General features: G+C 48.8%; 2 protein-coding genes across 5 annotated transcripts; one reads left to right on the top strand and one right to left on the bottom strand.

Moving 5' to 3' along the window:
• The first annotated feature begins 10061 nt into the window (after positions 1 to 10061).
• PHLDB3 (pleckstrin homology like domain family B member 3) lies at positions 10062 to 58677 on the top strand. Of its 4 annotated transcripts, none has more exons than XM_060258330.1 (15): positions 10062 to 10352; positions 17444 to 17590; positions 18377 to 18514; positions 23182 to 23310; positions 24754 to 24909; positions 27707 to 27817; positions 29854 to 29940; positions 37341 to 37439; positions 40060 to 40153; positions 42754 to 42922; positions 44941 to 45028; positions 47995 to 48051; positions 50285 to 50504; positions 52505 to 52590; positions 57599 to 58677. In XM_060258330.1, exons 1-15 carry the CDS (start codon positions 10092 to 10094, stop codon positions 57731 to 57733), a joined length of 1977 nt encoding a protein of 658 aa, XP_060114313.1. In that variant the 5' UTR covers positions 10062 to 10091; the 3' UTR covers positions 57734 to 58677. The 4 variants fall into 4 exon arrangements, with proteins under 4 accessions (XP_060114313.1, XP_060114312.1, XP_060114315.1 ...); XM_060258329.1 differs by having other exon boundaries at positions 18374 to 18514; XM_060258332.1 differs by lacking the exon at positions 27707 to 27817 and having other exon boundaries at positions 18374 to 18514.
• Positions 58678 to 67920: 9243 nt separating this feature from the next.
• Positions 67921 to 69070, bottom strand: LOC132586140 (chemerin-like receptor 1). The gene has a single exon (XM_060258103.1). It carries the CDS (start codon positions 69068 to 69070, stop codon positions 68015 to 68017), a length of 1056 nt encoding a protein of 351 aa, XP_060114086.1. The 3' UTR covers positions 67921 to 68014.
• Positions 69071 to 70558: the final 1488 nt, after the last annotated feature.

The following is a 70558-nucleotide window of genomic DNA, read 5'->3' as shown; positions in this document are numbered from 1 at the left end:
GGCTCATCCTGGTTTGCTCCTGGCTTTGGTTTGTCCAGAGCAGCAGACAGAAATGCCCACCAGTTCAACCCTGATAAATACTGATAACTTTGTTTAAATAAACAACAGAAGTGATGTTGTTGGCAACCGGAGCTGGCCAATGCTTTCCTCCTCTCCTTCTGTTGCACCTCCATGAAGGGCCTGGACAGCTAAAGAAAATAGCCAATGAAGAAGAAAAGGTATCCAAAATCACTTGAATTTCCCAAAACATCTGATCCCCTTTTAATTTCCCGTTTTACCAAGCAGAGAGACCTCTGTGGGAGGAGCATATGAAGCTGCCTTCTACTGAATCAGACCCTGGGTCCATCAAAGTCAGTATTGTCTACTCAGACTGGCAGCGGCTCTCCAGGGTCTCAAGCTGAGGTTTTTCATGCCTATTTTGCCTGGACCCTTTTTAGCTGGAGATGCCGGGGATTGAACTTGGGACCTTCTGCTTACCAAGAATATGCTCTACCACTGAGCCACTGCCCCTCCCCAACTTTCAGTGGGCTTCTGCAAAGAGTAACTTTATCCATGGGTTGTGTTGTGGTTGTGGATCTGCACCATGACAGAGCTCCAGGCTGCTGACTGACCATGCCTGGAGCAAAAGCTGGAATCATTGTAAGCCACTAGATCCTTCCTTCTGGTAGAACTGGTGTCCTACCAGAAGGAAGGATCTAGTGGCTTACAATGAGTAGGCTGTTGGAAGTCAGAGAGGGACTGCGGCTCAGCAGTAGAGCATCTGCTTGGCATGCAGAAGGTCCCTGGCTCAATCCCCAACAGCTCCAGTCGAAAGGACCAGGCAGTAGATGATAAGAAAGACCTCAGCCTGAGATCCTGGAGAGCCACAAAATGGGGCGGTAGCTCAGTGGTACAGCATCTGCTTGGCATGCAGAAGGTCTCAGGTTCAACCCCCGGCATTCCCAGTTAAAAGGACCAGGCAGGAGGTGATGGAAAAGACCTCAGCCTGAGACCCTGGAGAGCCATGAAGTGGGGCTGCAGCTCAGTGGGTAGAGCCTCTGCTTGGCATGCAGAAGGTCCCAGGTTCAATCCCCAGCATCTCCTGTTAAAAGGACCAGGCGGGAGGTGATGGGAAAGACTTCAGCAGAAGACCCTGGAGAGCCATGTGGGTCTGTAGCTCAGTGGCAGATCATCTGGCATGCAGGTCCGAGGTTCAATTCTCGGCATCTCCAGTTAAAAAGACCAAGCAGGAGGTGGTGGGAAAGACCTCAGCCTGAGACCTTGGAGAACTGCTGTCTGTCTAAGTAGACCATACTGACCTCAATGGACCAAGGGTCTGAGTCGCTATATGGCAGCTTCATGTAAGTTGGGAGTTCTGGTTCTGCCTCTCTCCCAGTGCAGAATCTGCCCTGTTCTATCTTCCTTTTTTCCTTTGCCTCAACACCATCCTGTAGGAAAAACAAGAATGAATAATATGGCCCCACCTACGTCAGGGCGAGGTGCTGACAGAGGAGCAGACGCAACCTGATTTTCCTTGTGCACAGTGTAATCACAGGGCAGGCAGCGCATTACAATCGTCCGGGAAGAGGTTAAATTAAAAATGCTCTCCCACCTTGCGAAAGATTAGCATCTGGGAGCTGTTTGCGAGGACAGGCGTTTCAACCCCCCTGCGATGTGTATGTGGCTTATCTTCAAGCCCACACGCTATCTCCACAGATCCGGCTCATTTCAGTTGGCACGTTAACGTGGTTCTTATGGAAAACTTTGACCTTGGCTGTTATTTGTGTCCTTTGTGGGGGAAAAAAATAACTCAGCAGGTCTCTCGAGTGGAGAGAAACCAGCCTGGAGGTGATAGCAAGGGACAAACAGGCAGGTTGCTGAAATGAACGCTGTCCTCTCAGACACGAGGCGGCCATGATGTCATTGTGCTAGATTAGCCAGTGTTGAAGAACTCTCCACAGGGCGGTGTCCAGAGTGACAAAGAAATGAGAGGTGCTGTGGCTCAGATGAGACCTGGGAACGTTCAGAAGTCGCTTTAATTTTATTTAATTGACATTTCTCCCCATCCAGCCTTTACCTCAAGGAATGGGGGTGGCACGATCTTGTGAGGTAAGGCTACCAATCACACCAATCCTGTGAGGTAGCTGAGAGCCAGTTTGGTGTATGGGTTAAGAGCAGTGGACTCTAAACTGGGAGAACTGGGTTTGATTCCCCTTGGGTCAGTGTCACAAGTAGTCTCAGAGCTGTTCCTCTCAAGAGCAGTTCTCAGAGCTCTCTCAGACCCACGTATCTCACAGGGTGTCTGTTGTGGGGAGAGGAAGGGAAGGAGATTGTAAGACACTCCAAGACTCTGAGTGAAGGGCAGGGTATAAATCCAGTCTCTCTTCTCTTCTTTTCTATGCTGGGATAGGTGGTGACCAGTGTTCCGTCTAAGCTGAGTTAATGTGAGCTAGCTCACATATTTTTAGCCTCCAGCTCACACATTTTTATCTTAGCTCAGGAAAAATGGCCCCAAGCACACTAATTTATGCAGTAGCTCACAACTTTAATGCCAGTAGCTCACAACGTAGAATTTTTGCTCACAAGACTCTGTTGCTTAGAGGGAGTATTGGTGGTGATGGACCCAACATTGTCCAGTGGGCTTTCATGATGTGTGAGGATTTGAATCCAGCTCTTGCAAAGTTCTAGGCTGACTCTAACATCAGCTAGTGTGGTATAGCTGACTAGAATCTGGGAGACTTAGGTTTGAATCCTGACTCATACCACGGAAGCCCGCTGGGTGACCTTGGGCCAGTCACTCATTCTCAGCCTAACCTGCCTCACAGGGTTGTTGTGAGGATAAAATGGAGGAGAGGAGAAGAATGTGAGCCGTTTTGGGTCCCCTTTGGGGAGAACGTTGGGGTTTAGAATAGATGAACTAAATAAATAGGCTCTGAGATGGCACTATTTGCTTGTATTCTGCCATACGTCATACAGGAAACAGGCAACAGAACAAAGCCTGTTTGCTTATGAGGAGGGGACAGATTTGTGGTACAGTTTAGGGGTGGTGGCTTTTGGATGTGTTTTCTTTCAAAATATGTCCAAGGTGCCTTGGCTGTAACTCAGCTTTTCTTGGGGGGGGGGGGGGGTGAAAGGGACCCCTTAGATGCCAGATCATTGCTTTGTTTCAGAGAGTGAGTGCTCTGAGGAGCACCGTTGTGTCTCTGCTAGACAGAGAGCTGTGTGCGTGTGAGGGGCATGGGAGAGGTGTTGACAGTGGATAGGGTTGCCAGCCTCCAGGTAGGGTTGCCAAGTCCAATTCAAGAAATAGCTGGGGACTTTGGGGGTGGAGCCAGGAGACATTGGGGGCAGAGCCAGGAGCAAGGGTGTGACAAGCATAATTGAACTCCGAGGGAGTTCTGGCCATCACATTTAAAGGGACAGTACACCTTTTTAAATGCCTTCCTTCCATAGGAAATAGTGAAGGATAAGGGCACCTTCTTTTGGGGGGGGCTCATAGATTGGAACCCCCTGGTCCAATCGTTTTGAAACTTGGGGGGTATTTTGGGGAGAGGCACTAGATGCTATACTGAAAATTTGGTGCCTCTAACTAAAAAAACAGCTCCCCCCCAGAGCCCCAGATCAATTCCCCATTATACCCTATGAGAATTGATCTCCACATAGGGAATAATGAAGTGCCCAGCAAACATTTCCTCCCTGCCCCCCCGCCATTTCTGGCAACTCTGAAGCAACAGATTGGCATCTCTACTCATGAGTTGCTGCCAACTTCTTCAAAGTAACACAGACACCCCATCTCAAGAGGAAGCCTTTCCAATGGGAGACTGAAGCCTCTGGAGAGGGAAAGTCACATGGTGGCTGTGGGGGCGGGGCTTCCCTCCACCGGCCAGCTGTCTGGAGGCGGGAAGGAGCCTGGGAAAGTAGGAAAACCCCCGCTGGGACCTGGGGATTGGCAAGCCTACCTCCGGGTGGGCCTGGAGTTCTCCCAGAATTACAATTGATCTCCAGACTGTGGAAGGATCAGTTCTCCTGAAGAAAATGGCAGCTTTGGTAGAGCATCTGCTTTAAACACCACTGAGATTCTTCCCCTGCCCAAAGCCTGCCTTCCCTTGGGTCCATTCCCAAATATCGAGGAATTTTCCAACCCGGAGTTGGCAGCCCTAGTTGTGAAGGAGGGGGAGGGGGAGGAGGCGGAAGGTGGTGGGAGCAAAAACTCTGGCTTAACAGTTTGGTTGATGCCTCTTTAGTGGACTCTCCCAGATCCTGTCAAACAAATCAGTGCATTAAAGGGGGTGAGGGATGGTTTTTTTGCTGATTTGCCCCTCTCGTAACAGCCCTCCAACTTTCCCCTCATGCTTTTCCTGGGGGATCCACTAGGGGTGCCAGCCTCCAGGCGGGACCTGGGGATCCCCTGGAATTACGCCTCATCTCCAGACTACAGAAATCATTTCTCCTGGAGAAAATAGATGCTTTGGAGGGTGGACTGTGTGGCATTGTACCCCTCTGAGGGTGGAATGTGTGGCATTGTACGCCTCTGAGGTCTCTAGCCTCTCTAAGATCCATCCCCAAACTTCCAGGTGTTTCTCAACGTGGATAGTATCAACCTGGAATGGACAACCTAACCCCCCATCCCCCTGCTGGTGGGTAGAGGGTCCACTGTCCCTCAGAGCAACATTTTGGGGCATATTTTTGGCTGCCGTAGGAGGGGCAGGCAGGAAAGCCACACTCAAGGTTTCACTGGGATCCAAGGCAATGTGTAGATCTGTTGATCATGTTTTATTATCTTATGCTTATTTGGCTACTTGTTTAAAATATTTATATTCCATCTTCTCTCTTGAAACTCAATATGGAGAAGGCTGATCAGATGGTGGTTATATACCACACCGGTGACACACACACTCCCTCATGGGGCCTGCAAGTATCGCTTGCCAAATTCAGGCCGTTTATGAGGCAGGGTGAGGCAGCAGAAATTGGAACCGGGAAGGGTGCCACAGCGGGAGGCCGGCAGATCTGGTTTGACCTGAGGTACGTCAAAAAGGCTGCGCCTGCACATTACTAGACCTTGTGCTGCTGTTGTGCTGCAGGAGTCATTTGAAACTGGACTGCCTTGACCTTGTCCAGAGAAAAAGAAATCCGGTTTCAAACGATTGTTACAGCACGGTATCTGATGTTGTGTGGACGTGGTCTGAGACACATTCCTCATGGAAGAGCACTGCTTCATTTCAGCACCTCTTCATTTAAGCGGTCAGGGGAATTTCTGAGTGGATCCCTCACCATGTTAGTGAGCACAAGTGTGTGTTTAGGAGTGTCGTTTGGGTTCTCCTCAGCCACTAAAAAAACCTCACACAGGGGCAGTGTAGCATGAATTACGCAGCCCAACCTAGCGAGAGAGAAGAAGAAGAAGAGATTGGATTTATACCCTGCCCTTTACTACCTGAAGGAATTTCAGAGTGGCTTACAGTCTGCTTTCTTTCCCCTCCCCACAACAAGTCACCCTGTGAGGTAGGTGGAGCTGAGAGAGCTCTGACAGAAACTGCTCTTGAGAGGAACAACTCTGCAAGAGCTTGTGACTGACTCAGGGTCACATCAGCAGCTGCATGTGGGGAATCAAATCTGGTTCCCCCAGATCAGGGCCGGATCTAGGGGGGAGCAGAGGGGGCTCTTGTCCCAGGGACTGCCGGAAGGGGGGCGCCAAATTGGGTATGGAGTCCATTCTATTCTATGGACCTATAAGATAGAATGGGCCCATAAGGAGGCGTCATTTTTTAATTTTGTCCCCCCTCAAAAACATATAGATCCGGTCATGCTCCAGATAAGAGTCGGTGCACTTAACCACTACACCAAACTGGCTCTCCCTAGGTGAATGGAGGCTATACCCGGAGCACTGTGGGAGCAGCTGCTGTCGACATCACGATGAAGTGAAAGGACACCCTTTTGCTCTTGGGCCCAGCTTTCAGGAACTGAAGTGAAAAAGGCCGAAGGCTAATTTTCACACGGCTGCGGTTGGGTGCCACCCACACGCCATGTTGCTTGCGGTGGTGCGGAAAGTGGAGCTTGGCCTTTTTACCTCAGGGGCTGAAATGGAAACAGCCGGCCCAGGGGCAAGGGCTGTCCTTGATTTTCACTGCCACAGTGATTATTCCTTGGTGGCAACTCTCATCCTGCTTGCTGCAGCCTGTAAACGCCTGGTCCTTTGTCTGTTTTTTCACTTCAGGTAGCAAAGCGATGTGTGCGGTGGTGGGGAGCAGCCATGGCTCAGTGGTAGACAATCCACTTAGTCTGCAGAAAGTCACAGGTTCAATCCCTAACATTTGCCAGTTAAAGAGATCAGGCAGGAGGTGATCTGAAAGACCTTTGCCTGAGACCCTGGAGAGCGGTTGCCAGTCAGAGTAGACAATACTGACTATGATAGATGAGTGATCTGACCGTCTGATTCAGTACAAGGCAGCTTCACATGTCCGTTTGTTAGGAAGGGGCTGTGGTTCCATGGTAGAGCATCTCCTTTCTGTGCAGGAGGTTCCGGGTACTATCCCTGATACCTCCAGTTCAAAAGGATCTAGTCGTAGTAGTAGAAGAAGAGATTGGATTTATACCCCACCCTTCACTATCCAATGGAGTCTCAGAGTGGCTTGCAATCTCCTTTACCTTCTCCTCTCCACAGTTCTCTCTAAGCTGCAGAATCTTGTGAGCAAAAATTCTACATTGTGAGAGCTACTGGCATTAAAGTTGTGAACTACTGCATAAATTACTGTGCTCTGGGGCCATCCTGAGCTAAGGCAAAAATGTGTGAGCTGGAGGCTAAACATCTGTGAGCCAGCTCACGCTAACTCAAGCTTAGAGGGAACACTGCCTGTGAAGTAGGTGGAGCTGAGAGAGCTCTGACAGAAGCTGCTCTTGAGAGGAACAGTTCTGTGAGGACTCGTGACTGACTCAAGGTCAAATCAGCAGCTGCTTGTGTGGAAGTGGGGAATCAAACCCAGTTTTCCCAGAAAACCCAGCTTTCCGCACACCTAATGAAAGACCTCCACCTGAGCCCCCGGAGAACTTCTGCCAGTCAGAGTAGACAATACTCTGATAAATCAGTGGTCTGATTCAGCTCCATTTGTTAGGCAGGGGCTGTGGCTCAGTGGTAGAACTTCTGCTAGGCATACAGAAAGTCCCAGTTTCGATCCCTGGCACCCCCAGTTGAAAGGACCAGGCAGGAAGTGATGCCAAAGACCTCTACCAGAGACCCTGGAGAGCGGCTGCCGGTCAGAATAGAGAGATCAGTAGTCCGATTCAGTATAAGGTGGCTTCAAGTGTACCTTTGTTAGGGAAGGGTCTATGACTCTGTGGCAGAGCAGCTGCTCGGTATGCAGAAGGTCCCAGGTTCAATTCCCAGCATCCCCCTTTAAAAGGACGGGGTAGGAGGTGATGGGAAAGACCTCAGCCTGAGAACTGCTGCCAGCCTGAGTAGACAACGCTAACCTTGACAGAACGATGGTCTGATTCAGCATAAAGCCGCGTCGGCAGGAGGTGATGGGAAAGACCTCAGCCTGAGAACTGCTGCCAGCCTGAGTAGACAACGCTAGCCTTGACAGAACGATGGTCTGATTCAGTATAAGGCCGGGTGGTGTCTTCATGGGATAGCTAGCCTCTATTGTGATGGAAATTTTTACTCATTTTCATGCTTATCCTTCAGCACTCTCTGCCCAGGGATGCAGACAAACAGGGGGTGTGGGCTGCTCAGACAAAATCAAGGCACCCAATGCCTGCAGGCGTTGCATATGGTGGAGTGACTTTTCCATCCAAACTGAGCCTTTGTAGTTGCCGGTTCGAGCCCACGCCCAGAGCTGAATACGGTCCTGCCTTCATTAGTTATAATTTGTGGCTTTTCTTTTCTTTTTTTTGCTGAGCTGTCTTCTATGTTCAAAGGGTGTCTCTGGCCAGGAGACAAGGTTCCAAGGACAGAACCAGTTTCTCTATATATATTTGTATTTTATTTTAAAATTAACAACAGGGGATGGCTGTGGTAGAACAGTGGAGCCTCCATATGCAAAGGCAGTGTACCTTTGAATATTGGTTGAGAACATACGAACATAAGAGAATCCATGTTGGATCAGGCCAGTGGCCCATCCAGTCCAACACTCTGTGTAATGCAGTGGCCAAAAAAATCCAGGTGCCATCAGGAGGTCCATCAGTGGGGCCAGGACACTAGAAGCCCTCCCACTGTAGCCCCCTCCAAGGACCAAGAATACAGAGCATCACTGCCCCAGAAAGAGAGTTCCAACAATACACTGTGGCTAATAGCCACTGATGGACCTCTGCTCCATATGCTTATCGATCCCCTCTTGAAGCTGGTTACTGAGGAATGGACAAACAATGGAGAAGGACTGTGGCTTTCATAGAGCTAGATCCAAGAGGGCAGCCGTGTTGGTCCGAAGCAGTTGAACAAAGCAGGAGTTGAGTTGCACCTTTAAGACCAACCGAGTTTTATTTGGAAAGTAAGCTTTCGTTTGCTGTCTAAGCACACTTCATCAGACGAGGGAATCCAGCCACAATACCTGATCCCCTTGTCTGATGAAGCGTGCTTAGAGAGCACATGAAAGCTTGCATTCTAAATAAAACTTGGTTGGTCTTAAAGGTGCAACTTGACTTCTGTGGCTTTCATAGAGAGGAGGAGGAGGAGGAGGAATAGGATTTATACCCCATCCTTCACTTAGAGTCTCAGAACAGCTTATTAGCTCCTTCGCTTCCTCTTCCCACAGCAGACATCCTGTGGGATAGGTGAGGCTGAGAGAGCTCTAAGAGAACTGCTCTTGAGGGAGCAGCTCTGAGAGAACCGTGACTGGCCCAAGGTCACCCAGCTGGCTGCATGTGGAGGAGTGGGGAATGAGACCTGGGTCTCCCAGATTAGATTCTGCCGCTCTTAACCATTACACCAAGCTGGCTCTTGGCTGGACTGTAAAGATCAATAAAAGGGGAGGGATTGTGCCTCTAGAGACAGTGTATCTGCTTGGCAAGTGAAAAGCCCTGAGTTCAGTTTCTGGGATCTCTAGCTAAAAAGGTCAGGTAGAAATAGTTGATGTGAAGTACCCCACCTGAGACCTTGGAGAGCTGCTGCCGATCAGAGTACACAATGACCTTCATGGATCAGTGGTGCCAGGGCTTTTTTGGTAGCAGGAACTCCTTTGCATATTAGGCCACGTACCCCTTATGTAGCCAATCCTGCTGGAGCTTACAGAAGGCCCTGTACTAAGAGCCCTGAAAGCTCTTGAAGGATGGGCTACATAAGAGGGGTGTGGCCTAATATGCAAAAGAATAGCCCTGAGTGGTGCAATGTAGTGTGAAGCAGTAAAAGACAGCTTCATGTATACAAGAATCAGCATGGTGTAGGGGGTTAAAGCGTCAGACTAGTAGCTGGGAGACAGGTTTGAATCCCCACTCTGCCATTCAAGTTTTCCGGGTGACCGTGGGCCAATCATATGCTCTCAGCCTGACCTACCTCACAGGGTTGTCGTGAGGGTAAAACTGAGGGCAGGAGAAGGATGCAAACCATCTGGGGGGAAAGATGGGATATAAATAAATAAAAATTTTCAAAGGGTTAGTGTGAACTCCTTCATTCCTTCTGCTTTCAGTCATGGTTTATTAAGACTCGATAGCATGGGTTAAGAATTCATACACCTGTACAGTAAGTATTTAATATAAATAGCAAAATTGTCTCTCCTTTAAGGTCTTTATTAATCCCTTCACTCCTTCCCAAAAATGTTTCTTAGGTTGCTGCTTTGGGGCTTTTTGGAACATCTGGCTGATGAGAAATAGGACTGTAGATTAGATGGACCAGGGGTGGAATTCTAGCAGGAGCTCCTTCGCATATTAGGCCACACCCCACCGAAGTAGCCAATCCTCGGAAAGCTTACAAAAAAGAACCTTTGTAAGCTTTTGGAGGATTGGCTACATCAGGGGTGTGTGGCCTAAGATGCAAAGGAGCTCCTGTTAGAATTCCACCCCTGAGATGGACCCTTAGACCAATTCTTGCAGGGCTTTTAGGCAAAGATGACAATAATAAACATTAATAATAGTGCCAGATTTCTTCTTTGTGGTTGCAGGGCAAAGTTACCATGTACCCCTGAACAATGGTGCTCCAGAACGCAGATGCCATGGGGGTGCTAAGGCAGCCGGAAGCATATCCATGTCCGACCTCTTTGGAGAAGGCTCATTTGGAGGACATCTGTACACCAAAATGCTGCCGGTCACCAGATAAGGAGGGATCCCCGGCCCGGAGCAGCATGGGAGGCGACTCACTGTCTTCAGAAGGTGGTTCTAGTCCTGGGGGGAACTCCAGCGACACAACTGAAGACGACGAGGCAAGCAGTACAGAGAGTGCCCAGAAAGGGGTGAGCTACGTACCAGAGCAGGCAATCCAAGGGTGTTTTTGCATTGAAATGTGTAAATTGGCTTTCTGAGCAGAGGAGGAGGAGGAGAGGCGTTTGTGATGTGAATGAGCATTCTGGCTTTATGGCTTTGCCTTCAAAAATGTGACGGAAAGAAGAGTGGCCTCACTAAGGTTGCCAGCTCCGGATTGGAAAGCACCTGGAGATCTTGGGGGTGGAACCTGAGAAGTAGGGCTGCCAAGCTCCCACCAGGGGTGAGTGTTTCCCCAGTTTGGAGGGCCCCAACCCGTAGGCATGGAGCCGGCCGCCAGGGGAATCCCCGCCCTCAAAGCACCCCATCATTGTGCTACAGGCCCTGAGTGAAGATATCACCTGGCGGTGACATCATCATGCCCGGGATGTTCTAGGATTCAAGGTAAAACTCTATGGTACCATAGAGTTTTATCGTGGATCCTGGAATGTCCCTGGTGTGACATGCCCAGTGCAATGACATCATTTCCTGGTGACATCATCGCATTTGCACGCACAAAAGAAGTATGTAAGCAGCGGCGGAGGGACTTGGCAACCCTACTGTGGAGGGCAGGGTTTGGGGGGGGAAGGGAAGGGAGCTCTAGCGGGTATAATGCCATAGAGTCCACCTTCTAATGCAGCCATTTTTCTTGCGCTCCCTCTCCAACCTCCATAAAGCTGCCATTTTCTTCTGGAGAACTGATTTCTGTCACCTGGAAGTCAGTTGTAATCCCAGTTCCGGAGATTGGCAACCCTAGACCTGCCCCATTTGAGTAATCTCGGATTTGCGTAAAGGGCGTGGCCCACCTGTTTCTCTGATTAGTGTGCCCGCACGATGCGTATCTCTGGAAACACCTGTTGTGTTTGCCTTTTACGTCTGTAGACGTACACTTAACCCAAAATATAGCAGAGCAGGTTTGCCGCAGGCTGTTTGGGGTGATTTGGGGCTGTTTTTAATGAGGATCAACTCCCTGGCTAGAGGGCATTTGTTCAGAGATGGATATGACCTTCCCAGCTGGCCAGGTTCATTGACTGCCTGGTGAATTCTGCACAGTATTAAATTGTAATTGTAAGAGCTGTAATAAGAGGGTTTGTAGAATCTTTTGGGCTCAAGTGCCGTGTTCTACTGGAGAAAGTTTTTCTTCCAGACGTTTCGTTCTCAGCTGCGGAGAACATCCTCAGTGGCGTTGCAGCCGGAGCAGGCGCTCTGACCTTCTTGGCTGCTGTGCATTGAGTGACAGCAGCCAAGAGGGTCAGAGCACAGCACTCAATGCACAGCAGCCAAGAAGGTCAGAGCGCCTGCTCCGGCTGCAACGCCACTGAGGATGTTCTCCGCAGCTGAGAACAAAACGTCTGGAAGAAAAACTTTCTCCAGTAGAACACGGCACTTGAGCCCGAAAGATTCTACAAACCCTAATGATGATGCCAGCTGTGAAAACCTGAAATCTGTAATAAGAGGGTTTCTTTCTTTTTTTTAAAAAAAAAGGGATGGATCAGCTTTTTTGGTTTTAGGAATAACCATGGCCAGGCTAACCCAATCTCATCAGATCTCAGAGGCTATGCTGGGATGACCCTGGCTAAGGATGTAAGCCCACTGGTGGGACTGGGGATCCCCTGGAATTACAGCTCATTTCAAAACTACAGGGAGAAAACGGATGCTTTGGCAGGTGGAGTCTAATGGCCTTGTACCGCACTGAGGTCTCTGTCTCCCCGGGCTCCACCCCCAAATCTTCAGGAGTTTCCCAGCCTGGACCAGGGGGGACCTGGCAACCCTAACCCTGGTTAGTATTTGGGTGGGAGACCTCCAAGGAATACCAGGGGTGTGACACAGAAGTAGGCAACCGCAAACCACCTCTTGAGTGTCTTTTGTCTTGAAAACCCTATGGGGTTGCCGTAAATCAGCTGCGACTTGATGGCAAACAAAGAAAGAAAAGGGCAGGCAGTATATTTATTGCCCCAAATGTGCTTTGACATGTTCAGAGCAGGATCTCTCTCTCTCTCACTCAGCTGTCTGTCTGTCTGTCTGTCCAGGGCTTTTTTTGTAGCAGGAACTCCTTTGCACATTAGGCCACACACCCCTGATGTAGCTAGGGTTGCCAATCCCCAGGTGGGGACAGGGGATCCCCCAGTTTGGAGACCCTCCCCCTGCTTCAGGGTCATCAGAAAGTGGGGGGAGGGAAATGTCTGCTGGGAACTCTGTTATTCCCTATGGAGATTTATTCCCATAGAAAATAATGGAGAATTGATCTACAAGTATCTGGGGCTCTGTGGGGGCTGTTTTTTTGGGATAGAGGCACCAAATTTTCAGTATAGTATCTAGTGCCTCTCCCTAAAATACCCCCTAAGTTTCAAAAAGATTGGACCAGGGGGTCCAATTCTATGTGCCCCAAAAGAAGGTGCCCCTATCCTTCATTATTTCCTATGGAAGGAAGAAATTGAAAAGGTGTGCCATCCCTTTAAATGTGATGGCCAGAACTCCCTTTGGAGTTCAATTATGCTTGTCACAGCCTTGATCTTGGTTCCACCCCTAATGTCCCTTGGCTCCACCCCCAAAATCTTCTGGCTCCACCCCCAAAGTCCCCAGATATTTCTTGAATTGGACTTGGCAACCCTAGATATAGCCAATCTTCCAAGAGCTTACAGGGCTCTTAGAATGGGGCCTACTGTAAGCTCCAAGAGGATTGGCTACATCAGAGGGGTGTAATCTAATATGCAAAGGAGTTCCTGCTACAAGAAAAGCTATCTATCTATCTATCTATCTATCTATCTATCTATCTATCTATCTATCTATCTATCATCTATCTATCTATCTATCTATCTATCTATCTATCTATCTATCTATCTATCTATCTATCTATCTATCTATCTATCTATCTATCATCTGTGTGTGTGTGTGTGTCTGTCTGTCTATCTATATTTCAAAGATTTATGACTGGGACAGCATACGCTAAAAACGGTCACATCATCATAAGCCAAATATTGTTTAAATTATATGACTCGGACAGATTTGCATGATTTTGCAATTTTTGCAGCTTTGCATAATTGAATCTGAGTTTCCTAATCTGAGGGAGGAATAAAGGTACCAGTGCCCCACTCCCAATAACTGGAAATCTGATTCAGCAAGCCCTCTGGCTTCCAAGATTCCCACAAGCTTTGCCCACATGTCTTTAAGCATATGTTTACACAGGGCTTTTGTTGTAGCAGTAACTCCTTTGCATATTAGGCCACATACCCCTGAGGTAGCCAATCCGCCAAGAGTTTACAGGGCTCTTCTTACAGGGCCTAATGTAAGCTCCAGGGGGATTGGCTATATCAGGATAATGTGGCCTAATATGCAAAGGAGTTCCTGCTACAAAAAAAGCCCTGAATGTAATAAATAAAGCTGGGAACGTTGTGATTATTATAACTACATAAAATGCATTCGTAGATCTGCGCGCTGTTGATGTCTTGTTATGTCATGCACCCGGGTGTTTATAGCTAATGAACTGCAGAACTGGGTGCTACGTTGTGCGTGCCATTGTGGCAAAGGTTCATGTCCTCCCTCCTCAGTCGAATTTTTTGGAGCTGTATCACTTTCCTGGGGATAAAGCTGGCACAGATATCATCTTCTCCACACCTGGGACACACCTAGACTAGACAGATATCTCTGAATGGCAGTGCAATCCTAAACAAAGTTACAGCTTTCGAAAACCCCTGATTCCAATAGACTTAGAAGGCTGTATCTCTGTTTAGGATAACACTATGGATCATCTAATGTCTTTAATTTTCTTAAAAGCAGCCATAGGTGGGGGAGTTTCCACGGCTCTCTTGCAGCATTTCTCATATACAGCATCGTCCCCCTCCCGCATTGACTATTAGTAAGGGAAAAAGACAGGCTAGACAGACAGCCTGTCTTTTTTCCTCTGCTGAGTTTAATTGATAGTGGGTGGAGGATGCAATCTGCATCTAGAAAATGTCATGGGGTAGGGAAGACTTATCCTCCCATCCCAGTATTGCAGCCCTGATTCGGTTTGGTCTTGCCCCATGGTTACTTTCAGGGCTTTTTTTGTAACAGGAGCTCCTTTGCATATTAGGCCACACCCCCACAATGTAGCCAATCCTCTTGGAGCTCACATTAGGCCCTGTACTAAGAGCCCTGTAAGCTCATGGAGGATTGGCTACATCAGGGGTGTGTGGCCTAATATGCAAAGGAGTGCCTGCTACAAAAAAAAGCCCTGGTTACTTTTAAAGAAAGTTAAAGACATCATAGAGGAGAGAGTAAGCTGCTACATAGTACTGACAAAATAATAGTTAAGCCGTACCTCCAGCCTTCAGCTTTGAGTCCCTGGAGGGGGACAATAAGAACATAAGACGAGCCCTGCTGGATCAGACCAGTGGTCCATCTAGTCCAGCATCTTGTCTCACACGGTGGCCAATTAGTCCCTCTGGAGGGCCAACAACAGGGCGTAGAGACTGAGGCCTTCATAAGAACATAAGAAGAGTCCTGCTGGATCAGACCAGTGGTCCATCTAGTCTAGTATCTTGTCTCACACAGTGGCCAACCAGTTCCTCTGGAGGGCCAACAACAGGGCATAGAGGCCGAGGCCTTCATAAGAACATCAGAAGAGCCCTGCTGGATCAGAGCAGTGGTCCATCTAGGGTGTTTTCGCACTCACGTTTTACTGGTGCCACGACCCTCCTCACGCCGGCGGATCTGCAGTGATTTCGCACTAGAAGCGCCGGCGCACCCAGAAGCGCCGGCTACTTCCGTCGCTAAGCCAGCGCAAACGTTTTCCTGCATCTTTGCGATTTCCGTTTGCGCTGGCTTAGTGACGGAAGTAGCCGGCGCTTCTGGGTGCGCTGGCGCTTCTGGTGCGAAATCCATGCAGATTCGCCGGCGTCAGGAGGATGGTCGCGCCAGTAAAACGTGAGTGCGAAAACACCCCTAGTCTAGTATCCTGTCTCACACGGTGGCCAATCAGTCCCTCTAAAGGGCCAACAACAGGGCATAGAGGCCAAGACCTTCATAAGAATATCCCTGCTGGATCAGACCAGTGGTCCATCTAGTCTAGTATCCTGTCTCACTTGGTGGCAACTAGTTCCTCTGGAGGGCCAACAACAGGGCATAGAGGCCAAGGCCTTCATAAGAACATCAGAAGAGCCTTGCTGGATCAGACCAGTGGTCCATCTAGTCTAGTATCCTGTCTCACACGGTGGCCAATCAGTCCCTCTAAAGGGCCAACAACAGGGCATAGAGGCCAAGACCTTCATAAGAATATCCCTGCTGGATCAGACCAGTGGTCCATCTAGTCTAGTATCCTGTCTCACACGGTGGCCAGCCAGTTCCTGTGGATGGCCAACAACAGGGCATAGAGGCCAAGGCCTTCATAAGAACATCCCTTCTGGATCAGACCAGTGGTCCATCTAGTCTAGTATCCTGTCTCACACGGTGGCCAGCCAGTTCCTGTGGATGGCCAACAACAGGGCATAGAGGCCAAGGCCTTCATAAGAACATCCCTTCTGGATCAGACCAGTGGTCCATCTAGTCTAGTATCCTGTCTCACACGGTGGCCAACCAGTTCCTCTGGAGGGCCAACAACAGGGCATAGAGACCAAGGCCTTCATAAGAACGTAAGACGAACCCTGCTGGATCAGACCAGTGGTCCACCTAGTCTAGTATCCTGTCACACTTGGTTGCTAACCCGTTCCTCTGGAGGTCCAATAACAAGGCATAGAGGCCAAAGTCTTCCCTTCATGTTGTCTCCTGGCACTGGGATTCAGAGGCTTACCACCTCTGAATGTGGAGGTTTCCTTTAGTAGCCACTGACAGACCTTTCCTCATAAGGACATAAGAGGAGCCATGTTGGATCAAGCCGATGGCCCATCCAGTCCAACACAGTGATCAAAACCCAGGGGCCCTCAGGAGGTCCACCAGTGGGGCTAGAACTCCAGAAGCTCTCCCACTGTTGCCCCCCAAGCACCAAGAAGACAGAGCATCATTGCCCCAGACAGAGTGTTCCAGCTATACCAGGGGTGGCCAAACTTGCTTAACAAAAGAGCCACATAGAATAAACGTTAGATGTTTGAGAGCCGCAAGACATGAATGTCAGATGTTTGAGAGCTGCAGGAAGGAAGGAAGGAAGGAAGGAAGGAAGGAAGGAAGGAAGGAAGGAAGGAAGGAAGGAAGGAAGGAAGGAAAATTGATGGGAGGAGGGATGGAAAGAATGCAACTTTAACTATAAATGTATTCTCCAATTTAAAGAGACAAATGCTTTCTCCAAACTGGCCAATGAGACAGCAGGGACTTCAAGAGCCACACAATATGTGTGAAAGAGCCACATGTGGCTCCCAAGCCACAGTTTGGCCACCCCTGATCTATACCTTGTGGCTAATAGCCACTGATGAACCTCTGCCCCATATGTTTGTTCAGTGTCCTATTGAAGCTGTCTCCATGAATCTAATCCTCTTTTAAAGGGGATTTACTTTCACTTCAAGAGCCCCGTGGCGCAGAGTGGTAAAGCTGCAGTACTGCAGTCGGAGCCCTCTGCTCGTGACCTGAGTTCGATCCCAGAGGAAGCTGGTTCAAGTAGCCAGCTCCAGGTTGACTCAGCCTTCCATCCTTCCGAGGTCGGTAAAATGAGTCCCCAGCTTGCTTGCTGGGGGGAAAGTGTAGATGACTGGGAAAGGCGATGGCAAACCACCCCGTAAAAAGTCTGCCGTGAAAACGTTGTGAAAGCAACGTCACCCCAGAGTCGAAAACGACTGGTGCTTGCACAGGGGACCTTTCCTTTACCTTTTTTTTTTTTACTTTCACTCCAGGGATGCCTTAAAGCTTGATCACAGATCTCTGATATGAGGATTCCTCTAGACGAGCCCTTATTTGTCCTTTTCCTAAACAGAAAAAAGAATTTTCCCTTTTTCATCTTCCCCAGAGGGAAGTCGCTACGGCCCCTTGATTGTTTTAGCTGTCATTTTGTTTATTTCCCCCAGTTATACGATACCTCTTTTGAGACTGGGTAACGACAATGGCATGCAGGATTCCTTCGGGACACACACGCTGCCCATGTGCACACGCAACGGCTAATTAGACCATGCTTTGTTCCTAGTGCGAGAGTCCCTGCACAGAAAGAAACGGGTGCCCCGCAAAATGGGATCGCCCGCCACCGCCCCGTCATCAAGCTCTGAGCAAGATCTCAGCTCTTGAGAACCGGATCAAGGAGCTGCATCACCGGAAGAAAGAGATGAACATCGAGGTATGTCCGAGCCTGTTCTTTTCCCACCCTGGTGTCACGGGGACAAGGATGTCTGGAGGGAAGCCGTCGACACCTGTAAAACAGGTATAGTGGAGGCATCCGCCCAGGCAGGCGGGGGGAGTGCAGGGGAAGGATTGGGGGAAAGTCACAAATAAAACAAAAATCCAGGACTGTAGCCACAGTGGGGTCTGTAAGGGCACCACCCCCCTGACATCTAGGCAGAGCCCCCTCATCCCAGGAGGCCCTTTGGGGTGGGGGGCAGCCTGCTTTTTCTCTAGTTTGGTGTGGAGAGCCAGTTTGGTGTAGTGGTGAAGTGTGCGGACTCTTATCTGGGAGAACTGGGTTTGATTCCCCTCTCCTCCACTTGCAGCCACTGGAATGGCCTTGGCTCAGCCATAGCTCTGGCAGAGGTTGTCCTTGAAAGGGCAGGCTCTTATCTGGGAGAACGGGGTTTGCTTCCCCACTCCTCCACTTGCACCTGCTAGCATGGCCTTGGGTCAGCCGTAGCTCTGGCAGAGGTTGTCCTTGAAAGGGCAGCTGCTGTGAGAGCCCTCTCCAGCCCCACCCACCTCACATGGTTTCTGTTGTGGGGGAGGAAGGTAAAGGAGATTGTGAGCCGCTCTGAGACTCTTCGGAGTGGAGGGCGGGATATAAATCCAATATCTTCTTCTTCTTTTTTGCCATGGCTGAGCTGCCAAAGTGTCATCAGGAAGGCTTACAATACTGCATTGGGCCCCAGACTGGATATGGGCCCAGGGCTCTAAACATGGTTCCTTTCCCCAGCAGATGGACTTGGAAGGGGCCTTGCTGGAAGGAGAACTGAAAGGAGAGAGAGAGGAGCTGCGCCAGGAGGAGGAGCGGCTGGTGGAGCTGCAGAGGCGGCTGGTGGAGACAGAGCACAGGTGCCAAGCAGAGCGAGAGAAGGTGCGGAGCGGAGTGGCGGCGTTCTCTTCCCTGGGCGGTTTTCAACCTGGCTCCTTGCCAGTTGGCTCCAGGGGAGCAGAGGATGCAATTCTTGTTCTGTAAACCTCTCTCTCTCTCTCTCTCTGCCTCTTTAGTTTTTGAAATGGAGGCAATGCACAAGCTGGTTGCAGTTGGAGAAAAGGGTTGGGATGCACCATTATGCTCATTATACTGGATTGAAGACTATATTTTTTTAAAAAAAAAAAAGCTATGGGGGGAGGGGAAAGGAGCTGCCACTGAAAAGCGCAATCACAAGAAACTCACAGTTCACCCCCAAGTTTTTTGTGCATTTTTTGGTATATTTTTGCATGTGTGCGTATGTGTGTTACGTAGGTGCATTCACACATGCTAAATAATGCAGCTTCAATCTACTTCCGCGACCATTTGCAAGTGGATTTTGCCATTTTGCACAGTAAAATCCATTTGCAAAGTGCATTGAAAGTGTGTGTTTTTAGTGTGTGTGTGAAAGCACCCTGTAGTGTGTTTGTATGCACTTGTGCCTGGAAGTCATGGTGACCTCTGGTGACTCCTATTGGGGCATGGCGGACCTTCAGAGAAATGGCTTGATACAGCCTGCCTCTGCCTCCCATCTCTTGGTATTCTCTAGAGCAGGGGTGTCAAACATGCAGTCTGGGGGCCAAATCAGGCCACCGGAGGGCTCCTATCAGGCCCCTGAGGAACTGGCTGTCATCTGCTTCCTTCTCCCTCTCTCTTACTTCCTTCTGCATAACAGCTTGCTTTGCATGGCTTGCTCAACTGCACAGGAGCTGCAGAGCAAAACCTCTATTTTCTCCATTGGCTGAGGCTCCTGCCTTGGAGAGGAAGGAGGGGAGGCAGAGCTTGTTTTTCCAGGTTCTCTCAATCACACAGCAGAGCTACTGAGCCAAGCCTCTCTTGCTTCTACTGGCTGAGGCTCCTCCCCCTCCTGGTCTTCCTGGGAAGGGAAGGAAAGAGCCAGAGCTTCCTTTGCCCAGTTCCCTGGATCCCATGGGAGAAATACAAAGAAAGCACCTTTAAGACCAACAAATGCTAATGTTTTAAGCATGTTTTACCTTTTAAAAAAAATATTTAATTATATTTGTCCTTTATAAAGTTTGTATCTCTGCTACCTAATCTTAAATAGGTACACACATGGCCCGGCCCGACAGAGCTCAGCCCAACAAGGTCTCATTTATGTCAGATCCGGCCCTTTTAATAAATGAGTTTGATGCCCCTGCTCTAGTGGTCTCCCTTCCAAATACTTGCCAGGGTCATCCTTGCTTAGCTTCTGAGATCAGACAAGATTGGGCTTGCCCGGGCTCTCCAGGTCAAGGCTAATTCCCCCCAACTTTGGGCAGAGGCCGTAGCCTGTGGATAATTTCCCTTTACCATTTAACCATCTGTCTCTCACAGCACTGTGGAGGGCCACAGCACAGTGGCAGAGCATCTGCTTAGCATGCAGAAGGTCCCAGGTTCAATCCCGGGCATCTCCAGTTAAAAGGACCAGATAAGAAGTGATAGGAAAGACCTCAGCCTGAGACCCTGGAGAGCCATGAAGTGGGGCTGTAGCTCAGTGATAGAGCATCTGCTTGGCATGCAGAAGGTCCCAGGTTCAATCCCCGGCATCTCCAGTTAAAAGGACCAGATAAGAAGTGAAGGAAAGACTTCAGCCTGAGACCCTGGAGAGCCACTGCCAGTCTGAGCAGACAAGACGGACAATGAGAGATCAGTGATTGGATTCGGTATAAGGCACTTCATATGTTCAGATGCTTTCGAGGGACGAGGTTGTGGCTCAGAGGCTGCAGAAGGCTGCAGGGTTCAGCCCGCAGCTTCTCCAATTAAAAGGACCAGGAAGCAAATGATGCGGAAACCAAACTGAAACGCTACAGAGCTGCTGCCAGCCGGAGCGGGCAAGACTGGCCTTGGCTCAGAATCTGTTTTCTGTAAAAACTTGAGGCCTGCAGGCAAAAGATCTGTTTATTCCCATGAAGTCCTTGTCTTTGTGGTGCCTGCCCACGTTCTTGCCATTTCCTTCTCTTTCCGTTGGCTCTCCTCGTTATCCTTCCCGCTCAGATGTCTCTCTCTTCCCTTCTGTTCTCAGCGTTTGATGTTGGCTGCTCATTCCTCTTACCCAGGGCTTTTTTTTTTTGTAGCAGGGACTTCTTTGAATATTAGACCACACCCTCCTGATGTAGCCAATCCTCCTGGAGCTTACAGTAAATCCTGTAAGAAGAGCCCTGTAAGCTCTTGGAGGATTGGCTACATCAGGGGTGTGTGGCCTAATATGCAAAGGAGCTCCTGCTACCAAAAAAGCCCTGCCCTTACCTGTCATCCTCAGCCTCTCCTCCTCTCCCCACTCTGCAGCCTGGAGCTGGTTTGATGCACTGATCGGCCACAGGAAGAGCATCCTTGCCACAAAAAGACCACTCTACACTTCCGTTTCTTTAAAAAGTTTGTTAACAGAAAGCAGATTGAGAAGAGGAATGGACGAGCTCCACGGTTTGAAGATCACTTGTCATTCTAGGAGAGTTCCAGGCCTCACCTGGAGGTTGGCAACCCTAATTACAGTGACCAGATGTTCTTTTAAAAAAGAATAAAAACAGATGTTCTAAGGGTCTTGTCTTATCCAGAGCCAAACATACATCAGGCTAGGGTGGTGCAGCACGAGATCCCCAATGATTTCCCAAGGAACGCATACCTAATTAAGATTTTCAGAACGGGATCTTCACTTGCAGCTGAGGCCTGTGCTGAAGTTGCCATCCTCCAGGTGGGGTCTGGAGATCTACCAGAATTTCAGCTGATCTCCAGACGGCAGAGATCAGTTCCCCTTCAGGTTGCCACATCTGGGTTGGGAACGATTTGATGATTTGGGGGTTGGAGTCTGAAAAGGGGGGCATTTGAGGAGGGGAAGGACCTCAGCAGGGTATACCGCCATTGAGTCCACCTTCCACAACAGCCATTTTCTCCAGGGGAACTGATCTCTGTCACCTGGAGATTGAATATAACCAGGGGTGGAATTCTGGCAGGAGCTCATATGCATGTTAGGCCACACACCCCCTGATGTAGCCAATCCTCCAAGAGCTTACAAAGCTCTTTTTTTGTAACCTCTTGGAAGATTGGCTACATCAGGGCCTAATATGCAAAGGAGCTCCTGTTAGAATTCCACCCCTGAATATAATACTGGGAGATCTCCAGGTCCCACCTGGAGGTTGGCAACCCTAGTTCTCCCTGGAGGACATGGCTGCTGTGGAGGGGGAATTCTACAGCAGTTCTATCCCACTGAGGTGCCTTCCGTTCCCAAACCTCCAGGAATATCCCAATAGGGAGTTGGCACCCGTAATGCTAGGGGCTGGTGACTCCCCTGCCTGCTGGTTCCATGCAGGGCTCAGATCTGCCTCACCTTTGGGCTTTCAGACATTTACAACCTAGCACAGTGATTAGAGAGGAGTCCTCTTTGGCTGCTTTCCCGCTTGGCAGAAAGGATAGCTGCATGTCCATCCATGCCTTCAAAACCCGGCAACGCTATTTTAATCTGCTCCATCGCTTTCGTTAGCTGTTGTAGAATGGGTGCTGTTGTACCAAACGAACTGAACCAGGGGAAAGGTTGCCTGTGTCACTGGCACAGCTGGATTCCTTTGGGTCCTCCTTCACATCGCTTCAATGCCCCTTCAACCTGGTGGTTGGTATAAGGTGGGGTCCAGAAATGTCACGGAACCTCTGGAGAAAATGGCTGCTTTGGAGGGGGAACTGAGCCTGCCTTGGTGGAATGGGCCTAGAGAGAACCGTGTAACAAAGCTACGCTAATATTTGTTGTTCAGCCGCACAGTCGAGTCCGACTCTTTGAGACCCCATGGACAAAGTCACGCCAGGCCCCCCTGTCTTCCGCCATCCTCCGAAGTCTGCTCAAATTTGTGTTAGTTACATCAGTAACGCTGTCCAGCCATCTCATCTTTTGCCGTCCCCTTCTTCTTTTGCCTTCTGTCTTCCCCAGCATCAGGATCTTCTCCAGGGAGTGCTCCCTTCTCATTGGGTGGCCAAAGTATTTGAGCTTCAGCATCTGACCTTCCAGGGAACAGTCTGGGTTGATTTCCCTTAGGACTGACTGATTTGATCTTCTTCACAAATACAAAAATTTCAGTTTGCTAGCTATTTCTGTAATTATTATAACCAGGATTTTTTTTTTTTTGTACAGGAACTCCTTTGCTTATTAGGCCACACACCCCTGATGTAGCTAATCCTCCTGGAGCTTATAGTAGGCCCTGGAATAAGAGCCCTATAAGCTCTTGGAGGATTGGCTACATCAGAGGTTTGTGACCTGATATGCAAAGGAGTAGCTGCTACAAAAAAAGCCCTGATGGGCAGGATATCAATCAATCAATCAATCAATCAACTGTGCAGCACTATAACAGGCTGCGATCCCTCCCCAAACTCCACCCTCCCCAGGCTCCACCCCCAAATTTCCAGGAATTTCCGAACACAGAGCTGGTCCTCCTATGAATGGGTTGAATCCAGCCATTATTGGGAAAAGTCTAGTGGCTTCTCTCTGTAAGGGGTTAAAGCTCTGCCTTCTCGAGGACTATGCAACCGGAGAGGTGTTTCCCATGGGAATGTGGCAACTCTTACCCTGCCCTCTTTTTGTTTTTTGGCAGGAGAAGGCGCGGCTGCAGGAGGAACGCCACAAGGTTGAGGAACTGCAGCGGCAGCACGCTGAGTCCCAGACGCATCTCAACAACCAGCCCGAATCCATGAGGGAACGGATGCAGAGCCAGCTCCAGGAGGTGAGTACCCAGAGGGGCTCAGAAACACCTGACCATGCAGGGAGAGAGAGACAGAGAGAGAGAGACAGAGACAGACTGAGAGACAGAAACAGAGAGCTGTTCTGAGATTGGACTGTTTTGGACTGCCAGCGGGGAGCAGTTGTACGGCTTGCAAACTTGCTTGTGGGGTGTAGTGGACTAAGATCTGGGAGACCCAGGTTCGAATCTTCACTCCCCCGTAAAAGCTCTTGAGCCAAGCACGCCCTCTCAGTCACGCCTGCCTCACAGGGTTCTTGTGAAGATAAAGTAGAGAACAAGATTAGCAGCTTTGGGTCGTTGTTGGGGAGAAAAGTGGGATATAAATGAAGTGATTAATTAAATAAATGCATATCCCCCTTATTTTTTTTAACTCCTCCTTGCATGTTGAAAGCTAGGTATCAGGGTTGTGACTTAATTTTCTTTCGAGTGCTGATTTTCTATGTGCAGGGTTTTGTTTTGTTTCTTTAAAGGGGGGGGGGGTGCATTCAAACAATGCAATTTTACTGTCTTCCTTTTCTTGCGCTTGCGCTCTAAAGTTGTATACCCCAAGAATTGTGGTTTCTCCTCTCCTCCTGCCCGTGATCTCCTGTTTACATAGCCCAGCCAAACTCTGAGCTAACAACTTTCTGTCTGCTAGCAATTATACGCTAACCAGAAAGAGGGTCTTAAATGCTAGAGAGTCAGTTTGGTGTAGTGTTTAAGAGTGGTGGACTCTGATCTGGGAGAACCGGGTTGGATCCACATTCCTCCATATGCAGCTGCTGATGTGCCCTTGGGACAGTCACAAGTTCTCTGAGAGCAGTTCTCTCGAGAGCAATACCCTCAGAGCTTTCTCAGCCCCACCTCCCTCACAAGGGTGTCCGTTGTGGGGAGAAGAAGGGAAGGAGATTGTAAGCCACTCTGAGACTCTGAGCAAAGGGCGGGGTATAAATCCAATATCTTCTTTTTCTACAAACATCATTTGGCATCCAAAAACACTTCACTTTCTAATATATAAGACAGATGGACTCCCATTCGAGCTATATCTGAAAAAGTGGGCAATGACTCTCGAAAGTGAGCAATGACCCCTGCCACAAATATTCTTTAAGGTGTTCCTGGTCTCTTTTCTACTGCTACAGACAGACTAAGATGGCTGCCCTCCTTGCTCTGGAAGCAGGGTCTGTAAACCAGTGGGCAGGGGTGGAATTCTAGCAGGCGCTCCTTTGCATATTAGGCCCCACCCCCCTGATGGAGCCAATCCTCCTGGAGCTTACAGTAGGCCCTGTACTAAGAGCCCCGTAAAATTTTGGAGGATTGGCTACATCAGGGGTGTGGGGCCTAGTATGCAAAGGAGCTCCTGCTAGAATTCCACCCCTGTCAGGGGGTCTTGTTATCCTAAGGGGTTGAAGCCAGAAGTTGACTCTGACTCTCTCTCTCTCTCTCCAGACATCTGAGATGCTGGATGGAGCCCTGAGGAGCTATGAGGACCTAGAGTTCCAGCAGCTGGAGAGGGACAGCCGTCTGGAGGAGGAGAAAGAAGCCGCCTGCCAGGCCTTGGCCCAGGAGATCACGCAGCTTCAAAACAGCATTAATCAGAGGAAGGTGAGGAGCAGCAAGACCGATTCCTGGGATCCCCGGGGCTCAGAAATCCAGCTCTGTGTTCTCTTGGCAGGAGAAGCGGCAAGAGGGTTATTCCACCTTCACCCACTGCATTCCTAGGCTGCCCGTAGGGTTGCCAATCTCCAGTTGAGTAAGAACAGCAGGGGAGTCGCAGCGAGGATATATGCAAACAACGAAAAAACAATCTCTGTGATATGAATAAGCTACCAAACCTTTTAATACTTTATTTAAATAAGTTTATATACTTTTTAATTATAAAAATGCTTCATACTTAATATGTTTAACACAAAAGTTCACATCGACAACCATAAAAAACAATGAAATCCTTATAAGCAGAGCCCATAGTGATTAACTGATACAGCTTACAAATAACTAGTTAATAATATAATAGACGCGTTTCGTGTTTCCCACCTCATCGGTATTATATCTTCCACTTGTGCTGCATATTGTGTAATATACAGGGCAAGTGGAAGATATAATACTGATGACGTGGGAACGCGTCTATTATATTATTAACTGTAATAAATATTATTATATTATATTATTAATGTAATAAATAATAAATTAAAAAGTATATGAACATACTTAAATAAAGTATTAAAAGGTTTGGTAGTTTATTCATATCACAGAGATTGTTTTTGTTGTTTGCAAATCTCCAGTTGAGGGCAGGGGATCCCCCGGTTTGGAGGCCCTCCCCCCACTTCAGGGTCATCAGAGAGCTGGGCGGGGGGAGGGAAAGGTCTGCTGGGCATTATTCCCTATGGAGGCTGATTCCCATAGGGTATAATGGAGAATTGATCCAAGGGTATCTGGGGCTCTGTGGGGGCTGTTTTTTAAGGTAGAGGCACCAAATTTGCAGCATAGCATCCAGTGCCTCTCCTTAAAACACCCTCCAAGTTTCAAAAGGATTGGGCCAGGGGGTCCAATTCTATGAGCCCCGAAAGAAGGTGCCCCTCTCCTTCATTATTTCCAATGGAGGGAAGGCATTGAAAAGGTGTGCGGTCCCTTTAAACATAATGGCCAGAACTCCCTTTGGAGTTCAATTATGCTTGTCATGATCACGACCTTGCTCCAGACTCCACCCCCGATTCTCTTGGCTCCACCCGCAAAGTCCCCAGATATTTCTTGAATTCAACCTGACAGCCTTACCTGTGCATATGTTCAGTAAGTACCTGTAAGAAGCATCAGAGGCATCACTCATGAATTAGAAGCTTGGGCCATTGTGCCTGGGGGTGACACCAGGGCTGGCCCTGCTATTAGGCAAACTGGAGGATTGCATAGGGTGCCAGCCTTCTGGGGGTGCCGCATTGGGCATTCCCCATGTGACACGATGATAGGGTTGCCAATCCCCAGGTGGGGGCAGGGGATCCCCCGGTTTGGAGGCCCTCCCCCCTCTTCAGGGTCATGAGAAAGTGGGGGGAGGGGAGGGGAGGGAAATGTCTGCTGGGAACTCTGTTATTCCCTATGGAGATTTATTCCCATAGAAAATCATGGAGAATTGATCTGCGGGTATCTGGGGCTCTGGGGGGGCTGTTTTTTTGGGGTAGAGGCACCAAATTTTCAGTACAACATCTAGTGCCTCTCCTCAAAATACCCCCCAAGTTTCAAAAAGATTGGACCAGGGGGTCCAATTCTATGAGCCCCAAAAGAAGGTGCCCCATCCTTCATTATTTCCTATGGAAGGAAGGCATTGAAAAGGTGTACCGTCCCTTTAAATGTGAGTGCCAGAACTCCCTTGGAGTTCAATTATGCTTGTCACAGCCTTGATCTTGGCTCCACCCCTAATGTCTCCTGGCTCCACCCCCAAAGTCTCCTGTCTCCACCCCCAATTGGACTTGATATTTCTTGAATTGGACTTGGCAACCCTACTTGATGATGATGTTATCAGTGCAGGGCGTGGGGTGCCAGAAGTTATCCTGGCCTAAGGTGCCGGACAGTCTAGGGCCGGCCCTGGATGGCACGCAAATCTGGATCCCTACAAAATCAAAACTGCAAAGCTAAATCGATGTAATGGAGAGGCGTAACTGTCTAGAGAGTCAGAGAGCATGCCTGCGCAGATCTACATGGAAGTAAGTCCTATTTTGTTCGATAGGGTCTATATCCAGGAAAGTGTTCTTAGGTTTAGATGGGGGAGGTAATTATGAAATGAACGATGTTAAATTTTCAGCAGTGGGGTGTTGAAAAGAGCAAGTTTTTTTTGCGCTAATGGATCCAAAGTTTTACCAAATGAAAAAGAATTGTTGGCAGGTGGCTTTTTGTCAGCAGGATATAATGTTCCCTCTAAGCTGGGGAGTCTTGTGAGCAAAAATTCTGCTTTGTGAGGCACTGGCATTACAGTTGTGAGCGACTGCATCAATTAGTTCGCTCTGGGGCCATCCTTCTTGAGCAAAGACAAAAATGTGTGAGCCGGAGGCGGAAAAACTGTGAGCTAGCTCACACGAACTCAGCTTAGAGAGAACATTATGCGTCTCCGCAGCTGCCATTTTCTCCAGGAAAACCGATCGCTGTAGTCTGGAGATCTGTTTTAATTCCCGGAGATCTCCAGGCTGCACCAGGAGGCTGGCAACCCTAGCCTAGTGGCACCTCTGAGGTGAACTCAATTCATTCCAGAAGATGTTTTCATGACTCAGGGCTCACTTCATCTGAAGCGAGACGGGTACAGCCGCAACATATAGATTGCGAGTTACTGTTCAGCGTGGAAGGAATGCAAGAGGTAGAAGAGTTCCGTCTTGCCCTGCAGCCATTTCGGGTTCTAACACAGTCCTCTCCTCCCCTCCAGAGGAAGGTGCAGAGATTGGAAGGGCAGGCCCGTTTGACTCAGGAACAGATGGTCGGCGAGAGCCAGCGATTTGCCCAGGAGAAGGGAGAGGCCGTCAGGAGTCTCAATGCGGTAAGAATCTCCCCACCTTGCCAAGAGTCGGGAAAGAAACTCCGAGCACTGTTTCCCAACAACTTCTCTCATACCAACCTGATTTCCCACTGCATTCGGCAATAAAAACAGAATTCGGAACCTAGGACTGACTCTCTGTGTTTCCCAACCCCAGCCTACCAACCTGCAATCCCATTCGACAACAAAAACAGAATTCGAAACTTCTGTTACTAAATCGCGTTCTCTAGCTTGAGGAATTTTTTTTTTTTTAAGACAAACAAACCACAGAAATTCTGGCTTCTGCTTTTCCTGGGTGTTGCTGGGAAGATGAATTTTGAATGCATGCTTCCCACACAGTTGGGGAAGTCCTTTCTTCTGCCAGTTTCCAAAATCCAGGGTTCATTTTGTAGAAAAATAGGTGGCGGAGCTAATTAGCATAACTCATTAGCATATGCCACCACCAACAGCCCAAAGCAACCCGATGCAAGAGAGCCCCGGGTGAGCGAGGCCTGCTTGGGCTGGCTAGAGATACAGCCAGCCCAAGCAGGCCTTGCTCGCCTGGGGCTCAACGTGGTCACTTCCCCCCCAGTCAAGTATTCTGTATGTTATTTTTTTTAAAGCCATTCCTCACAGCTGCTGTGTGGCTGAGGGGAACTCAAATTGGGTCCAGAAAACTCAAACCCAACTCAACCTCTTAAAAACGCAAATGTGTTGTTTGGCCTTCAGCAACTCGCCCTGGTTTAGGGCAGAACCAGGCCTCAGATTCAGCAGGAGCTCACAGGAGCATAACTCCTGAACCTTTCTGACGGCCCCCCCTCTTCCTCCCCACCTACTTTGTCCATTGAATAGTAGGCGCAGCTGCATAACAATACCTAGATTAGGAGAGCTGCCAGCCAGCCAGCCACCAGGGGCTTTGCCACACCCCCAGCAGCCCTCATTAACCCCTGGAGAAGCCCAAACCATCCTTTCTCCACTTATGTGATTCTGGGTGGCTGGTGGCTTGGTGGCCTTTTGACTGTGGGGGGTGGGGCGGCAGCTCAGGAGATCCCCAGGTGAGTGAGGCCTGCTTGGGCTGGCTGGATCTCTAGCCAGCTCAAGGAGGCTTCACTCACCTGGGGCTTTCCTTTCTTGTGTTGGATTGGTTTTGGCTGGTGGGGGGGGGTGGCCCAAGAGAGCGCCTCACTCTCCCGGGGCTCTGCTTTCTTGTGTCGGGTTGCTTTTGGATGGTGGGGTGGCATATGTTAATACGTTATGCTAATGAGTTCCACCACCTATTTTCTACAAAACGACCCCTGGGCAGAACCATATAGCTATTTCCATGATACATTTTCTGATGCCACATAGTAGAGAAGGAAAACCAGAGTGCAGGGACTGGAGTCTCTTCACCTGTTCCCCTCACTATTTTTCCTGCAAGAAATTGCCTGTATCTTTCCCATTATGGCAGGTCAAAGAAACTGTGGGAAGGGACATTTCCAGCAGGAAAACTGCACAAGAGAAAGCATTAAAAAAACCCCTTTCCTCCCTGTGTTTATGTTTCTGCTCAAACTGCACCCTTAAACAAAGTCTGAAACAAAGTTAGCACAACAAAGTTTGCACAAAGGAGCTGGGGGGGGGGGGGCGGGCAGCATCTATTGCTATTTGGGAATCCGATGCAGGATGGGAAGTTTCATTAGAGAAGTCAGCTGGCTTCCAATATGCCTCCCCGCTTAATTGCCAATAAAGAGAGACCACGAAGGCGCCACAGGGTCTCTGAGGCACTCCAGGGAAACAGATGTCTAAACAAGACGTCTCTGGGCTGCAGTGCCCCGCTCTTTAGGCAAAGTGGGGTGAGGAGGCCCCTCCCGGCTTTCCCTAGCCAATATCCTGAGCGGGAGACGATTTGAGTTGTTTGCATGCAAGTGTTTTCGGTACGAGCCGGTTGGAGTCGGTACAAGGATGTGATCCACGCTGGCAAGAAGCAGGGCAGGTAGGGGTGACCTTTCCCAAAAGAAGGCGCAATTTTCAATCCAGGTTTTAGAAGGAGGCTCTTGTGTAATCTCTTTGCCTGTGCGCCATAGGAGAAAAACCGTCTAATGGATATGGGCCCAGAGTATTTGGAAGAGAGCGGGGGTGACTCTCCGGACAACCAGCAATCTCTCACTCAGGTGAGCACTTTTGGAGATTTCCTCCTTCATCACCGTCTCCCTGTCAATAAATCCATCAAGGCCAGGTCCCCTATTCCTGGGCTGGGCATTCTGGACGCCGGTGGGTTCACTGAACAGTCTAGCTGTATGCCACATTCAGGGCTGGCCCTGCCGCTAGGCAAACTAGGTGATTGCCTATGGCGCCGGCCTTCTGGGGGCACCGAATCGGGAGCCCACCATATGACTCGGTGACATTATCACTGCAGGGAGGGGTGCCAGAAGTTAGCCTTGCCTAGGGTGCAAGATAGTCTAGGGCCGGCCCTGGCCATGTTGGTAGGGTTGACAACTCCCGGTTGGGGAATTCCTGGAGATTTGGGGGTGGGACATGGGAAAGGAAAAGATGTTAGTGGGGTACGATCCAATAAAGGCCATCCTCCAAGGCAGCTGAGGAAATGACCTGTGTCCGGGGCTGTTGCGTGGGAGTAGGTCAAGTAGGACCTCCCCCGCTGCCCTCCGTCTCCCCATGCCCACTGCCATCTGCCACCCTGCGCCCGCGGTGCCCGCGGCACCGGCCGATGATGCTTGCGTGTGAGCACTCAGCCCGGTCTGACCCTCCCGTGCTTCGAAGGGAGCCAGCCGGGCCAAGCTGAGTGCTTGCACGCAAGCACGCGTAGCCCAATGATGTCACTTACGGCGACGTCATTGGGCTGCATGCACTTGGTGCCCGCAAGAAGAGACGGGGGGAGGGGAACAGGGCTCGGCCTAGGGGCACCGGAACCCCTAGCACCGGGCCTGCCTGTGTCATCTGGAGATCGGGTTTAGTTCTGGGAGGTCTCTAGGCCCATTTGAAGGCTGGCGACCCTATATACAAGGAATCCCAGTCCTTGATTTTCCCTCTTCATTGGTAAAGCTCCAGCACCTTGAACAGCTATGCAGCAGGCAGAAATCCAACAGGAGCAACTCTCTGCTGATCCAGGGAAAGCTGCAAATGTCAGTGTGTTTCATAGCTGTTTAGGACCAAGAAGCGGTGAAGGGGGCAATGGCTCTAATTGGGCCCTTTTGCAGCATTTCCACACCAGAAGGTTGAGAAGTGGCCCAGCAGAGGCGTGGAAACAGAGGGGCATTTGCCTCTGAAAATGTGGACCTGGACAATGTGACCAGGGTGGCAGTGCTGAATTTTAAACAAGCAAAAGTGTGGAATTTCCCAAATCGGTTGATTGATGGTGCACTACAAAGAAATAAGGCACTTAGAATAAAATATGCAAAAAAAACCCCCACCCTCAGCGAATGGTAAGTCCCTGGCCCAAGGAATTTACCAGCTAACGCAAACACATAAGTGTGTGTTTGTGAAGTTCCATATGCTCAGGCTTTGTTTTAAGTTGGGGCTGAAGAATAAAGAGAAGTAATTTGACTCCGGGTGGCTTCTTCCCATGTATGGTGGAGGCACTTTGGCAAATACAATGCAATGTAGTTTGCTCGGTGCGATGCATTTTTTTCTTTGTCACGGGGGAAAGTTCCCTGGCTACCCGGGATTTTCCTCTAGAAAAACTTTCCCATTTTCTGTAGCCAAACAGCAATGAAGTGGCTGGGAAGTCCCAGTGAGGGCCGAGGGGGGGGGGGGGGAAGGGGCGACCTTCAAAGCCTTTTTTTAAAAAAATATACATGATTATTTAAAAATCCAAGTTGTACATGGAAAGGAAAGGAAAGGAAAGGAAAGGAAAGGAAAGGAAAGGAAAGGAAAGGTCCCCTGTGCAAGCACCAGTCGTTTCCGACTTTGGGGTGACGTCGCATCATGACGTTTTCACGGCAGACTTTTTTTACGGGGTGGTTTGCCATTGCCTTCCCCAGTCATCTACGCTTTCCCCCCAGCAAGCTGGGGACTCATTTTACCGACCTCGGAAGGATGGAAGGCTGAGTTGACCTGGAGCCGGTTACCTGAATCCAGCTTCCGCCGGAATCGAACTCAGGTCGTGAGCAGAGAGTTCAAACCGCAGTACTGCAGCTTTACCACTCTGCGCCACGGGGCTGCAAGTTGCACATAGCCTTGTAAAATGAAGTTGCATTAAATAAATTGATTCAGCACATAACAAAATTCTACTGAGCCTAGAGAAGGTACAATACGGTATATGTAACCTTGTAGAATTTAAGATAAATAAAATCTACCCTGCCCAAATAAACAAAGAAATAAATATCCTGTTAAGAGTAAATTAACTGATGATTGGGCCAAAAGTATTGATTCTTAAGCTAAGTACAGGGCTTTTTAGTAGCAAGAACTCCTTTGTGTATTAGGCCACACACTCCTGATGTAGCCAATCTTTCAAGAACTTACAAGGCTGTTTGTACAGGGCCTACTGTTAGCTCTTGGAGGATTGGCTACATCAGGGGGGTGCGGCCTAATATGCAAAGGAGCTCCTGCGACCAAAAAAAGCCCTGAATAAGAATATGACCTTGCACCACCCCAAACTTTCTAAAGGACTTGCTTCTTTTCCAACATCTCAACCAAGTTTCTCTGCCCGTTTCAGGTTGGTTGTTTGTTAAAGCAAGGGTCTTCAGTGTGATGCCTGGGCCCTGGCACCCCCTGGCATCTTTCCTGGTGCCCACCTGCTGTTTTTTTAGAAAGTGGGTGAAGGCAGGTGGGCCTCTTGTACAGCAGAGCGTCTGATTAGCTCCTGGAGCAGGGCCAGTGTGTGGGAGTAGGCAAAGTAGGCAGTCGCCTAGGGCGCCACCTGGCCTAGGGGGCACCACTGGGCGCCCCCTCCCTGACGCATGACTCTGGCTTCTGCCCACTGTCACCTTGTCCTCTCCCATCACCAAGCTGCCCTCAACAAAGCCAAGCCACCCCCCTCTCCCCGATGTGTGACTTGGCCTCCCACCTCATCCTGTCCTGTCACCCTCCTTCCTAACATGGCCGGCAAGCACTTATTCTCACAATTTTATTATACATCACTTTTTTTTTTTGAAAAATTAAAAATCAGTAAATGAAAAATGCGAAAAGTTTCCAGTTTGGCGCTCTTCAAATTCCCTATATTTTTTAATAATGGGGGGAGGGCGCTAGTGGGTGATTCGCCTAGGACACCAGAAAGCCTAGCACCGGCCCTGTCCGGGAGATCTGATTGGCGGCACAGGTTAAAATAGCGTTGTTTCATCTGCAGCTGCCCCTACAATACTGGTCTTATTCTCGTATTGGTCTCCTTTCCTAGTACGTTTTTTGAGAATTACCCTGCTTTTCCCCTAGGCGCTTGGGCATCCTCCACATGTACGGTTCTACCTGCTTCGGCAGCTGTTCTATGGTTTGCCCACCACCCTGTATGAGAATTCCAGATGTGCCCACCAGCTCAAAAAGGTTGGGGACCCCTGTTCCAGAGCTAGCACCGCTAGCCACGTCCTTTGCTTAACAGCCCAAACTCTTTCAGGGTGTGGTGAACACAGCCGTCGCTAGGAATGGCCATGAACCAGCTCATGAACTGAAGTTCATGGCAAATTTTGGCTGGTTCATGGTTCACAAAGCAAAGTTCATGGTAGATCAACCAACATAAACTTTCCACAAACTTTCAAGCTATTTGTGGTAGTTTGTGAATGGATATAATTCCAGACACACAGTCTCTGCTCAAACAAAATGTTTATCAAACTGCAAAGCAACCGGGGTGGTGGTGGTGGTGGAATTCTCCAGTCTTGGAAATACTGTTGTCAGTTTCAAATTAGTCATGTCAGTTTCAATAGGGTCCTCCCCTTGCTTGCCTTTGTTTTTTTGCAAAGAGCTTGCAAAGTCTTGGATTTGTGACTCTGTGCTTTGAGATCTGTCCTTTTAAGCGTGCAATGCCAATGGCAGTGGGTTCTACTGGGCACTGGTACTGCTGGGTTTGCACTGGTACTGCTGGGAACTCTGTACGTTGTACTGGTTCTGCTGGGCTTGCAAAAATGTCCTCCGTTGCTGGGATTGTGACTGAGCTGACATTGCCACATTGGCATTGGGTTCTGCTGGGCACTAATACTTTGCACTGGTTCTGCTGGGCTTGCAACCTCCCCTTGGTTGGATTGTGATTCTGTGTTTGACATTGGTCCTGTTGAGCTGGCATTGCCACATGGACACTGGGCTCTGTTGGGCACTTTGTGATTAACTGGTACTGCTGGGCACTCTGTTCATTGCACTGGTTCTGCTAGGCTTGCCTGTGCCCCCCTGTATTGGATTGTGATTGAACTGGCATCGGCACTGGGTTCTGCTGGGCACTAGTACATTACACTGGTTGTACTGGGCTTGCAAAAATGACCCCTTTCAGTTTCTACTGTAGAGATTCTCTGGCTTGACCTTAGTCCTATTGGATTTTCACTTCCAGTGGCACTGGTACTGCTGGGCACATTGAACTAGTTTTGCTGGGCTTGCAAAAATGCCCCCCTTCAGTTTTTACTGCAAAGATTTTCTGGCTTGACCTTAGTCTATTGGGTTTTCACTTCAACAGTGGCACTGGTTCTGCTGGGCATACTGGACCGGTTCTTCTGGGCTTGCAAAAATGCCCCCTTTCAGTTTCAGCTGCAGAGATTTTCTGGCTTGACCTTAGTCCTGTTGGGTTTTCACTACCACAGTGGCACTGGTTCTGCTGGGCATATTGAACTGGTTTTGCAAAATGCTGGGCTTGCAAAATGCCTGCCACTTTCCATTTCTACTGCAAGATTTTCTGGAACTTTGATGCTGTTCTGCTGGGCTTCTATTGCTTTTGTCTTTCTGCTGTTCCCCCCACCATCCATTGGAAACAATAGAGGATGGGGACATCTTCTTTTTGGAGGCCATAACTCAGACCCCAAAAATCCAATCCTCACCAAAGCTGGAGGGCAGGCTTAAAGGAATCTGCTGAAGACCCCCTGTGAGTTTTGTGTCTCTAGCTTGCACAGGATCTGTTCCATACACTCCTGAACCTCCTGAACCTGTCAAAATGACCACCTGTCAGCTGTCACTTCCCTAGAAAGCCAGGACTATTTTGTAGTAGAAACTCCTTTGCATATTAGACTACACCCCACCCCACCCCCCATGTAGCCAATCCTCCAAGAGCTTACAGGGCTCTTAGTACATGACCTACTGTAAGCTCTTGGAGGATTGGCTACATCAGGGGGGGTGTAGCCTAATATGCAAAGGAGTTCCTGCTACAAAAAAAGTTCTCCAGAAAGTACTTTCCTGGAGGCACCTCCTTGTGGGGGGGGGGGGGCTGTAACTCAGACCCCATAAACCCAATCTTCACTAAACCTGGAGGGCAGGTAGAGAACAGTCAGCCAGAGATCCCCTGCAAATTTCTTGTCTCTAGCATGCTGGGTTGTGTGTGTGTTCTACCACTCTATGAACCTCTTTTCTGCCCATCCCTAGCTGTCACATTTTGTAAGTGATGGGACCTTTTTTGTCCTGGGGTTTTGAAAGTGACCATTCTGTATTTCAGAATGGCTACGTTTAAGCAGGGTACAGCAGTCAGTGGTGCAGGGGTGCCTATTGGCTAACACCAGTAAGATCACTAACACACCATCTCATCCATGCGCCCCATCTCAAGAGTGATTTTGCAAAAGTTTTAAAATGCTTTCTTTGGAAATGCGACAGATGAACAAACCCACATCCCTCACTCCAAAAAGTCAGACTGCCTGCCTGATGGATAGACACTGCACTGGCTGTTTTAGCATTTGACACCCTGGAACACGTTATGCAGCAGGGCTCACACCTCGGGTGAAGAGGGGCCGTGGCTTGGTGGCAGAGCGTCTGCTCGGCATGCAGAAGCTCCCAGGTTCATTCTCTGGCATCTCCAGTTGAAAGGATCAGGTCACAGGTGATGTGAGAGATGTCTGCCTGGGAGCCTGGAGAGCCGCTGTCCGTCTGAGTAGACAGGACTGATACTGATGGACCAACAGGCTGATTCAGTATAAGGCAGCGTTATTTACTTATTTTACTTATTTATCAGATTTATATCCCGCCCTCCCCCAACAGGCTCAGGGCGGCTAACAACAGTTTAAAAACATTAGCAATTTTAAAAAGGTAAAGGTCGTCCCCTGTGCAAGCACCAGTCGTTTCCGACTCTGGGGTGACGTTGCTTTCACAACATTTTCACAGCAGACTTTTTACGGGGTGGTTTGCCATTGCCTTCCCCAGTCATCTACACTTCCCCCCCAGCAAGCTGGGGACTCATTTTACCGACCTCGGAAGGATGGAAGGCTGAGTCAACCTGAGGCGGCTACCTGAACCAGCTTCCGCTGGGATCGAACTCAGGTCATGAGCAGAGGGTTCCGACTGCAGTACTGCAGCTTTACCACTCCGTGCCACGAGGCTCTTTAGCCATTTACAAACATATTCAAATTAAATACATAAAAACATTTCCATACATATTAAAAATCCAAGATGGCCAGCTTCTGATTTCCATTATAGGCGTTCAGTGAGATTGTCGGTGCTGAAGGTAATAGCCACCTCCCCCTAACCATTAAAGGCGAGCTTGAATAGTTTGGTCTTACAGGCCTTGCAGAACTGCGGCAGGTCCCGCAGGGCCTTGATGTGTTCGGGGAGGGCATTCCACAAAGTGGGGGCTATTACCGAGAACGCTCTGGCTCTAGTGCTGGTCAATCGCGCTTCTTCCGATCCGGGGATCTTAAGGAGATTTTGAGACCCTGAGCATAGTGCACTCTGGGGTGCATATGGGGAAAGGCGGTCCCTAAGGTAGACAGGTCCCAGGTCAAGCTTTATGTGTTCCTGAGTCCTCTGTGGCTGTTTTAAGAGGTGAGGGCAGGGCTTTTTTGGAAGAAAAAGCCCAGCAGGAACTCATTTGCATATTAGGCCACACACCCCTGATGCCACCATTGTTTCACATATGGAACTCATTTACATACTAGGCCACACCCCCTTGACACCAAGCCAGCCGGAAACTGCGTTCCTGTGCGTTCCTGCTCGGAGAAGCCGCACTGACACCCTGCCTGGCTGCTTTTGCCTTGAAGGCGAGAGCAGCCGAGTGGGGCACGTTCTCCTCCGAGCTGGCTTGGAGGAAAGCACATGCCGGTGTGCCATCCTGCTACTCTCAGCTAAGCGTGGTAGGGCGGGGGAAGGGGGTGCCCAGAGGCGCCTTGTAGGCGAGGTAGCACTCTAGGCGGCTGCCTGCCTCACGCACTGGCCCTGGGCTCAGTCTCAAATCAGTCCCCGGCATCTCCAAGTGAAAGATTCTCTGGATGACGGTGTAAGAGAAGCTGTCTGTCACCGTAGATGCCGCACCAAGAGTTTGACAACATCAGGAATGTTTACATTTTTTTAAAAAAAAACACCTTACCTCTGTCCTTTTCCTTTGCTGTTTTCCTTGCTAGCACCAACCAATCAAGAATGGATTTCATGTTTCTGGTACAGATAAGCAGTCTGTACCGTTGTCCTTCCGGCTGTGCTCCCGCATTGATGTGTCTGTGTCTCCCTGCAGCTCACTTTTACCCAAAAGACAGATCGGAAGGTCATTGTGTTGGGTTCCGACCAGTCTGACTCGTCCTCCTGTGTCTTCTCCGTCCGCAGCTCTGTCAAGGTCCGTCTTGTCCCCTTTGGTCCCTGTTTGATTGTAAATGTCTCTTCCTTTTGCCTGTACGGGTGCGATTCCCGCTCCCTTTTAGTTCTGTGTCGTCCTATTTCGCTGCAGAGAAATGAGGAAGGTGGGTCTGACATTGCTTTCCCCCTTTTTAGGGAGGCATAGGAAACACCCCAGTGAAAGGTGGGTGGAGCCAGGTGTTTTTTTGTAGCAGGAACTCCTTTGCATATTAGGCCACACACCCCTGATGTAGCCAATCCTCCAAGAGTTTATAGGGCTCTTCTTACAGGGCCTACTGTAAGTTCTTGGAGGACTGGCTATATCAGAGGAGTGTAGCCTAATATGCAAAGGAATTCCTGCTACAAAAAAAGTCCTGGGTGGAGCCACTGGATTCCTGAGGTGACCCTGTGTAGGGGCGTGCTGGGGACTGGCAACGTGGCAAAGCCCAGAGATTAAGGTTCCCATTTGCCCATTTATAGTGGGCGACCTGCAGCCAATTGCATTCGTTGCTTGAGGCTAGTTGAATTTGTTGCTCAGATTATTGGTGTGCTGAAAAGAGCCAGAGGGGTGCAATCATCCTGGGGAGACAAAATAAAAATAAGGACTTGGCTGCTTACCAAAAGCTCTGACCATAGAAGATTCCTAGACCAGGGGTGGCCAAACTTGCTTAAAGTAAGAGCCACATAGAATAAATGTCAAATGTTTGAGAGCTGGGAAGGAGGGAGGGAGGGAGGAAGGAAAGAAGGAAGGCAAATAGATGGGGAAGGGGGGAGAGAGGGAGAGGGGGAAAGAAAGCAACATTAAATGCATTCTCTAAGTTGCCAACTGGCTTGGAGAAGTGATTTAGAGAGAGAAATGCCTTTTCCAAGTTGGCCAACAAGATGGCGAGGGCTTCGAGAGCCACCACACAATATGCATGGAAGAGCCATATGTGGCTCCCATATTTGACCACCCCTGTCCTAGACTCTTACCATATTTTTTTTTCTGGCAATTGCTAGAACTACCCTTTTCACTTCCAGGTAGCTCTAGGAATAGCCACAAACTCTATGGTCAGAATTTCAGTAAATAGCCAAGACCTTATTTCTCTTTTTCGTTTTTCTCCTGGGACACTGTTCCGCCCAAAGAACCCTCCCACTGGTTGCCTAGCAACGCTACCAGAGATGGAGCAGTTAGGTTGCCCTTTGCTCAGTGGTCCATAAGCCGAAGCAAAGATAAGGAAAACGAAAGCAGAGGACTCTGAAGCAATCCGGGAATGTTCTTTCCCCGTGTCTGTTAAAGGAGTCTTAGAATTCTGTGAGTGTAGAGGATTCTGGGATGTTTGCTAGGGCAGTGGACTCCACAAGTCGGGACCTCCTGGTGAGTTGCAGAGCTCCACCTGCTGGGTGAATGAGTCACTGTTGCTTTGTGGGAGTATAAGCAAAGGGACAGGCATTGATAGCAAGGGAACTATCATTACCGCTTAATGTTCTTGGCTCCCCTGCTGAGCTGGAGCAGCAGGAGAAATAGGTAAGGTCAGTCAGTGGTGGCGGAGAGGATTTCCTTTTAGCCCAGACAGGTTCAAAATGTCTGCCTCATCCTCTGTTCACTGTTGGGAGCAGGGGTGGAATTCTAGCAGGAGCTCCTTTGCATATTAGGCCACACACCCTTGATGTAGCCAATCCTCCAAGAGCTTGCAAGGCTCTTTTTTTGTAAGCTCTTGGAGGATTGGCTACATCAGGGGTGTGTGGCCTAATATGCAAATGAGCCCCTGCTAGAATTCCACCCCTGGTTGGGACCGTGAAAACTTCATTTGACATGCTGTGTGCTTGGTAGTTGTGGTGTTTTTATTGTGCCCGTACCTTATTTTTTTTGTGTTGTTGGCATTTTGTTCTTTCTATCAGTGGAGCAAATAATTCAAATTCCATGCAAAGGAGAAGGGGGTAGTAACATTTGCATAAAAGAAACCGTCTAGCCCATGGGTGGCCAAACTAGCTCGGGAGCCACATGTGGCTCTTTCACATATATTGTATGGCTCTTGAAGCCCCCACTGCCCTGGCTTGGAGAAAATATTTTTCTCTTTAAATCACTTCTCCAAACCAAGCAGGCGAGCAGATTGGAGAATGCATTTAAAGTCACTTTCTTTCCACCTCTCCCCCCCCATCTGTTTGCCTTCCTTCCTTCCTTCCTTCCTTCCTTCCTTCCTTCCTTCCTTCCTTCCTTCCTTCCTTCCTTCCTTCCTTCCTTCCTTCCTTCCTTCCTTCCTTCCTTCCTTCCTTCCTTCCTTCCTTCCTTCCTTCCTTCCTTCCTTCCTTCCTCAAACATCTGTCATTTATTCTATGTGGCTCTTATATTAAGCAAGTTTGGCCAACCCTGGTCTAGCCTAACAAGATATACTCTAAATGTGGGGATTATTTATTTATTTATTTATTTCGATTTATATCCCACCCTATCCCACCGAAGCAGGCTCAGTGCGGACGCCGAGATCACATGATTTACTGGATAGCATAGTTTAACCGCTTTTTACAAAGGTGCAGTAAAACAAAAGATAAAAGAGACTATTAGAGCTCCTTGCAAAGGGCAAGGATCAAAGGTCACACGTTTGCACCAGACCTGATTCCCTCCCGGTTGCTTTTCTGCCCAGGGCTCAATCGGACTGCAGAGAACCGGGAGTCTGCCACGGAGGCGTGGGGATCGCCTCCCCACCAGGACGGCACAGCGCCCCATCTCACTCCACGGTATGGGCTATCTAGGATAGGGGAGGCGTGCCAGTTCTGGGTTGGGAAATTTCTGGAGATTTGGGAGTGGAGCCTGGGGGGCGCTGTGGCATTTGGGAAGGAGAGGGAGCTCCGTAAGAATGTGATGTCACAGAGCACTGGTATCAAATACATGGCCCGCGGGCCGGAAGCAGCCCATCCAGGGCTGTTATCTGGCCCACGAGCAACTGATTGCCGGATAACCAGGGCTTTTTTTGTAGCAGGAACTCTACCCTCCCCCAAATCCTCAGTGCCATACATTAAAATGGACTACGTTTCCCATAAACCTACTGCTTTTCATATCATGTAACTGTGGAACTCACTGACAATAGATGTTGTGATGGCTGCTTCCAGAAGTAGCTTTACAAAGGGGTGGCGGAGGGATTTGATGAAGACGGGGGGGCAGGGCTGTTGGGGACTATAAGATGAAGCTTGCATATGAGGCCGCACCCCCTTGATGTAGCCAATCCTCCTGGAGCTTACAGTAGGCCCTGTACTAAGAGCCCTGTAAGCTCTTGGAGGATTGGCTACATCAAGGGGGTGCGGCCTCATATGCAACTGAGTTCCTGCTGCAAAAAAAGCCCTGCAGATAACCAAGGAGGTTATGCATTATGTCTCTGTATACTGTCCAAATGCTAATGTGTATCAGGTGGTGGAAGCGGGAGGGTGAGCATCAGGGAGAAACTGTAAGGAAATAACAACGTAATGTGTTAACGTTTAAAGCATGTTTGTATTTTGAGTAAAAAAAAATAATACTGTTAATTGGGTTTGCCTGTGTCCTTGATCTCTGGTACCTAGGGATGCCAGCCTCCAGGTGGGACCTGAGGATACCCCAGAATTAGAGTTCTTCTCCAGACTACAGAGATCAGTTCCCCTGGAGAAAACGGATGCTTTGGAGGGTGGACTTTGTGGCATTGCACTCCACTAAGGTCCCTGGCCTCCCCAGGCTCCATCCCCAAATCTCTAGGAGTTTCCCAACCTGGATCTGCCAAAACCCCCCCAAAACATCTCCTGCCAGTGACCAAAGGGGACTGGCAACCCTAGACTACTGGCATGACATGTTATAGCACACAATGTCCAGCCTGACAAAGCGACATTAATGTCAGATCCAGCCCTTGTAACAAATGCGTTCGACACCGCTGCTAGAGCCTGCCTTCCAAAGCAGCAGTTCTCTCCAGGGGAACTGATCTCATAGTCTGCAAATCAGCTGAGAGAACTTCTGGCCTTATTAGGAAGTAAGGCTGCCAAGTTCCCAGGCCAGGTGGGGATTTCCCCGCCCCGGAGGTTCCCGACCCGCATTAGGCTGGCAGGCGGGATCCTCCCCTGATGTCACCGGCGTGATGACGTCACTTGCAGTGACGTCATCAAGCCAGAGACGTTGCGCACCGACCGCTCTAGGAGCTTCCAGGAAAACTCTGTGGTTTTCCAGGACACTCTAGCAATTTGGGAGGGGAACTCTATGGTACCTAGAGCGGAGGCTGCGGGGGACTTGGCAACCCTACAAGGAAGATGGCAGACTGAGGCAACAGGGAGCCTCGGCAGCTGAAGTGAGCGGTGTGGGAACTCTCAGGAGGTGTCCTTGCCTGGGCTGCTACTTAGAGATGCCATCGTGCTCCCCGACAATGATCACCTCTGGACCCATCCCCGCACACCACCCAGGCCCGAGCTGAACAACCTAGGAAAACAAATATGATTTGGCAAACTCCCTGGTGACTCAGGGTGACTAAGGCCTAGGGTTGCCAAGTCCAATTCAAGAAATATCTGGGGACCTTGGGGGTGGAGCCAGGAGACATTAGGGGTGGAGCCAGGAGCAAGGGTGTGACAAGCATAAATGAACTCCAAGGGAGTTCTGGCCATCACATTTAAAGGGACGGCACACCTTTTCAATTCCTTCCTTCCATAGGAAATAATGGATAGTCGCACCTTCTTTTGGGGCTCATACAATTGGACCCGCGGTCCAATCTTTTTGAAACTTGGGGGGTGTTTTGTGGAGAGGCACTATATGCTATACGGAAAATTTGGTGCCTCTACCCCAAAAAACAGCCCTCCCAGAGCCCCAGATACTCGCGGATCAATTCTCCATGATTTTCTATGGGAATAGATCTCCATAGGGAATAGAGTTCCCATCAGACATTTCCCTCCCCTCCCCCCGCTTTCTGATGACCCTGAAGCGGGGGGAGGGTCTCCAAACCGGGGGATCCTCTGCCCCCACCTGGGGATTGGCAACCCTACTAAGGCCCCTGGAACATCCTGGCTCTGCTGGAAGCCTTGCATTTGGCCTGCATTTCAGAATACTTCCCACAGTTTTGGAAGTAGGGTTGCCTTGCCAAGTCCCCTGTGGCCTCCAGCAACCCGCAAGTGACGTCATTGTGCCAGTGACGTTGCATGCCAGCCGCTCTAGGCATTTTCAGGAAAACTCTATGGTTTCCCCAGACGCTCTAGAAATTTGGGAGGGAAAACTTGGCAGCCTTATTTGGAAGGCTGGATTTCTGGGAGTTTTTGGATCCCAGTGGAGCCACTTTGAGAATGTTCTCAAGGGCGCTCATGTTTTTTCTTGTCTCTCTCCTGTCCCTCATTCCCAGGTGCCCTGGACCCCAGCATGCTAGCAGTGCAGCTCTCTGGAGGAGGCAATGGATCCTACTTGAGCAGCACAGGCCTGCAGTACTCACGTCTCAACAACCCCCTCTTCCAGCTGTTGGGTGGCCAAGGAGCCGTGGGCCAGCTGGGAGGGACCACGCAAGGAGCTTACAAGTGAGTCTGGGCCCTTCTCACAGCCTTTCCCCTGTGGATATCCATCTCCTAGGGTTCCGTTTTGGGTTGCCAAGTCCAATTCAAGAAATATATGGGGACTTTGGGGGTGGAGCCAGGAGACTTTGGGGGCAGAGCCAGGAGCAAGGGTTTGACAAGCGTAATTGAACTCCAAGGGAGTTCTGGCCATCACATTTAAAGGGACAGCACACCTTTTAAAATGCCTTCCTTCCATAGAAAATAATGAAGGATAGGGGCGCCTTCTTTTGGGGCTCATAGAATTGGACCCCTTGGTCCAATCCTTTTGAAACTTGGGAGGTATTTTGGGGAGAGGCACTAGATGCTATACTGAAAATTTGGTACCTCTCCCTCAAAAAACAGTCCCCCCAGAACCCCCGATACCCGCGGATCAATTCCCCATCATTCCCTATGGGAATCGTTCATGGAGGTGCATAATGGCTGTGGAGGCGGGGCTTCCCCTGCCGGCCAGCTGACTGGGGGAGGGGGGAAGCCTGTAAAACTGGGGGATCCCCCGCTGGGACCTGGGGATTGGGAAGCCTAGTTCCTTTTGCCTGGTGAACTCCAGGTAATTGCGGCCATTGCCCTCTGATGCTCACCTGACCAGTGGGGTGGAAACGGGGGCCAAAATGGGTGAGAGTCAGTGTTCCCTCTAAGCTGAGTTAGTGTGAGATAGCTCACAGTTTTTTTAGCCTCTGGCTCACACATTTTTTCTTAGCTCACGAAAAATGGCCCCAGAGCAAATTCATTTATGCAGTAGCTCCCAGTTTTAATGCTATTAACTCACAAAGTAGAATTTCTGCTCACAAGACTCCACGGCTTAGAGGGAGCATTGGTGGGGCTGCCATCTTCCTGGAGAGAAAAATTTTAAAAAAAGAAAAAGAAGGCCTCGTCCGCTTACATGAAGTTCTCACCATAGAGTTTCTGGCAATTCCCAGAGTTACCCATGGGACTTCTGGGTTGCGCTAGGAATCACCAGGAACTCTATGGTCAGAACTTCCTATAAGTAGATGAGGCCTTTTTCATTTTAATCCTGGGACACTGCTTCCCCCATCTCGCCAAACAGTGCATCTCTCTATTGGCATCTTGAAGATCTTCAGCCGGTCAAATGTACCTTCAGATTCTCAATCGCACAAGACTCATAGGTGAGGACTTGGAATTGACCCTGTCCATCACTGGTTGAAGTCCTCACTGGGCAGTTTCCTTGTCCTGAGAACAGGGGGGAAGCCATTTTATGATTTTCAAACAGCCACAGGTTTCTCTGAGACTCCTTCAGGTTGTGAAAAGCGGGGTATAGAAAGCAACTTCTTCTTCCAATCAGAACTTCTTTCTTTACTCTTATAGTAACTCTTCAACAAAAGTTAAGTATGACCTCACTCCCTCACGTTTTGTGGTCGCCTTCAGGTCCACTCGGGCAGCCATTTTGTGGTTGCACCCACTACCCTGCCGCAGAATTACAAAGGTTCAAAAAGGCTCGTGAGCCCAGGAGTAGGATTTGATAGACCTGGGTTCGAATCCTTACTCTGCTGTGAAAGTTCGCCAGGTGGCCGTGGGCCTGTCCTTCTCTCTCAGCCTAACCTACCTTGTAGGGTTGTTGTGAAGATAAACCGGAGGAAAGGGGGGGGGGATTAAAGCAGGGTATAAATACGGCGATGGAGCAGCACTGCTCGGGATCTTTGCATTAGTGCCGTTTTCTTGGTCTGATTGGCTCCTAGTCTAAGTTGCTATTACTGGAACTTAAGTAGTTTTGACTAATAGAAACAGGGGGAGGAGATTTGGCTTGGGGCAAAAGGAGCACGGGGCGAAGGGCTAGACGCCCCCCCCCCCCCCCGCAGCGCTGCTTCTCTGATCAAAGTCCGACTGCGCCACAGATGCGTTTCCCCCCCTTTTAAGTTTGGAAAGCCTGTTTTGCCCCCCCCTGCGGCCTCATCCCCCCTTCCAGTTCCCTAGAATTTCCAGCCAGTTCTGATGCTAACCAGATGCGTCTCTCTCTCTCTCTTCAGCCTGGGAAATAGCGTCACCACGCTGGCTGAGATGGAAAGGAAGGTGCGGGAAGCCATGGCAGAGCGGGAACGGCTACTGCAGGAAAGGGTGAGGAGCAGAGAGAAGGGATCTGAGACCTTCCCCTTTTTTTAGAATCGTGGGTGACACTCCGGGGGGGGGGGGTTCTGAGAATTTTTCCCGCCTCAACCCGCAAAGTGTTAGCACTTAAGAAGAACCATAAGGTCAGCTCAGGTCAATTATTTTTGCCGTTCTCTCTCTGAAGAAGACCAGACCTCTGTTCAGTGTGCATCCCAGCACTCCAATAAACAGTCTGAGAACGTGCAAGCTGCCATTCTGCGTTTCCCAGCCAATAGTCCCCAACAAACCTTGTCCCCCATGTGTTCATCAAATCTCTCCGCTTGCCCATTTTTAAAGCTATTTCTGGCAGTAGCCATCACAACATCTTGTGTCAGTGAGTTCCACAGCTACATTAGATGAAAAAACCAGCAGGTTTATGGGAAATATAGTCCATTTTAATGTGTGAGACTGACTTGGGGGAGGGGAGAGGGATTCTCCCCCTCCTTATTCACCCTCTTCACATTGATTGTGATCTTATCAACCTCTCTCCCTCCGCACTTAGAGTTGCCAGCTCTGGGTAGGGAAATACCTGGAGATTTTGGGGGTGGACCTTGGGGAGGGTGAGGTTTGGGGAGGAGCGGGACCTTATCAGGGTACAATGCCATAGAGTCCGCTTTCAAGAGAAGCTGTTTTCTCCACAGGAACTGATTTCTGTCATCTGGAGATCAATTGTAATAGCAGGAGATGTCCAGGCCCCACCCGGTGGTTGGCAACCCACCCCCACCCCTGGCCACTAAAATGCTTCCAGGCTAAAAATGAGAAGCTGGGAGATGTTTATCTTTGCATTTTTATATGTGCATGTGTGCATGTCACTCTCTTACCTGGGCTTGGAGCGATAGCGAGTTAACATTATTATTGTATCTTTTCATGAGCATGTGTAATTGTGTGCACACCTGGAAGTCATGGCAGCCTCTGGTGACCGACCCCTCCTGGGGGCCTGGAGGATATACGAGAGGTGGCCAGGGGTGGAATTCTAGCATGAGCTCCTTTGCATTTTAGGCCCAACCCCCCCAATGTAGCCAATCCTTCAAGAGCTTACAAGGCTCTTTTTTGTAAGCTCCAAGAGGATTGGCTACATCAGGGGTGTGTGGCCTAATAGGCAAAAGTGTTCCTGCTAGAATTTCACCCCTGGAGGTGGCTGAATAATCCTGCCGCTGTCTCCCAGCCCTGGTATTCCAGAGAGGTCTCCTATCCAAGCACTTGCCAGAGTCAACCCTGCTTAGCTTCCAAGATTTGATGAGATCGGGCTTGCCTGGGCGGAGATTTACAAATGGATCTCTTGACTGCCTTTTTTATTAGAAAACTGCAGCTACTGATGACCTTGATTTGAATGGGGGAGGGGACAGGGTCGCTCCTTGCATATTCATGGCCTCAAATGTCCTGGCTCCTAGCGGATGTTTATGCTATTGCAGAAAACCTACAAGGTATCTGTCTGTTTCGCAGTGTGGAGTGGATAGATGCCCCCTCCCCAAGTTGCATCTGAAGAAGTGAGTTCTGGTCGTTTTGTAGAAAAATAGGTGGTGGAGCTCATTATTAGCATATGCCACCCCCCACCAGCCAAAAGCAACATGACACAAGAAGGGAGAGCCCTGGGCGAGTGAGGCCTGCTTGGGCTGGCTAAAGATCTAGCCAGCCCAAGCAGGCCTCACTTGCCTGGGGCTCTCCTGCTTCCCCCCCACCCCCAGTCAGATCACCAGCAAGCCACCCCCCACCCAAAATCACATCAGAAGTGGAGAAAGGGTGATGCAGTCTTCTCCAGGGGCTAATGAGTGGTGCTGGGGGCGTGGCAAAGCCCCTGGTGGCTGGCTGGCTGCCCGCTCTCCTCCAGAGATTGTTATGCAGCTGCACCTACTATTCAATGGACAAGGTAGGCGGGAGGAGGAGGAGGGGGAACCCTCAGAAAGGTTCAGGAGCTGGGCTCCTGTGAACTGCTGAATTCAAGCCCTGTTTATTAGTCCTTAAGGGGCCACTGGACTTCTGTTTTGTTTCACCCCAACAGCCTGTCAAAATCTGGCCCTTCACAGCAGCCATTTAGGAACGGTCACCACTAGGAGGAGCTCTTCACAGCTCTCCAATCCAGCCTCGGACTCTCACCTCTGCAGATCTTTTGAAAGTTATTTCAGTGTGTGTTTGACATTTTATGTCTTTTGAAATAGCTTGGAAGGCCATTTTCATTACTGTAGTTGTGTATCCGGAGCTGCCAGGCTTACTTCAGAAAAAAACGGTTTTTCTCTTATCGTTGAGAGCAGACGTGTGTAGAGTGCCTGGGTTGCGGGAGATCCAGGTTCGAATCCTTACTCTGCCAACGGAAGCTCACGAAATGACCTTCAGCCAGTCACTCCCCCTCAAACTCCCCTGCCTCGGGGGGTTATTGTTGCGAAGATAAACTGAAGCAAGAGAAAACATCATGCACTGCTTTGGTTCTCCCCGGCGGAGGGAAGCGGGCCTATAATTATCTAAAATAAATCTTAAAAGGACGTTAAATGTACCTTTCCCTTTAAATGACTAAGATTTCCTCCTTTGCTGTGAATAGACAGAACTCAGGAGTTCTACCCACGTGTCTCTTTCCTGTAAACTCCCAAATTTCATCATACAAAATCCAGGAATCCCTCAGTCACCAGCACCCCCCCGCTGCTTTTTGTGTCAGAGACAGACACCATTCCAGGAACAGAACCCCAGCATCCTTCCCCCTCCCCCCCCCACCACACTTCTAACCTTGAGTAACCTTTCTCATCTGCCTTTCACATGGCTTCCAGAACAAGGAAGTTGAAAGTTTCACTTTGTCAGCTTGCCCGTCTGTGCATGTCTGTGAAGGATTGGGTGGCAGAGATCTAAACCAGGCCAGGAAACTGAAGGGTGGAGATTGTCTTCCCCCTCTGGCCCTGCTATGTCCTGTCTTGCCCCTGTGCTCTTCGCTTACGGCTGTTTCCCCCCAGGAAGCCAAGAGAGCCGCCGAGGAGGCCAGACGCATGGAGCTGCCCACGTCGACCAAGGTAAGGCGGCTTGTGGATTGGGTCTGCTGTCAGGATAGAATTAAACTCGGCGGTTGCTTTTTGTCCATCCTTTTGAACAAGGGAGCCTGAGCCGGGTTAGCTTTGCCAGGACCTCTCTCTCTTTCTCTCTGTAGGGGGGCAGCGCTGAGGTTTACCTGTGTTTACATGTTTAGTAAGAAATCATCCCGTAAAAAGTCTGCCGTGGAAACGGTCGGAAACGGCTGGTGCTTGCACGGGGGACTGCCTTTACCTTTTTAAAGAAAGGAACCAACCTGAGCACAGAATGATAGAATCACAGAGTTGGATCTTCAGGGTCATCTAGTCAAACCTGAATTTTCCTATAGTAGTCGGGTTAGAACTGATAGAAGGAAGTCCTTCTTCACCCAAAGGATGATTAACTCATGGCATTCACTGCCACAGGAGGTGGTGGCGGCTGCAAGCATAGACAGCTTCAAGAGGGGACTGGATAAGCACATGGAGCAGAGGTCCATCAGTGACTGTTAGCTACAGCTTATCGTTGGGACTCTCTGTCTGGGGCAGCGATGCTCTGTATTCTTGGTGCTTGGGGGGACACAGTGGGAGGGTTTCTAGTGTCCTGGCCCCACTAGTGGACCTCCTGATGGCAACTTGGGGGTTTTTTGGCCACTGTGTGACACAGAGTGTTAGACTGGATGGGCCATTGGCCTGATCCAACATGGCTTCTCTTATGTTCTAATCCCCTGCACAAAGCAGGAAACCCACAAGTACCTCCCCCCACCCATACACTCCAATGACATGCTCCATGCTCAGAAGATGGCAAAAAACAACAACACCCCACCCTATAAGATTCCTGGAAACTGGCCTGGAGAAAAATTTGCTCCCTGACCCCAAAGTGGCAATCAGCATTTCCCTGGGAGTGTAAGAAAGGGCCATGAGAACTAAGCACTGATGCAACCCTTCCTGCCCTCCATCTCATGATTGACCCAAGTTCACAGGATCAGCATTGCTGTCAGACGGCCATCTAGCCTCTGCTTAAAAACCTCCAAAGGAGGAGAGCCCACCACCTCCCCAGGAAGCCTGTTCCACTGAGGAACTGCCCTGTTGGGAAGTTCTTCCTAACATTCAGTCAAAAACTAATTTCAACCCGTTGGTTCTGGTCTGCCCTTCTGGGGCAACAGAAAACAACTCTGTACCATCCTCTACAGGACAGCCCTTCAAGTACTTGAAGATGGCGATCATATCACCTCTCAGTCATCTCCTCTCCATGCTAAACATACCCAACTCCTTCAGCATATGTGGAGTGCATTTCCAATATTGCGAGTAGTTCAAGAAAGGCCCCTTGGATAGCACCTTACAAGCTGACAAGATATTCAGAGTTTGAGTTTTCAGTAGTCAAAACTCCCTTCTTCTGATGCAAAGTGAGCTTGGACTCTCAAAAAACCATACCCAGGAAATCTCACCAGTCTCTAAAGTGCCATATTTATAGTGCTTTCTGTAGACCAGGGCTTTTTTTGCTAGCAGGAACTCCTTTGCATATTAGGCCACGCCTCACAATGTAGCCAATCCTCCAAGAGCTTACAGGGCTCTTCTTATAGGGCCTACTGCAAGCTCCAGGTGGATTGGCTACATCAGGGGTGTGTGGCCTAATATGCAAAGGAGTTCCTGCTACAAAAAAAAGCCCTGCTGATCACCATTTGGGAGTATGTTGCCAGCTACCCTCTGAAACTCTTTTGGATGGGTGTGTATCTTTGCCCTAATCTGAAACTGGTAAATGTGTTGGGAATCTTGGCGTGAGAATTGGAATCCATCATACAAGAGCATACAGTTGATGCTGACCTCTATCTGCCCCGGGCAGGGTTCCCAAGCAGCGGATAACATCTCCACACCCAAGATGACAGTGTCCTAGATGGGAGTTCTCGTACTACCTCTCCCGATTTTTTTTTAATAAACTATTTTTGTTTATATTATTATTTTCAATCATAAAAATAAGAAAAAAATCATAAAAATAAAAATCATAAAAATAAAAAAAACCCCATAAAATCAAGATTTACAAAGTGCAAACATAAAAATAATTATAATTATAACAGTTGATCAGTACCATGGGCATTATATTATATTAAATTACACTGAAAATGCCGCAAGCCAAAAGAAATCAAGCCAGTGTGTTGCAGGAATAAAGCGAATAGAATTAAAGCCACCAGCTGGTTTTTATAAAATGAAAGTGTTGATGTCCTTGTGTGCTGCTCCCCTGTAGATTCCCGACCCCGTGGAGATCCGGGAGCTGAAGCCAGCTGCGTTCGACCTGCGCAAACACCTGGAGGCATCGGGGCATAGTGTGGATACCTGCCCGCAGGTGCGGGTAACCAGCAAGGCCTGCAAAGGTTACCTGGTCAAGATGGGTGGCAGGATCAAGACCTGGAAAAAGCGCTGGTTCACCTTTGACCGCCAGAAGCGTGTCCTGGCATACTATGCAGGTGAGAGAGAGAAAGTGCATCGTCTATCCAGAGTGTGCTGGATGACGTGAGGTGCCTCAGATCACACAACAACTCGAAAGGGGCAATTTGATCAAACGAATGGAGAAAGAGAAACTTTCTTGAGCTATTTCCTTTGATGTCAAACAAGAAACACAATCCACGAAATTAATTTTTTGTGGATTTTGTTTCTTGTTTCTGTATTTTACATGGGCCAAATGTTTAAATGCATTTGTCCTGTCCGTATTCCAGTCTTGCCAGTTGCACACGCCTTAGTAACACCCAGGCTTGACTACTGGAACACAGTCTGAGCGGGGCTGCTCTTGAAGACTACAGCTGGTGCAAAATGCAGCTGAAACCACTTTTTACTGCTGTATGCCATTGCAATTGTATTAAGCCAGTGTTATATTACACACACTGGCTTTCAGTTCATTGGATTTAGACTGTGGTGGGTGAGGAGGATGGCTTCTCTTATTTATAATTGTAATGATTTTCAGTTGTTTCCTAAATATGTACTATGAACTGCCTCATGGATTGGATTGAGTTGGAAAGAAAAATGCTAAATAAATCAAACCAGTCAGGATATCAGTAATTCCCCAGTGAGAATTTGAACCTGGCTGTCTACAAACTAGATAACCGGAGTGGTAAAGTGAATAGAATCAGGGACTAGGACCCTGAGTAACCTGAGTTCAAATCCCCACTTCTCCCATGGCAGCTTGCTGGGTGACCTTGAGCCCGTCACAAACTTTCAGCTTGGCCTACCTCACAGGGGGATTGTGGGAAAATGGAGGTGGGGAGAATGATATTCTAAGCCACTTTGAGTCCAAACTGCAAGGACAAAAGTGGGATATAAATAAAATATACCCAGGACTTTTATTTTTTTGTAGCAGGAACTCCTTTGCATACTAGGCCACCCACCCCTGATGTAGCCAATCCTCCAAGAGCTTACAAGGCTCTTTGTCTGGAGCCTACTGTAAGCTCCAGGAGGATTGGCTACATCAGGAGGGTATGGCCTAATATGCAAAGGAGTTTCTGCTGCAAAAAAAGCCCTGCCTATACCACACTTGTGCCTCCATGATCCTGTCATCTCCATGATCATGGCAAATCTGTACAAGGGGCTAAAAACAAAATTCCTGAATCAAGGAGAACTTGCCTATGTGAAGCAAATGGAGCACGACCGAGTAACTAATTCTGGCAGCCAATCATTGTCTTGACTTCCGGGGAACTATTTCGGTTACCAGTCCAGTTTCTGCGATTTCTCTCAGCATTGATCACACACAGTTAAGCTCCCCTCAATGCACAGTGTGCACTCCTAGAAATGTGTGCATCTTTTCTTCAAAATGAGAACTCTGGGCTGAATCCTGTCCCTCTACCACCATTCAGAGGGGTTTTCTGAATTTTTGCGCAACCGCAGTCCAGTGTTCCCTCTAAGCTGCAGAGCCTGGTGAGCAAAAATTCTACTTTGTGAGCTAGTGGCATTAAAGTTGTGAGCTACTGCATCAATTAGTGTGCTCTGAGGCCATTTTTCCTGAGCAAAGACAAAAATGTGTGAGCTGGAGGCTTAAAATCTGTGAGCTAGCTCCTGCTAAATCAGCTTAGAGGGGACACTGCCATAGTCTAAACGTAGCCCCTCTTTGCATTTGACATATCTTCTACTGAATCAGACCCTTGGTCCATCAAAGTCAGTATTGTCTTCTCAGACTGGCAGCGGCTCTCCAGGGTCTCAAACTGAGGTTTTTCACACCTCTTCGCCTGGACCCTTTTTTGGAGATGCCGGGGATTGAACCTGGGACCTTCTGCTTACCAAGCAGATGCTCTACCACTGAGCCACCATCCCATACATGTTTTTAGGCAAGCTGAACCTCAGGTGGAGTGTTTGTGTTTGGGATCAGAGCTGCGCACCCAAGACGCTCATCTGTCTCCCTCTTTTCTGCATCCCCCCCACCCTTTCTACATCCTTCGACTTCCACCATTAATGCAGATTCCTGTCTCTCTCATTTCAGACAAAGAAGAGACCAAGCTCAAAGGTGTGATTTACTTCCAAGCTATTGAAGAGGTCTATTACGATCATCTCCGCAGTGCCTTCAAGGTATCGAGGAAGCTTCTTTTCTCCCCTGCAGTTCTTCTCTCAGTGATGTGGATGGGGTATCCCCCCTCCCCATAGTTCTCTGATGCCACTTCTTTCCCTAAGCACAATCCTCTTCCCCGTTGCTCAGCTGTTTCATCCTTTCTTGTGCAGCTCCTTTAAGTTCAAAGGGACTGCATAAGAAAGCACAAAAAGCCCCATTGATGGACCTCCTGATGGTGCCTGGTTTTTTTGGGCTACTGTGTGACACAGAGTGTTGGACTGGAAGGGCCATTGGCCTGATCCAACATGGGTTTCCCTTATGTTCTTATGTGACACAGAGTGTTGGACTGCAAGGGCCATTGGCCTGATCCAACATGGGTTTCCCTTATGTTCTTATGTAACACAGAGTGTTGGATTGGAAGGGCCATTGGCCTGATCCATCATGGGTTTCCCTTATGTTCTTATGTAACACAGAGTGTTGGACTGGAAGGGCCATTGGCCTGATCCATCATGGGTTTCCCTTATGTTCTTATGTAACACAGAGTGTTGGACTGGAAGGGCCATTGGCCTGATCCATCATGGGTTTCCCTTATGTTCTTATGTGACACAGAGTGTTGGACTGGATGGGCCATTGGCCTGATCCATCATGGGTTTCCCTTATGTTCTTATGTGACACAGAGTGTTGGACTGGAAGGGCCATTGGCCTGATCCAACATGGGTTTCCCTTATGTTCTTATGTGACACAGAGTGTTGGACTGGATGGGCCACTGGCCTGATCCAACATGGCTTCTCTTATGTTCTTATGTGACACAGAGTGTTGGACTGGAAGGGCCATTGGCCTGATCCATCATGGGTTTCCCTTATGTTCTTATGTGACATAGAGTGTTGGACTGGATGGGCCATTGGCCTGATCCATCATGGGTTTCCCTTATGTTCTTATGTAACACAGAGTGTTGGACTGGAAGGGCCATTGGCCTGATCCATCATGGGTTTCCCTTATGTTCTTATGTAACACAGAGTGTTGGACTGGAAGGGCCATTGGCCTGATCCATCATGGGTTTCCCTTATGTTCTTATGTGACACAGAGTGTTGGACTGGATGGGCCATTGGCCTGATCCATCATGGGTTTCCCTTATGTTCTTATGTGACACAGAGTGTTGGACTGGAAGGGCCATTGGCCTGATCCAACATGGGTTTCCCTTATGTTCTTATGTGACACAGAGTGTTGGACTGGATGGGCCACTGGCCTGATCCAACATGGGTTTCCCTTATGTTCTTATGTGACATAGAGTGTTGGACTGGATGGGCCATTGGCCTGATCCAACATGGGTTTCTCTTATGTTCTTATGTGACATAGAGTGTTGGACTGGATGGGCCATTGGCCTGATCCAACATGGGTTTCCCTTATGTTCTTATGTGACATAGAGTGTTGGACTGGATGGGCCACTGGCCTGATCCAACATGGGTTTCTCTTATGTTCTTATGTGACACAGAGTGTTGGACTGGATGGGCCACTGGCCTGATCCAACATGGGTTTCTCTTATGTTCTTATGTGACATAGAGTGTTGGACTGGATGGGCCATTGGCCTGATCCAACATGGGTTTCCCTTATGTTCTTATGTGACATAGAGTGTTGGACTGGATGGGCCATTGGCCTGATCCAACATGGGTTTCTCTTATGTTCTTATGTGACATAGAGTGTTGGACTGGATGGGCCATTGGCCTGATCCAACATGGGTTTCCCTTATGTTCTTATGTGACACAGAGTGTTGGACTGGAGGGGCCACTGGCCTGATGCAACAGGGCTTCTCTTATGTTCTTATGTGACACAGAGTGTTGGACTGGATGGGCCACTGGCCTGATCCAACATGGCTTCTCTTATGTTCTTATGTGACACAGAGTGTTGGACTGGAAGGGCCATTGGCCTGATCCATCATGGGTTTCCCTTATGTTCTTATGTGACATAGAGTGTTGGACTGGATGGGCCATTGGCCTGATCCATCATGGGTTTCCCTTATGTTCTTATGTGACACAGAGTGTTGGACTGGAAGGGCCATTGGCCTGATCCATCATGGGTTTCCCTTATGTTCTTATGTGTCATAGAGTGTTGGACTGGAAGGGCCATTGGCCTGATCCATCATGGGTTTCCCTTATGTTCTTATGTAACACAGAGTGTTGGACTGGAAGGGCCATTGGCCTGATCCATCATGGGTTTCCCTTATGTTCTTATGTGACACAGAGTGTTGGACTGGATGGGCCATTGGCCTGATCCATCATGGGTTTCCCTTATGTTCTTATGTGACACAGAGTGTTGGACTGGAAGGGCCATTGGCCTGATCCAACATGGGTTTCCCTTATGTTCTTATGTGACACAGAGTGTTGGACTGGATGGGCCACTGGCCTGATCCAACATGGGTTTCTCTTATGTTCTTATGTGACATAGAGTGTTGGACTGGATGGGCCATTGGCCTGATCCAACATGGGTTTCCCTTATGTTCTTATGTGACATAGAGTGTTGGACTGGATGGGCCATTGGCCTGATCCAACATGGGTTTCTCTTATGTTCTTATGTGACATAGAGTGTTGGACTGGATGGGCCATTGGCCTGATCCAACATGGGTTTCCCTTATGTTCTTATGTGACATAGAGTGTTGGACTGGATGGGCCACTGGCCTGATCCAACATGGGTTTCTCTTATGTTCTTATGTGACACAGAGTGTTGGACTGGATGGGCCATTGGCCTGATCCAACATGGGTTTCCCTTATGTTCTTATGTGACATAGAGTGTTGGACTGGATGGGCCATTGGCCTGATCCAACATGGGTTTCCCTTATGTTCTTATGTGACACAGAGTGTTGGACTGGAGGGGCCACTGGCCTGATGCAACAGGGCTTCTCTTATGTTCTTATGTGACACAGAGTGTTGGACTGGATGGGCCACTGGCCTGATCCAACATGGCTTCTCTTATGTTCTTATGTGACACAGAGTGTTGGACTGGAAGGGCCATTGGCCTGATCCATCATGGGTTTCCCTTATGTTCTTATGTGACATAGAGTGTTGGACTGGATGGGCCATTGGCCTGATCCATCATGGGTTTCCCTTATGTTCTTATGTGACACAGAGTGTTGGACTGGAAGGGCCATTGGCCTGATCCATCATGGGTTTCCCTTATGTTCTTATGTGACATAGAGTGTTGGACTGGAAGGGCCATTGGCCTGATCCATCATGGGTTTCCCTTATGTTCTTATGTAACACAGAGTGTTGGACTGGAAGGGCCATTGGCCTGATCCATCATGGGTTTCCCTTATGTTCTTATGTGACACAGAGTGTTGGACTGGATGGGCCATTGGCCTGATCCATCATGGGTTTCCCTTATGTTCTTATGTGACACAGAGTGTTGGACTGGAAGGGCCATTGGCCTGATCCAACATGGGTTTCCCTTATGTTCTTATGTGACACAGAGTGTTGGACTGGATGGGCCACTGGCCTGATCCAACATGGGTTTCTCTTATGTTCTTATGTGACATAGAGTGTTGGACTGGATGGGCCATTGGCCTGATCCAACATGGGTTTCCCTTATGTTCTTATGTGACATAGAGTGTTGGACTGGATGGGCCATTGGCCTGATCCAACATGGGTTTCTCTTATGTTCTTATGTGACATAGAGTGTTGGACTGGATGGGCCATTGGCCTGATCCAACATGGGTTTCCCTTATGTTCTTATGTGACATAGAGTGTTGGACTGGATGGGCCACTGGCCTGATCCAACATGGGTTTCTCTTATGTTCTTATGTGACACAGAGTGTTGGACTGGATGGGCCATTGGCCTGATCCAACATGGGTTTCCCTTATGTTCTTATGTGACATAGAGTGTTGGACTGGATGGGCCATTGGCCTGATCCAACATGGGTTTCTCTTATGTTCTTATGTGACATAGAGTGTTGGACTGGATGGGCCATTGGCCTGATCCAACATGGGTTTCCCTTATGTTCTTATGTGACACAGAGTGTTGGACTGGAGGGGCCACTGGCCTGATCCAACAGGGCTTCTCTTATGTTCTTATGTGACACAGAGTGTTGGACTGGATGGGCCACTGGCCTGATCCAACATGGGTTTCTCTTATGTTCTTATGTGACACAGAGTGTTGGACTGGAAGGGCCATTGGCCTGATCCATCATGGGTTTCCCTTATGTTCTTATGCCTGCTCCCTGCCGCTCAGCTGTTTTTTCGTGTGTGTTTTCTGCAAACCCCACTCAGAGGAACTGCAGTTCCTTTAATTGGTGTCGGAAGGCCACGAACTGGTTCGGTTAAAGAATGAACCTCCTGATTCAGTTTTGTGGTTCGTCCACGGACCACGAACAGATACAAACCATATTTTTCCAGTTCTTGCCCATCTCTACTGCTGAACCCAAGGCCTGTCCTGCCCTGCTGGGCAGTTTGTTTCTGGGTTGCCTGCCACACCACAAATACACAATTCAACCATCATGTAGCTCTTAGAACAGAAGCAAAATAACCTCTTACATTGACTTGAACCTTTTTAACTGCGCTCTGACTGCAATAGATAAGTATTTTGCCACTGATAATATCAGAGGTGGAATTCTAGCAGGAGCTCCTTTGCGTATTACACCCCTGATGTAGCTAATCCTCCAGGAGCTTACAAGGCTCTTTTTTGTGGAATTCTAGCAGTTCCTTTGCATATTAGGCCACACCTCCCTGATGTAGCCAATCCTCCAAGAGCTTACAAGGCTCTTTTTTTGTAAGCTCTTGGAGGATTGGCTATATCAGGGGTGTATGGCCTAATATGCATAGGAGCTCCTGCTAGAATTCCACATATTGGATAATATAATCTTACCTTTGTAACAAAACAAAAAAAATTGTGGAACCACGTGTTTGGATGATCACCTAGAAAATGTAAAAATCCAGGCAAATAAAATTGAGGTCTGAAATAAATACTGCAAGATGGTTTAGGTGTGAAACAGCTGCTTTTTTTGCATTTCATCCTTGTTACTTCTTTGCTTCCTTTCACCAGAGCCCCAACCCCAAGCTGACCTTCTGCGTCAAGACATATGACCGTCTCTTCTGTATGGTGGCACCCAGTCCCGAGGCCATGCGCATATGGATAGACGCGATCGTTACGGCAGCAGAGGAGAATGCTCGCTACTAATGGACGCGATCTTCCCAGGACTCGACTCTGCACATTTGACCTCTGCACTTTGACCTCCAGTCCCAAGGTGCTTCCTGGTGTGACTTGTGACTCCTCCCCAAAGGGGAGTTTGACAGCACAGTAGCCAGTGGGAAAGGCTGTTTATTTTTATTTTTGGAAGCCCACAGTTCGTCCAATTGTTGGATCAAAAGGATGGGATCTAAGTACCCAGTGGGCCCCATCATAGAGTTGTTGGCACCTTTAAATCCACTGCCTGAAGATCATAATTTTTAAAGCAAAACAAAACTGGATCAATTAAAAAAATGTAGTTTCTGACGGCTATCAGGAAAGGATTGTGTCTCAGCTGACGGACGTCGGTGCGAATTGCCGTCAGTGTTATGAAATCAAATTCCGCTGAATTCAAACCAACACCTCTGGGGCAATCCCTGGTTAGATATCATCTGCTGAAGAAGCGAGAGACTTTGGAGAGAAGAGACTTGGTGTGAATTTTAACTGGTGACTTGGCCAGAACTTCCACGGAGTGGAAAAGATGCTATTGTCCTGTCCAGTGGGAATCTACCTTCATGAACAAAGGGAAGATAAGACTTGCTCTAACACGAGGTCAGATTTGGCCTTGGTTCTAACTGTTCAAAGCAGCCCTGATTCCCACAATCCCTTGCACTTAGACTTCTGTAACAATTCAAGGTTTTCTTCCCACAATGCCTTGCCCCAGTGCCTTAACATGGATTTGTTTGGAACACAGAAGATGTTCCTACAGTACAGGGAACTCTGGTGGGAACTGCCGTACCTTGAAAACAGGATGGTAAGAACAGGCCCACGGCTGTACAGCACTCGTATTTATTGTATGCTTTGGGACTCTTCTGAAAACATGGGGCACTGTTTCAAGGGAACTGTGTATAAACTTGTAGACTATTTATTATATAAACCTGTTAAGTGGAAACGGATCTTGAGACTCTTTAGATTTATTTGCAAAGGGTGTCTCTTTCTCTTTGTCACAGTTCTCTCTAGCCTCGGTTAATATATTGCACTACAAACACACCCCTCAAATCCTACTAATTTCAATGCCGTTGACTCCCAAGGAAATGTGCATATGAGAACAGTTTTAAGGGCAGCTCTGTCTAGATCCAGGGGTGGGGTAGCTGGCATCTCCGGTTCAGAACTGTCTGCACTTTCTCCAAAATTGTGCTAGCTTGTCTAGGGAGGGATGGTGGCTCAGTGGTAGAGCATCTGCTTGGTAAGCAGAAGGTCCCAGATTCAATCCCTGGCATCTCCAACTAAAAAAAGGTCCAGGCAAGTAGGTGTGAAAAACCTCAGCTTGAGACCCTGGAGAGCCACTGCCAGTCTGAGTAGACAATACTGACTTTGATGGACCCAGGATCTGATTCAGTATAAGGCAGCTTCATATGTCTGTTTCCTGCCCTCAACCAACTTCTCACGACTTTGGACTGCTTTTTAAAACACTCGTTTGGAATTTCCGCAACTGGGGCAGAGGGGTAATTTGGAGCAGGGAACAGACAGGATTAAGTGCCAGCAGGATTCCCAAGTTGCCCCTTCCCTGGAGATCTGCCATTACAACTGGTCTCCAGACGACAGAGATCAGTTCCCCTGGAGAAAATGGCTCCTTTGAAGGGCAGACTCCCTGGCATTAAACCCTGCTGAGTCCCTTCCTAAGCCCCATTTTTCTCAAGCTCCACCCCAAATCTTCAGCAATTTTCCAACCTGAAGTTTAAACGCTTGTCAGGGATGCTCTAGGCCAGGTGTGCCAAAATCATTTGTTATGAGGGCTGGATCTGACACAAACAAGACTTCGTTGGGCTGGGCCATGTATGTCATAAAGTGCAATGTCCAGTAGAAGAGATATAGATTTATATAGGACACAATCAGACACAATTAAATATTTTCTTTTTTTAAAAAACACACTCAAAAGACGATTAAAAGATAAGCACTTTTGCAATATTTTGTGTATTTAACAGTTTCTGATAACCGGCACCTCTTCCTCTGAATTATTGCATCAAAATCTGGGGACAATGTCTGTGCTGCAACAATCTTGAGTATGCTGTTCAGGTTTTGTTCAGGTGTGTGTCTGCAAGCTGAAAGCCCACTTTTGATTTATTGACATTCATTTCAGAAATCTCATGGTCAGTGCTTTGAGCCTTTGAGGGGAAAACATGAAATGGCCGGGCACTGGTGAGCTTTTGTATGTAAGTTGCTTCATGTGCTGGTCGGCCAATGGAGAAAACAGAGGCTTTGTAGCTCCTGTGAGATTGAGCAACCCTGGCAAAGTATGTTGTGATGCAGAAGGAAGCAAGAGAGAGAGAAGGAAGCAGATGATGGTGAGTTGCTCATGGACCAGTTAGGAACCCTCTGGGGGCCTGATATGGCCTTCTGGCCACATGTTTGACACCCCTGCTCTAGGCTGTTCCTCTACTGAGCAGGGGGTTGAACTAGATGGCCTGTATGGCCCTTCCCAACTCAGTGATTCCATGAACCCTAGCACCAAGTGATGTTACACCTACCTTCCAAGTGTGGCATGAAGGGCCCAGGGTCTAAGCCATGTCTTCAGGTTCCCTTGAACCTGGCTCCTTTTATTTGAGAAACGTAATCAAATGCATTCCCTTTTTAACGTTTTTAAGGGGATCGATGTTGATTCCTATCCCTGCTCCTTTACACTTTGGCTTTTGGAGTGAAGCCAAGGGCTATTTCTTCTGGGGAAGCCACCGCTGCGAGCCTCCGGACAGCCATTTTTGCAAGGCGCCGCTTAGACAATGCGTTGGTGTCATCCTGAAGGGCGGCGGTCTTCGGTTTGGGTGGGGGAAGCGGGGTTAATAGATGTGCAGCAATTAAGGATTGAGATGGTGTTTAATTGTTGGGAGAGGCCTGGCTCGTTGGCGTAATGCTAAAACGGGAGGATTAAGAGGCCCCGCTTCATGGCCTTCTTAATTACTGTACTTTTGAAAATGCATTTGATAATGAACTTCAGTAAAAACAAATTTAAAAAATCCCTCCTTCAGATCTGTTTTAAGAGCAGGGTGTGTATGAAAAGGGAGGAGGAGAAAGCAGCCGCGGTGGAAGACAGTGTTGCGTAGGCGTTAGAGCAGGGGTGTCAAACGTAAAGTTCAGGGGCCAGAACTGGCTCGTCCAGGGCTATTTTGAGACCCGCAAGCAACTGGTGCAAGGGAAGAAACAGGAGGCTGCTCAGGGCGGGTGGGTGGAGCCACTCCAGGTGTGGCTTCACTCACAGCAGGACAACCTGCAGCAGTCAAGCGGAACCCCTTCTGTTCCGGGACTGGTAAGTTGGGAACCACTGCAGCCACATTCATACATTCAGACCCAGGTTGGAATCTCCACTCTACCGTGGATGCTTGTTGGGTGACCCAGGGCCAGTTTCTCTCTGTCTCTGTATCTCTCATAAGAACATAAGAGAAGCCATGTTAGATCAGGCCAATGGCCCATCCAGTCCAACACTCTGTGTCACACAGTGGCCAAAAAAAATTATAGCCACTGATGGATCTCTGCTCCATATTTTTATCTAAACCCCTCTTGAAGGTGGCTATGCTTGTGGCCGCCACCACCTCTTGTGGCAGTGAATTCCACATGTTAATCACCCTTTGGGTGAAGAAGTACTTCCTTTTATCCATTTTAACCTGTCTGCTCAGCAATTTCATCGAATGCCCACGAGTTCTTGTATTGTGAGAAAGGGAGAAAAGTACTTCTTTCTCTACTTTCTCCATCCCATGCATTATCTTGTAAACCTCTATCATGTCACCCCACAGTCGACATTTCTCCAAGCTAAAGAGCCCCAAGCGTTTCAACCTTTCTTCATAGGGAAGGTGTTCCAGCCCTTTAATCATTCTAGTTGCCCTTTTCTGGACTTTCTCTCTGTTGCTCTCTCCCTCTGTCTCTGTCTGTCTCTCTCTCTCTCTCAACCTGCTCTACCTCACAGGATAGTTGTAAGGATAAAATGGAGGAGAGTCCCCATTGGAGGAGCCTTGGGCCAATTAGACACTCTCAACCTCACTTACCTCATTGGGTCATTTTGAGGATCCTGAATCTGCCACCCTTTGGCTTCTGTGGATGACCCCGGGTTCTAGTATCATGGGAAAGGGAGTTTACTGCTCTTCTTGAAGGAGACCAGATGTCTTTGGGCTCTCCCCTTCCCAGAACTGTTTGCTAGTTCTGGGATGTAACTTTGTTGTCTAACAAAGTTTGTTGTTGAACATCACGCAAAACCTGACATCTCTGATCTGTTACTTGGCCTCTTGGCTCCAAGTTGTTGGTTTTTTTTCTTTTTGCTGTCTGTTGGTTTTTTTCTAGCCTGGATTGTTAAAATTTTTAAAAAGCACTGCTTGCGTTGGCAGTAAAGCAAAGTCCTGAACAAACAAAGCAATAAAATCTGGAGTAAAGCAGTTAACCCGAACACAGGGTCTTAAAGCTCACACTATTTCTCTTCTCCCACAAGGGTACGCTAAAAGAAGATTTAAGACCGTGACCCCTCCTCTCACTTCTCTGACTTTTGGCTTCCTCTGCTGAAATCTATAAAGGCCTCTTTTCTTTCCCTACAATGTCCTAACACAGTGTCCTAACATGGTGATCAAAAGTGCTCAGATTAAGAGGCCAAGGGATCTCATGCTCAACCACATCCTGGTTGGGGTTGCCAACTCCATAGTCTGGGGGTCAGTTTTAATTCTGGGAGAACTCCAGGCCCCATCTGGCAGTTGGCAACACAAATCTTGATGGCAGTGGTCATCATACCCCATGGATTCTCATTGGCCATAATTCATAAAGAAAAGGATAGGACCCACATATATAAGGGACAGTCTGTCTCCCTTTGGCTCCTCTGCTCCCCATTTTCTCAGGCAAGAGGAGGTGACTTGAAATTTGATTGTATTTTATGCATTTTCAAGTTTGGAACTGTAAGCTACCTTGAAGAAAGGAGATAAATAAATATTTTAAATAAATGATTAAAACTAAATAGATGAGGGGGCAGTAAGATTCAGGAAAAACCAAAGGAAGGACTTGGTTTGGAGAAGACACTGTGCCAGAATGTAATGACGTTGGCTAGTTTCACTGGCTTTAAAGAGGGAATTAGACAAATTCATAGAGGATCAATCAACTGTGATCACAGTAGAACTTCAGGTACCACCTGGGGATTGGCACCCCTACTTTGGTTTGATCAGCCAGAAAGGTCCCTTTTGGCTGCTACTTTCCTCATGCCTTATATTGGTCAGTTCTGCAACAAGCAGAGCAATGGAAGGACTTGGAAAAGTACATTTACTGGAACTCTGGAATTCTAAGGTTGCCAACTCCAGGTTGCAAAACTCTGGAGCCTGGAGAGGGCAGGATTTGAGGAAGGATCTCAGTGGGTTATAATGCCATGGAGTTCATTCTCTGAAGTAGCCATTTTTCTCCAGGGGAACTCCCTCTGTAGTCTGGAGATCTGTTGTAATTCTGGGAGATCTTCAGACCTCACCTGGAGGTTGGTAACTCTATTAATGAGCCTCCATTTTTTTTTGTTTCAGTATTGTGCTTTATGACAACTTTAATTTTGTAGCACTTGGTTCAGCAAGCTAACAGCAACGTTTTCAGGAAGCAGCCAGTTGCTGCTATTCACCTCATGGACACAGGAGGAGCTAAACCCAAAGGAAAGACAGATAAATGTTTTGTCCGATAAGGCACCAGTCTAGTTTGCCTTGAGGTTTTGTCTGTGTGTTCACATAAAGAGTAGGGTTGCCAAGTCCAGTTCAAGAAATACCTGGGGACCTTGGGGGTGGAGCCAGGAGCAAGGGTATGACAAGAATACTTTAACTCCAAAGGGAGTTCTGGTCATCACATTTAAAGGGACCGCACACTTTTTAAAATGCCTTCCTTCCATAGGAAATAATGAAGGATGGGAGCACCTTCTTTTGGGATTAATAGAATTGGACCCCCTGGTCCAATCTTTTTGAAACTTGGGGGGTATTTTGAGGAGAGGCACTGGATGCTATGCTGAAAATTCAGTGTCTCTAGCTCAAAAAACAGCCCCCCCCCAGAGCCCCAGATACCCGCGGATCAATTCTCCATTATTGCCTATGAGAATAAGTCTCCATAAGGAATAACAGAGTTCCCAGCAGACATTTCCCTCCCCTCCCCCTGCTTTCTGATGACCCTGAAGCGGGGGGAGAGCCTCCAAACCGGGGGATCCCCTGCCCCCACCTGGGGATTGGCAACCCTAAAGAGCTCCAGGTTAACCTCAGAGGTGCCTTTAATTGCATTGGCTGTTTCTACAACACAATTCTCGGATCCTTCGTCTAAAGGCTGGATCGTACATGCACACCCGGCCTGTGATTTCTATGTGTTTCATAATTGGTATTTGTGTGCCTGAACTTAGGGCAAAAAACAGATGTGACAAATCACATAGATAAACTCAGCTGTTGTCTGTAAAACAAAAATAGCAGGTTTGTGCATGCCCCCACTCACCCATTTGCCTCTGAGCTTCGCTGGAAAAGGAGAGATGATTTTAACCCTTCAATTGCTGCTCATATTTGCTAACTGAAATTGGCTCACTTATCCCTATGGTGCTATTAGCACCTTAAAGCACAGATGTCAAACATGTGGCCTGGGGGCTGAATCAAGCCCCCCCCCCCAGGGCTCCTATCAGGCCCTCAAACAACTGGCTATCATCTGCTTCCTTCTCATTCTCTCTTGCTTCCTTCTGCATCACAGTTTGCTTTGTTAGGCTTGCTCAATCAGACAGGAGCTACAGAGCAAAGCCTCTATTTTCTCCATTGGCTGAGGTTCTTCCCTTGGGGAGGAAGGGGGGAGGCAGAGCTTGTTTTGCCAGGCTTTCTCAATTGTACAGCAGAGCTACTGATCCAAGCCTCTCTTCCTTCTATTGGCTGAGACTCCTCTCCCTCCTGGCCCCCTGGGGAAGGAAGGAAAGAGCCAGAGCTTCCTTTCCCAATTCCATGGATCTCATGGGAGAGATACAAAGAAAACACCTTTAAGACCAATGAGTGCTAATCTTTAATTGGGCTTCTCTGTGTCCTTTATAAAGTTTATATCTCTGCTACCTAATCTTAAATAGGTACGCACATGGCCCGGCCTGACAAGGTCTCATTTATGTCAGATTCGTCCCTCATAACAAATAAGTTCAGCAAAGCAAAGGAGACATGTCATTAAAACACACACACACACACCTTTCCCCCTTTAAAAATGCCAGTACCAAAGTAGAGAGGCTGGTTGTGATTAGTGGAGGGTGAGCGATTGATAGGGCTGCCAAGTCCAATTCAAGAACTATCTGGGGACTTTGGGGGTGGAGCCAGGAGACTTTGGGGGTGGAGCCAGGAGACATTAGGGGTGGAGCCAAGATCAAGGCTGTGACAAGCATAATTGAACTCCAAAGGGAGTTCTGGCCATCACATTTAAAGGGACGGCACACCTTTTCAATTCCTTCCTTCCATAGGAAATAATGAAGGATAGGGGCACCTTCTTTTGGGGCTCATAGAATTGGACCCCCTGGTCCAATATTTTTGAAGCCTGGGGAGTATTTTGGGGAGAGGCACGAGATGCTATACTGAAAATTTGGTGCCTCTACCTCAAAAAACAGCCCCCCCGAGCCCCAGATCAATTCCCCGTTATACCCTATAAGAATCGATCTCCACATAGGGAATAATGAAGTGCTCAGCAGACATTTCCTTCCTTCCCCCATTTGGATGGCCTCCAAACCAGGGGATCCCCTGCCCCCACCTGGGGATTGGCAACCCTAGCCATTGAACCTCCTCTCCTAGGGTTGCCAACTTCCAGGTGATGATTGGAGGTCTCCTGGGATTACAGCTGATCTCAGTTTGGTGTAGTGGTTAAGTGTGCGGACTCTTATCTGGGAGAACCGGGTTTGATTCCCCACTCCTCCACTTGCACCTGCTAGCATGGCCTTGGGTCAGCCATAGCTCTGGCAGAGGTTGTCCTTGAAAGGGCAGCTGCTGTGAGAGCCCTCTCCAGCCCCACCCACCTCACAGGGTGTTTGTTGTTGGGGAGGAAGGTAAAGGAGATCCCGCCCTCCACTCTTCGGAGTGGAGGGCGGGATATAAATCCAATATCTTCTTCTTCTTCTTCTTCTTCTAGGCAACAGAGGTCAGAAAAGGGCAGGTTGGGAAGGTGGACTCTGTGGCATTCTACGCCACTGAAGTCCCTCCCCAAGTCCACCCCCAAAATCTCCAAGTATTTCCCTGGAGTTGACGACTCCATCCTCTCCATTTCACATCAATAAAAACAGGGGTTGTTAAAACATGCAAGTTACATTATAGAGAGGAATGGATGACTCACAACCAGGGGTGGAATTCTAGCAGGAGCTCCTTTGCATATTAGGCCACACACCCCTGATGTAGCCAATCCTCTTACAAGGTTCTTGTAAGCTCTCGGAGGATTGGCTGCATCAGGGGTGTGTGACCTAATATGCAAAGGAGTTCCTGCTACAAAAAAAGAAAAAAAGGCCCTGTGACGTCTACAGCAAGCCTTATGCATACACAGAGTTCAAAGCTGCTGTAAAATAACTCTTGAAAACCCAGTTACATTCGGTGGAAGTGTCACCTGTGGAAAGCATTGCTTTTTGAAGTATGGGTGTCGTGTGTTGCCAATCTTCCCCAAATCACAACTGACCTCCAGATTACAGAAATCAGTCCCACTGGAGCGAATAGACGTTTTGGAGGGTGAACTCTATAGCATCATACCCTACAAAGGTTTCTTCATGCCCATTCTAAAATTTTATCTCTTAAAATGCATGTATCTCACCTTTCGGTCCTTGCGGCAGCTAACAAAACCACAGTTTGTGTCATTGCAACATTATCACAGCTTTTGGGCCAGGAAATTCATGAAGATTGGGGGGGTGGAGTCTGGGAAGGGCAGGGTTTGGGGAGGGGAGGGAATTCAGTGGGATGCAATGCCATACAGGCCACCATCCAAAGCAGCCATTTTCTCCACAGGAAGTGATCTCTCTTGCCCAGAGATCAGTTGTAAATCTCAGGAGGTCTCCAGTCCCCACCTGGAGGATGGCGATCCTATTTTTCACTCATCTCCCGATCTGGAGATGTCCTTCCAAATAAGTATGGGCAGCCTGTTTACATTTATTTCATAGCATATTTATATCCTGCTTTTGCATTAGATCGATAAGACAGTGACATGCAATGTTAAAATCCATACAAAACTGTCAACACCAACAGCAGCTGTTAAAAGCTTACAGTGGCACAAGACTGATATAACTTTTAAAAAAGGCCTTCTGGGGGGAGCGGGGGGAAGAGAAGTTTTCAGCTGATGCTGGAAGGCCTCTGGTGAGGAAATTGTCCACTGTATGCAGAGAAATGGCTGAGGCTAGTGTGATCCTTGTCAGCTCTCAGAAGCTAAGCAGCGTCAGCCTTGGTTAGTACTTGGATGGGAGACCAAAGAATTTACACGGGGCTGCCAAGCCTGGGTGGGACAGGGGTTATTCCGCTTTGGGGGTCCCCCACCTGCTGGCCCGCAGGGGATCCCCTCCCAACACCACCGGCGTGATGACATCACCCATAAGTGACGCCGGTGGCATTGTCTGCCAGCCACTCTAGGAGCTTCCAGGAAAACTATAGTTTTCCTGGATGCTCTAGCAATTTGGGAGGACAACTCTATGGTACCATAGAGTTTTCCTTCCAAATTGCTAGAGCATCTGAGAAAACCATAGTTTTCCCAAAAGCTCCTAGAGTGGCCGGTGTGATGAGTGACATCATCATGCTGTGTGTGCTATGCATCCCTCGCTGGAGCCCATAGGGGACTTGGCAACCCTAAAGTTACAAGGTTGCTCTGCAGAGGCAGACAAAGGCAAACCACCTCTGCATGTCTCTTGTCTTGATGTGGAAGGCCCAGGCTAGCCTGATCTTGTCAGATCTCAGACGCTAAGCAGGACCAGCCCCGGTTAGTACTCAGATGGGAGACCACCAAAGAAGTTCCAAGGTCGCCCTGCAGAGGCAGGCAAGAGCAAACCACATCTGAATGTCTCTTGCCTTGAAAAACCTATGGGATTAGTTGGTTGTGACTCAATGGCACTTTACATGCACACACACACACACATAGAGTGAGGCGTGAACCCCACAGGCCAACTGCTGAAAAAAACCTGATGCAGATTTCCACTGACTGGCCACCCCCAGCAGGGGAGGAACCAACATTAAGACTTACACAGCTGACCTCTTGGCAAGAGCCAGAATGTTCAGGTGAGGAAAGCAAATGAAGTCCTTATGGGCTTCAGGAAACAGCAGGTCTACAGAACCTCGAATCTGCTCTTCAGATCAGCTCATGGGCTACTGTGGAGCAGCCCAACTCATCCACAGAACAAGCAGCCTCCTTCTTGCGACCGGAAAGCCCTCCGATCGAGTAGGCGGTCCCTTCAAGCAAAGTCCTTCTGAAGGCCCCTGATATGTTCCAGCGACCTATTTTTCGGCGGAAGTCCAGGCCCATGAAGAAGTAAAGGATGGGATTGGCGCAGCTGTTGAGGTAAGCCAGACAGGAAGCAAGAGGGACGCCAATGGACACCGCCTGACCTTTGTACCCCTTCAGTTTGAGGAGGAGGAAGAGATGGTACGGGGCCCAGCAGAGGAAGAATGTGACCACAATCACTAGGATGACCTTAAAGGGTTTCTTGGAGCGGATGGTGGCTTGGCGTTGCCTCAGCTTCACAGCGATTACCCCGTAGCAAGCCACAATGATGACAAAGGGAGCCAAGAACCCGCACACTAACCTCAGCTGATACAAGATCAACTTCACACTCTCTCCGTTGTCCCCCACGGTGAGGGAGCATTTCGTCTGGTTGCGTTTGGAGTCATCTACTGTACTGCGATAGATATAAAAGGGGAGGCTGGCCATGGTGGCCACAGACCAAGCGCTAAAGGCAGACAGCCATGCCATGCGAGGACCACGGCGGTTTCTGGACCACACTGGGTAGACCACAGAGGCGGCACGATCCATGCTGATCGCCGCCAGGAGGAAGACACTGCAGAACATGTTGAGGTACTTGATGAAGCTGTTGGCTTTGCACAGGAAGCTCCCAAAGGGCCAGTCACCTTTGTAGATAGCGTTCTTCATCAGTGGCACTATCCGGCTGACTGAGAACAGGAAGTCTGCCAAGGCTAGGTTGAGGAAAAAGATGCAGTTGACGGTGCGAGAGGCCTGGCGGGCCGTGATGGCAATCACAGCTCCGTTGCCAAAGGAACCACCGAGGAACACCACGCTGTAGAAGAAGACCTGAACCATGTCTATGGTATTGCTCACATCGGTTTTGGCTTTAGGGGACGTCAACAAAGAGGCATGAGTAGGCCACAGGTCGGTAAAGTTATCCTCCATGGTGGAACCTTACAAAGAAACAGAGATGAGCAAAATCAGAAGGTCTTTTTCAGCTTAGGAAATTTGAGGGAGCAGAGGTTCCCCATTTCCCAACCTTTGCATAATTCCGCCTGTCACCTCTGGAGCTGAGTCATACCCATTGCTTTTCAACATCCTAGGCATATTTATGCAGCAGCAGCTATGCTTGGCGAGAGAAGGCTACAATAGCAGATGACTCAAGAAAGCGAGCCAAGCTTTGACATAGGCCCTTTTCACACTTACCAGTGCAAACCGGAAGGGAGTCGGTATTGTGCCGCTTGCAGTAATCCGAGACAGGGATGGGAGTTTTCAGACACATGTTTTTTTTCCCGGTAGGGTTCCGTGATTGAAGCGAGCCATTTCACAGTGTTCCGCTCTTATCTTGCTTCCACCAGCTCGCGATCTCCAGCTTATTTTTTTTTTTTGGGAACGTTGGGCTAAGATCGCCATAGCGCTATAGCGCTATAGCGACGTATCACAACAGCAACACCATAGAGATGGCTAGGCTCTATTGAGATAAGTTACCAGGTTTCAGCGGTGGCGATATCTGGCATCTTAATGGAGCCCAGGAATCCCTATGGTGATGCTATTGTGACACGTCGCTATAGCGCTATAGCGATCTTAGCCTGACGTTCCCCCCCCCCCCCAAAAAAGCCGGAGATCGCAGCGGGCGAAAAAGGGTGCGAAAACTGCTCCCGGGTTAGATACTGGACATTTCACACAGCACCCCATAGCGATTTCAACCCGGAAGGAGGGGTTGAAAAGTGGAAGAAGCTGCTCTTTGTTTGTAACGACTCAGGCACGCCTCACTACTGGGACAGCCGCGGGAGTGTGTGAAAAGGTGAGAATATTCCGGTAGCAGCCAGTTGCTGAATCGGGTCTGTCTGAAATGCCAGCAGAAACCCGTTACTGTTCAGTAACTGACCAGCTTCCATACCGGAATACATAGACTGTGTGAAAAAGCCCATAAAAGGGGAACCATAGAAAAGGGGGGGAGGGGTTGGAGGTAGGAGAAGAATCGAACTCTGACCCCAGCCTGATCCCTTCCACTACAACAACACCTGATGCTTTTTTCTTTTCTTTTTTTGAGCCCTTTATAGACACAAGCAAACAGCACGGAGATTTTCATATATTGGGTTGGATTCAGCCAGCTTCACTCAGTCTCTCCCTTCTTTTTAATTATAGCACTCTCCCCCCGCCCCCAATCTCTCATGGCTGTTATCCATGCAAGACCTTTTAGAGTGGTCTGTTTCCTTCTCCATCAATAGAAAAGCTGATTGCATCCAACCCATTCATTCCCCCTACTCACATTATAAGGGTGGTGGTGCGGAGATATTCATTGTGCTATATTTCAAAAATACAATAGAAGGTTTTTCACAAACAGACTTTCGACAAATACTCAGTTTTGAAAGTTGGTAAAGCTGCAGTACTGCAGTCTAAGTTCTCTGCTCATGGCCTGAGTTCGATCCC

This window comes from Heteronotia binoei, chromosome 17 (assembly GCF_032191835.1).
Source record: "Heteronotia binoei isolate CCM8104 ecotype False Entrance Well chromosome 17, APGP_CSIRO_Hbin_v1, whole genome shotgun sequence".
Lineage (NCBI taxonomy): Eukaryota > Metazoa > Chordata > Lepidosauria > Squamata > Gekkonidae > Heteronotia > Heteronotia binoei.
The sequence above is the reverse complement of the archived record's forward strand: the minus strand, read 5'-3'. Positions and strand labels throughout refer to the sequence as shown.

Coding starts and splice junctions, on each gene's coding strand:
- PHLDB3 (XM_060258329.1), top strand. CDS start 10,092: ATGGTGCTCCAGAACGCAGATGCCATGGGGGTGCTAAGGCAGCCGGAA. Junction 23,311..24,753: donor TGCAGAGCCAGCTCCAGGAG/GTGAGTACCCAG, acceptor CTCTCTCTCCAG/ACATCTGAGATGCTGGATGG. Junction 52,591..57,598: donor ATCTCCGCAGTGCCTTCAAG/GTATCGAGGAAG, acceptor TCCTTTCACCAG/AGCCCCAACCCCAAGCTGAC.
- LOC132586140 (XM_060258103.1), bottom strand. CDS start 69,070: ATGGAGGATAACTTTACCGACCTGTGGCCTACTCATGCCTCTTTGTTG.